Source organism: Triticum dicoccoides, chromosome 6B (genome assembly GCF_002162155.2).
Source record: "Triticum dicoccoides isolate Atlit2015 ecotype Zavitan chromosome 6B, WEW_v2.0, whole genome shotgun sequence".
Classification (NCBI taxonomy): Eukaryota; Viridiplantae; Streptophyta; class Magnoliopsida; order Poales; family Poaceae; genus Triticum; species Triticum dicoccoides.
Genome location: NC_041391.1, coordinates 18636647 through 18708735, shown reverse-complemented (window position 1 = coordinate 18708735; position 72089 = coordinate 18636647). Strand labels below are relative to the sequence as shown.

Genomic DNA, 72089 nt, shown 5'->3' with positions numbered 1-72089 from the left:
ATTGCTCCAAAAGGCTCTTCTTAAATGTTTGATAATTTTTGGTAAGGGTTCTGGTCCCAACCAAAATATTGAACATTTTTAAGGATTTATTTTTGGGACTTTGAATTTAAATCATTAGCTATTTGAATTTGAATTATATTCATATAATTAGAATATAATTTCAAATACCCCTGAAATATTTTATGAGCTTTTGGAAAAGTCCATCTAGCAAAATAAAAAAATATTCAGAGGAGTTTTTGGCATTGTTTGAATTTGTTTAAATTCAAACAATGGCAAAAGATATTAAATAAAAGAAACAGAGAAGAAAAAAAAAGAGTAAAGCCTACCTGGCCTCACCCGTGCAGCCCACCAGCCGGCCCAGCTCCCCCCCACCTGGCCGGCCCAGCCCACCAGCGCCCTCCCTGTCGTCTTCCTCCTCGGGACAGTAGGACAGAGGCGCGTGGCCGGAGCGCGCGCGCACGCGCCCGAGCCACCTCCTGCTTGCCGCCCCGCCCCGGATCGGCTCAGGATGCCACGCACCCCCTCAGGCCTCTCTCAACTCCCTCCCGTGCTCATCCCCTTCTCCTGCTCTCCCTCTCGCTCCGCACCTCGGACCCGAGCGGAGCCGCCGTCACCGACGCCGATTGCCGCAGCCACCGTGCTCCCCACGCCTCACCAACGCCCCAGGGAGCTCCGCCTCGACCCCCTCTCCCTCCCCACCGATCCACAGCCCTCCGGAAGCCCTGCATCGCCGCCATCGCCGTCGTCTTCTACCTCGGACCCGCCGGCCATCTTCGTCAAATTCGCCGGCTCCGGACCGTCCCCGACCTCGCCGAGCAACTCTTCGTGACCGTGGTGAGCCCCCGGTCCTCTTCCCCCTAATCCCGCCTTCGTTTGTTTGCCGTAGCCGCCGCCCCCTTGCTTACCGTAGCCGTCGCCGCGCGGGCTCGTCGCCGGCGAAGCCCCGGTGACCAAATGGCCCCGCGCGTGCGTCCGTTGCACTCGCAACGACCCGTGGAGCAACGCTAGCGTGGCAGCTAGCTCGTTTGCAAGCCGCAGCGCTAACCCCGCACCCACCCGAGCTCCGGCCGCCGCCTCGCTCGCCGCCGTTGCTGATTCCGACCACCTCAGCACCTCCCGCTGCTACCAAACGACGCGCCTCACCACGACGCGTCCGTAGAGATCAACCGCGGCTCAAACCGCTGTCTGTACGCGAAACCCGAGCAACTCCGGCGTGTTGCCGCCCCGGGTTTGGTCGCCGCCGGCTGGTCTCCGGTGACGCCGACGTGGCGCACTTACTTAGTCGCTAATGACCCTGCTAACAGCCCTATCTCTCACTGACATATGGGCCCCACGCCCTTAACTAACCACGGTTAACCCCCTGTTTAGTTTAAGTTAACCACAGTGGCCCCACGCATCGGATTTGACCTAGCTGACGCGGCCGTTGACCGGTCCCACCTGTCAGTGAGTTAAAACAACCCTGTGTCACTGACGTGTGGCCCCCACACGTCAGGTTTGACCAGCAGCAGCGTCTGTTGACCTGCTGACGTCACGGTGACGCACTGCTGACGCAGTAAATGTTTCTGGAATTTAAATAATTCTTAAATGATTTATTAATTCCAAAAAATGCCTAAAACTTCAATAAATCATAGAAAATTAACCGTAACTCCAAATTAAATAAATTATATATGAAAAATTATCAGAAAAATTCAAGGAATCCATCTGTACCATTTTCATGCATGTTAGAACAACTTATAGGTGCTGTTTAGCACAAATCAATTAAATGACATTTGAATAATCACATATGGAGTTTGAATTTGAATCTTGTATTCAAACCAACCCCATTTAACTTGTTGCTAGATGCATTAGCTCAAAACACATTCATTTTGCATGTCATGATCATGCATCATATTGTGCATTGCATTGATTGTGTTCCCTTCTGTGTTGCCGGTATTTGTCCCCTCTCGATAGACGTGATACCGATGATGTGATCGTTGACACTGATGAAGACTCAATGTTATCTTCAGAAGTGCCAGGCAAGCAAAACCCCCTTGTTCATTCCGATAAAATCCCACTCTCTCGCTCCTGCTCTCTTTTACTGCATTAGGACAACACCGATTTAACTGTTACATGCTGCGGTAGTTGAACCCCTTTATCCTCTGCATGACCTGTCATTGCCACAGTAAATAGATGAAACCCACTAGCATGAGTAGGAGTTGTTTGAGCCCTGTTGTGCCTACTCATTCATGTTTGTCTGTCATGCCTGCTATTGCTTAGAGTTGAGTCAGGTCTGATTCATCGGGGATGAATCAGAGGCGTGTGAACATGTCCTACTGTGTGTGAGCTAAGTGTGTGAACACGATTTGGTAAAGGTAGCGATGAGAGGCCATGTAGGAGTACATGGTGGGTTGTCTCATTGCAGCCGTCCTCAGGAACTGAGTTTTGTGTTTGTGATCCATGACCAGCTACTACCACACATTGGAATGCTTAAGTGCCCCTCTCGACTTATTAATCAACATGATCTCTGTCCAGGAGTTGCAACTAGTTTCTGGTGTTTGTAGGTAGTGTTAGTAGTCTACCAAGTGGCACCCGGTACAGGTGGGCTTGGGACAGACTAGGCACAGTGGCACGGTGTACCAAGTGGCACCCGGATGGTGGGCTTGGGAACCCTGCTCACATCGTTTGGGGCCGTAAGCGACACCCCGGCCGGATCTCCTTGCGGATGGAACCCGAATAGGCGATAAACCTGGACTAGGGACTTGTTCGGTTAGTCAGGTCGTGGCCGACTCCCTCGCCCGGCTTCCGCTTGAAGGTTGCCGAGGTACATGACGTGTATAGGGCGATAAGTGGCGAAAGCGTGTGTGAAGAAGTACACCCCTGCAGGGTTAACATCATCTATTCGAATAGCCGGATTCCTCGGATATGGAAACTTGGACCCCTTGCATAGTTCATAGACAAGTGAAAGTGGATACTCTAAAACACGCAAGATAAGCATGAGTACTATGGATGGCGTTCTCGTAGGGAGACGGGAGCGGATCCATAGTGATGTATTGATATGGTGAATATGTGGACTCGTGTGCGCCACCTCAAAAGAGTCGCTTGCAGTCGTAGTTTAGGATAGCCACCGAGTCAAAGCTGGCTTGCTGCAGTTAAACCCCACCATCCCCTTTGTTGATAATGATGCATATGTAGTTAGTTCTGATGTAAGTCTTGCTGGGTACATTTGTACTCACGTTTGCCTATTTTATGTTTTTGCAGAGAGACTTCAGTCTCACTAGTAGTTCCACGTGGACTTCGACGTTTAGCTTGTTACCTCAGCTACGATCTTGTGCCTCGGCAGGATTGGTAGATAGTCAGGCTTCTCAGCCTTTCTCATTTATAGATGTCTGTACTCAGACATGTTAAGCTTCCGCATGTGCTTTGACTTGTATGCTCTGATTGTTGGGTCATAAGACCCATGATTGTAATATCTCGCTCCTTGGAGCCTATTGAATAAATTACTCGAGTCGTAGAGTCATGTTGTGATGCCATGTTGTATTTGCACATATCGAGCATATTGTGTGTCTGTTATTGAAATGCTTGGTATGTGTGGGATCTGACTATCTAGTTGTTTATCTTTAGTAGCCTCTCTTACCGGGAAATGTCTCCTAGTGTTACCGCTGAGCCATGGTAGCTTGCTACTGCTCTGGAACACTTAGGCTGGCCGGCATGTGTCCTTCTTCGTTCCTGTGTCTGTCCCTTCGGGGAAATGTCACGCTTTGAGTACCGGAGTCCTGTTAGCCCGCTACAGCCCGGTTTACCGGAGTCCTGCTAGCCCAGTGCTACAGCCCGGACCCACTTGCTGATGACCGACACGTTCGAAGCTGGGTCATGGATGCCTGTCCCTGTAAGTCTGTGCCACTTTGGGTTTACGACTAGTCATGTCAGCCCGGGCTCCTTATCATATGGATGCTAGCGACACTATCATATACGTGAGCCAAAAGGCGCAAACGGTCCCGGGCAAAGGTAAGGCGACACCCGTGGGGATACCGTGCGTGAGGCCGCAAAGTGATATGAGGTGTTACCGGCTAGATCGATGTGACATCGAGTCGGGGTCCTGACAGTATAATCTCCCGTTTTCATTGCCTTTCGGATGTCTCACGTCGCAGACTTTACTTTGCAGGCCGACAAAACCCTGTGCACCATATTGTACACCATCGGCGACCAGAAGGTGGACGTGGGGAAGGCGACGATAATGAAGCCGAAGGAACCATTGTTCCACAGCCGGCCGATCCCCCCGAACGTCTTCAAGGTTTCCATGGCCAGTGTCGAACCGGGCCACGAGAATTTGCCTCCTCCAACACTACTGGTGGATGACGAGGAGACACCGCGGCGGCTTGGTGATTGTTGCAATGGGTGGGTCCTGTTGTGGCCAAAGAGTCTACTTCATCTGGAGGCGGCCGGGAGCACACCCACGAGCACGCAGCCTCAGCAAGGTATGAACATCAACACCCCACCTACCCAATTAGCGTCGGGTGTCGGGTTGGGTGATAGCGGACGGGGTAAGGAGGAGGCTCCATTAGTCGCTGATGACGTCGCCATGGATGAGGATGAGGATGATGATGGCGCTGAATAGTATGTCTATACTGGCGCCTCCTCAGGGTTTGAGCGTCATGAGTCGGTGCCTGAATTACCGTCTCAACGTATTATTGACGACCTTCCGGTAGTAAAGAAGTCTAGGAAGAGAGCGAGGAAAGGCAAAAAAGCTGAATCTATGATCCAGCCGCCTCAGTAGCCTCGGCTTCAGGACCGTATAGATATCCCCGATGCGGATAAATGGCATATCCCCGGTAAATCAATCCTACCTGCAACAGCGCTACGGGCCAGATTCGCCAATCTAAGGAGACTTCGTGATGATGTGCTGCGGGTAGAGAAAGGCCTCATCACCTCGAAAGATCCAGGATACCCACTCTATGTGGTTAACGTTCCGCGACAAATGTCGTACGTCGACAGCTTCCCTGCCGATAAGTTCTTCCTCCGATTCGATTACATATTCGACATGTTTCACATGAAGAAGCTGGATTTTACGTTTGTCCGCCTTTATGCCTTGCACATGAACTACATCATTGGGGTTGAGCAGATACGTCATATATGTGTCGCTGACCCGTACTACATGCACGAGAGCTTCTTGGGAGTCTGTGCAGAGCAGCGTGAATACGCGAGGGATTACATCGTCAGTTTCATGCTCGCCAATAAGGACAAGGAGGCGATTCTCGTGCCTTATCATCCCGTGTAAGTCATCCGCACTGCTATCCTTCCTTTGATTTCAATAATTCATTTACACGGTGGAGGCTAATTAATTTGAGGTGTACTTATTTTGCGTAGCGGCGGGCGCGCCGTCCTCATCATCCTCTACCCCGATTCTCCCACGCTCTTTACTTGGACTCGTCGAAGAACATTCATAAAAAGGATTACACCCACATCAAAGATGTTCTCGACAGTGCTATGTTTTACTACCAAGCAAGGGGTGGAGAGGTTAGGGACAAGAAGAGAAGGGGCGGCAGGGCCGCCTTCAGCCATAAGACCGACTTCTGCTGCATCCAGCAACCGAACGATTCTCTTAATGATGGATTCTATGTCCTACACCACATGCTGGATTACAGACGGGATCACCAGAACCTTCACATGTCACCTAGATCTGGCGATGCCCATATTCTGCAATGGGAAAAGGACATAGGAGATATCGAGGATCATCGACTTCGAGCTGAGTTCTATAACATCCAGCGCGAACTTGCCCAAATCATCATGAAAGAGGTCGTCGGAAAAACAGGGATATTCTACGGAGAAGGACAAATGTCGCGGGAAGACGTCCGAACATGGATAGCCTCTCAGCGTCTCGACATGAAGCATTTCACTAAGCTCGGGGACTATCTCCCTGACCCCGATGGAGGGCACGACATGTTGGAGTAATTGTCGATATATGACAATGTGTCTATTTAGTCCATACTTTCTGTATGACAAAACTTTGAGTTATGCGTAGTGAAACTTTATTTGTGATGTAATTAAACCGTACTCCTCCTCGACTAGCGAAGATCACTCTAGTTAGGGCATTTTGGGTACGATGAACTTTGTTATTTATGCTTATGATATGTTGTTTCTATTTTTGTGAAGTCTGTCTCTTTCTGTTGCTCAACTATATATGTTGCATATCATCGACTCATGTGACGATCCAGGTGCATAGATCATCGATGGCGAAGAAGTGCTACGCCGGGAGTATATTTACGATGAGTGGCCGGAGTGTCAGGCCCAGGTGTTGCCGGTTTCCGGTTTCCGAGCGACAGGCAGTAGTTAGTTTAGGTTCACGCTAATACGAGAGAGGGATACGAACTCATGTACTCAAAGTGATAGCTCTTCTCGCGTATACCATTATTTAGATAGATGACGATGTATTTGCAAGTAATCAAGGACTTGTATCGCTATTTTCGAGATGATGATGAGAGACCACTTTGTGTTGGATGATGATTATGATGAGACTATTTGTATGAATATGATATGATTACATTCATGGTCTCGCAGGCATTTGTATGTTTATCATGATGACATTTCTATGTGCTAAAGATTCTTCTATAAAGCCTATTCAAATACAAAACAAATATGCCCAAAAAAACAAAAAACCTGTTAAATTAGCAGTAGCGAGTGTATAGAAGTTAGCAGCAGCGCCGCTATAGCAGTAGCGCATTGCTGCAAAGGGCGCTAGAGCTACTAGCAGTAGCGTGCTCCCAGTAACCGCGCTGCTGCTACACTTGTGTAGCACTAGCGCCGGTGACCACACGCTACTGCTATATGTTAGCTATAGCGCCTTATTAGTAGCTCCCCACCCCGCGCTACTGATACACCTAAAACCCGCGCTGCTGCTAGCCTTTTCCCTAGTAGTGACCCCCTTGGTGAAGGAAATATGCCCTAGAGGCAATAATAAAGTTATTATTTATTTCCTTATTTCATGATAAATGTTTATTATTCATGCTAGAATTGTATTTACCGGAAACATAATACATGTGTGAATATATAGACAAACAAAGTGTCACTAGTATGCCTCTACTTGACTAGCTCGTTAATCAAAGATGGTTATGTTTCCTAACCATGAACAATGAGTTGTTATTTGATTAACGAGGTCACATCATTAGTTGAATGATCTGATTGACATGACCCATTCCATTAGCTTAGCACCCGATCGTTTAGTATGTTGCTATTGCTTTCTTCATAACTTATACATGTTCCTATGACTATGAGATTATGCAACTCCCGTTTACCGGAGGAACACTTTGGGTACTACCAAACGTCACAACGTAACTGGGTGATTATAAAGGAGTACTACAGGTGTCTCCAATGGTTGATGTTGGGTTGGCGTATTTCGAGATTAGGATTTGTCACTCCGATTGTCGGAGAGGTATCTCTGGGCCCTCTCGGTAATACACATCACATAAGCCTTGCAAGCATTACAACTAATATGTTAGTTGTGAGATGATGTATTACGGAACGAGTAAAGAGACTTGCCAGTAACGAGATTGAACTAGGTATTGGATACCGACGATCGAATCTCGGGCAAGTAACATACCGATGACAAAGGGAACAACGTATGTTGTTATGCGGTCTGACCGATAAAGATCTTCGTAGAATATGTAGGAGCCAATATGGGCATCCAGGTCCCGCTATTGGTTATTGACCGGAGACGTGTCTCGATCATGTCTACATTGTTCTCGAACCCGTAGGGTCCGCACGCTTAAGGTTACGATGACAGTTATATTATGAGTTTACATGTTTTGATGTACCGAAGGAGTTCGGAGTCCCGGATGAGATCGGGGACATGACGAGGAGTCTCGAAATGGTCGAGACGTAAAGATTCATATATTGGATGATATGGTTAGGCCAAGGGGTCAAGCCCATGAGGCTTTAGATCGGTGCAAAAAGGAGTTTTGCGGAGGCCAGGGGGCCAAACGCCGGAGACCCTGGCGTCTGGCCCTGGGCCAGACGCCGAGGCCCATGGCGTCTGGGCCAGACGCCAAGGATTGTGGCGTTTGGTCCTGGAGTCCGACTGGGACTCTTGCCTTTCGGGCAAAACCGATTTTGAGGAGGCTTTTGCTCCAAGTTTCGACCCCGGGGCTCAACATATAAATAGAGGGGCAGGGCTAGCACCAAAGGGACAACAAGTTGATCCACGTGATCTATTCCTTAGCCGTGTGCGGTGCCCCCTGCCACCATATACCTCGATAATACTGTAGCGGAGTTTAGGCGAAGCCCTGCTGCTGTAGTTCATCAAGATCGTCACCACGCCGTCGTGCTGACGGAACTCTTCCCCGACACTTTGCTGGATCGGAGTCCGGGGATCGTCATCGAGCTGAACGTGTGCTCGAACACGGAGGTGCCGTAGTTTCGGTGCTTGATCGGTTGGATCGAGAAGACGTATGACTACTTCCTCTACGTCGTGTCATCGCTTCCGCAGTCGGTCTACGTTGGGTACGTAGACAATACTCTCCCCTCGTTGCTATGCATCACATGATCTTGCGTGTGCGTAGGAAATTTTTTGAAATTACTACGAAACCCAACAGTGGTATCAGAGCCAGGTTATTTATGTTGATGTTATATGCACGAGTAGAACACAAGTGAGTTGTGGACGATACAAGTCATACTGCCTACCAGCATGTCATACTTTGGTTCGGCGGTATTGTTGGACGAGACGACCCGGACCAACCTTACGCGTACGCTTACGCAAGACCGGTTCCCTCGACGTGCTTTGCACAGAGATGGCTTGCGGGCAACTGCCTCTCCAACTTTAGTTGAACCAAGTATGGCTACGCCCGGTCCTTGCGAAGGTTAAAACGGAGTCTATTTGATAAACTATCGTTGTGGTTTTGATGCGTAGGTGAGATTGGTTCTTACTTAAGCCCGTAGCAGCCACGTAAAACATGCAACAACAAAGTAGAGGACGTCTAACTTGTTTTTGCAGGGCATGTTGTGATGTGATATGGTCAAGGCATGATGCTGAATTTTATTGTATGAGATGATCATGTTTTGTAACCAAGTTATCGGCAACTGGCAGGAGCCATATGGTTATCGCTTTATTGTATGCAATGCAATCGCGATGTAATGCTTTACTTTATTACTAAACGGTAGTGATAGTTGTGGAAGCATAAGATTGGCGAGACGACAACGATGCTACGATGGAGATCAAGGTGTCGCGCCGGTGACGATGGTGATCATGACGGTGCTTCGGAGATGGAGATCACAAGCACAAGATGATGATGGCCATATCATATCACTTATATTGATTGCATGTGATGTTTATCTTTTTATGCATCTTATCTTGCTTTGATTGAGGGTAGCATTATAAGATGATCTCTCACTAAATTATCAAGAAGTGTTCTCCCTGAGTATGCACCGTTGCGAAAGTTCTTCGTGCTGAGACACCACGTGATGATCGGGTGTGATAGGCTCTACGTTCAAATACAACGGGTGCAAAACAGTTGCGCACGCAGAATACTCAGGTTATACTTGACGAGCCTAGCATATACAGATATGGCCTCGGAACACGGAGACCGAAAGGTCGAGCGTGATCATATAGTAGATATGATCAACATAGTGATGTTCACCATTGAAACTACTCCATCTCACGTGATGATCGGACATGGTTTAGTTGATTTGGATCACGTGATCACTTAGAGGATTAGAGGGATGTCTGTCTAAGTGGGAGTTCTTAAGTAATATGATTAATTGAACTTAAATTTATCATGAACTTAGTCCTGGTAGTATTTTGCAAATTATAGGTCAATAGCTCGCGTTGTTGCTTCCCTGTGTTTATTTTGATATGTTCCTAGAGAAAATTGTGTTGAAAGATGTTAGTAGCAATGATGCGGATTGGATCCGTGACCTGAGGATTATCCTCATTGCTGCACAGAAGAATTATGTCCTTGATGCACCGCTAGGTGACAGACCTATTGCAGGAGCAGATGCAAACGTTATGAACGTTTAGCTAGCTCAATATGATGACTACTTGATAGTTTAAGTGCACCATGCTTAACGGCTTAGAATCGGGACTTCAAAGACGTTTTGAACGTCATGGACCATATGAGATGTTCCAGGAGTTGAAGTTAATATTTCAAGCAAATACCCGAGTTGTGAGATATGAAGTCTCCAACAAGTTCTATAGCTAAAAGATGGAGGAGAATCGCTCAACTAGTGAGCATGTGCTCAGATTGTCTGGGTACTACAATCGCTTGAATCAAGTGGGATTTAATCTTCCAGATAAGATAGTGATTGACAGAATTCTCTAGTCACCATCACCAAGTTAGTAGAACTTCGTGATGAACTATAATATGCAAGGGATAACGGAAACAACTCCCAAGCTCTTCGTGATGATGAAATCAATGAAGGTAGAAATCAAGAAAAACATCAAGTGTTGATGGTTGATAAGACCACTAGTTTCAAGAAAAGGGCAAAGGGAAGAAGGGGAACTTCAAGAAGAACGGCAAGCAAGTTGCTGCTCAAGTGAAGAAGCCCAAGTCTGGTCCTAAGCCTGAGACTAAGTGCTTCTACTGCAAAGGGACTGGTCACCGAAAACGGAATCACCCCAAGTGATTGGCGGATAAGAAGGATGGCAAAGTGAACATAAGTATATTTGATATACATGTTATTGATGTGTACTTTACTAGTGTTTATAGCAAACCCTAAGTATTTGATACTAGTTCAGTTGCTAATATTAGTAACTCGAAACGGGAGTTGCAGAATAAACAGAGACTAGTTAAGGGTGAAGTGACGATGTGTGTTGGAAGTGGTTCCAAGATTGATATGATCATCATCGCACACTCCCTATAATTTCGGGATTAGTGTTGAAACTAAATAAGTGTTATTTGGTGAGCATGAATATGATTTGATCATGTTTATTGTAATACGGTTATTCATTTAAGTAAAAGAATAAATTGTTGTTCTGTTTACATGAATAAAACTTTATATGGTTACACACCCAATGAAAATAGTTCATTGGATCTCGATCTTAGTGATACACATATTCATAATATTGAAACCAAAAGATGTAAAGTTAATAATGATAGTGCAACTTATTTATGGCACTGCCGTTTAGGTCATATTGGTGTAAAGCGCATGAAGAAACTCCATGCTGATGGGATTTTGGAATCACTTGATTATGAATCACTTGATGCTTGCGAACCATGCCTTATGGGCAAGATGACTAAAACGCCGTTCTCTGGAACAATGAAGCAAGCAACAGATTTGTTGGAAATCATACATACCGATGTATGTGGTCCGATGAAAGGCTTACAGCAGGTATCATTATTTTCTGACCTTCACAAGATGATTTGAGGAGATATGGGGATATCTACTTGATGAAACATAAGTCTGAAATAATTGAAAGGTTCAAAGAATTTCAGAGTGAAGTGGAAAAATCATCGTAACAAGAAAAATAAAGTTTCTGCGATCTGATCACGGAGACGAATATTTGAGTTACGAGTTTGGTCTTCAATTAAAACAATGTGGAATAGTTTCATAGCTCACGCCACCTGGAACACCACAATGTTATGGTGTGTCCGAACGTCGTAACCGCGCTTTATTGGATATGGTGCGATCTATGATGTCTCTTATTGATTTACCATTGTCGTTTTGGGGTTATGCATTAGAGACAGCTGCATTCACGTTAAAAGGGCACCATCTAAATCCGTTGAGACGACACTATATGAACTGTGGTTTAGCAAGAAACCCAAGTTGTCGTTTCTTAAAGTTTGGGGCTGCGATGCTTATGTGAAAAAGTTTCATCCTGATAAGCTCGAACCCAAATCGGAGAAGTGCGTCTTCATAGAATACCCAAAGGAAATTGTTGGGTACACCTTCTATCACAGATCCGGAGGCAAGATATTCGTTGCTAAAAATGGATCCTTTCTGAAGAAGGAGTTTCTCTCGAAAGAAGTGAGTGGGAGGAAAGTAGAACTTGATGAGGTAACTGTACCTGCTCCCTTATTTGAAAGTAGTTCATCACAGAAATCAGTTCCTGTGACAAATACACCAATTAGTGAGGAAGCTAATGATATTGATCATAAAACTTCAGATCAAGTTACTACAGAACCTCGTAGGTCTTCCAGAGTAAGATCTGCACCAGAGTGGTGTAGTAATCATGTTCTGGAAGTCATGTTACTAGACCATGATGAACCTACGAACTATGAGGAAGCGATGATGAGCCCAGATTCCGCGAGATGGCTTGAGGCCATAAAATTTGAGATATGATCCATGTATGACAACAAAGTATGGACTTTGATTGACTTGCTCGATGATCAGCAAAGCCATGTTAAATAAATGGATCTTCAAGAGGAAGACGGACACTGATAGTAGTGTTACTATCTACCAAGCTCGACTTGTTGCAAAAGTTTTTCAACAAGTTCAAGGTGTTGAATACGATGAGGTTTTCTCACTCGTATCGATGCTTAAGTCTATCTGAATCATGTTAGCAATTGCCACATTTTATAAAATCTGGCAAATGGATGTCAAAACTGCATTCCTTAATGGATTTATTAAAGAAGAGTTGTATATGATGCAACCAGAAGGTTTTGTCAATCCTAAAGGTGCTCACAAAATGTGCAAGCTCCAGTGATCCATCTATGGACTGGTGCAAGCATCTCGGAGTTGGAATATACGCTTTGATAAGTTGATCAAAGCATATAGTTTTATATGGACTTACGATGAAGCCTGTATTTACAATAAAGTGAGTGGGAGCACTACAGCCTTTCTGATTAGTATATGTGAGTGACATATTGTTGATCAGAAATGATGTAGAATTTTTCTGCAAAGCATAAAGGAGTGTTTTAAAGGAGTTCTTTAAAAGGAAAAGACCTCAGTAAAAAGCTACTTATATATTGAGCATCAAGATCTATTGAGATAGATCAAGACGCTTGATAAGATTTTCAATGAGTACATACCTTGGCAAGATTTTGAAATAGTTCAAAATGGAACAGTTAAAGAAAGAGTTCTTGCCTGTGTTGCAAAGGTATGAAATTGAGTAAGACTCAAATCCCGACCACAGCAGAAAATAGAAAGAGAATGAAAAGTCATTCCCTATGCCTCGGTCATAGGTTCTATAAAGTATGCTATGCTTTGTACCAGACCTATTGTATACCTTGCTCTGTATTTGGCAAGGGAGTACAATAGTGATCTAGGAGGAGATCACTGGACATTGGTCAAGAATATCCTTAGTAAGGACTAAGGAGATGTTTCTCGATTATGGAGGTGATAAAAGAGTTTGTTGTAAAAGTTACATCAGTGCAAACTTTTACACTGATCCAGATGACTCTAAGTCTCAATCTGGATACATATTGAAAGTGGGAGCGATTAGCTAGAGTAGCTCCGTACAGAGCATTGTAGACATAGAATATTTGCAAAATACATACGGCTCTGAATGTGACAGACCCGTTGACTAAGCTTCTCTCACGAGCAAAACATGATCACACCTTAGTACTCTTTGGGTGTTAATCACATAAGCGATGTGAACTAGATTATTGACTCTAGTAAACCCTTTGGGTGTTGGTCACATGACGATGTGAACTATGGGTGTTAATCATATACAAATATGAATATTGGTGTTAAATCACATGGCGATGTGAACTAGATTATTGACTCTAGTGCAAGTGGGAGATTGAAGGAAATATGCCCTAGAGGCAATAATAAAGTTATTATTTATTTCCTTATTTCATGATAAATGTTTATTATTCATGCTAGAATTGTATTTACCGGAAACATAATACATGTGTGAATATATAGACAAACAAAGTGTCACTAGTATGCCTCTACTTGACTAGCTCGTTAATCAAAGATGGTTATGTTTCCTAACCATGAACAATGAGTTGTTATTTGATTAACGAGGTCACATCATTAGTTGAATGATCTGATTGACATGACCCATTCCATTAGCTCAGCACCCGATCATTTAGTATGTTGCTATTGCTTTCTTCATAACTTATACATGTTCCTATGACTATGAGATTATGCAACTCCCGTTTACCGGAGGAACACTTTGGGTACTACCAAACGTCACAACGTAACTGGGTGATTATAAAGGAGTACTACAGGTGTCTCCAATGGTCGATGTTGGGTTGGCGTATTTCGAGATTAGGATTTGTCACTCCGATTGTCGGAGAGGTATCTCTGGGCCCTCTCGGTAATACACATCACATAAGCCTTGCAAGCATTACAACTAATATGTTAGTTGTGAGATGATGTATTACGGAACGAGTAAAGAGACTTGCCGGTAACGAGATTGAACTAGGTATTGGATACCGACGATCGAATCTCGGGCAAGTAACATACCGATGACAAAGGGAACAACGTATGTTGTTATGCGGTCTGACCGATAAAGATCTTCGTAGAATATGTAGGAGCCAATATGGGCATCCAGGTCCCGCTATTGGTTATTGACCGGAGACGTGTCTCGATCATGTCTACATTGTTCTCGAACCCGTAGGGTCCGCATGCTTAAGGTTACGATGACAGTTATATTATGAGTTTACATGTTTTGATGTACCGAAGGAGTTCGGAGTCCCGGATGAGATCGGGGACATGACGAGGAGTCTCGAAATGGTCGAGACGTAAAGATTCATATATTGGATGATATGGTTAGGCCAAGGGGTCAAGCCCATGAGGCTTTAGATCGGTGCAAAAAGGAGTTTTGCGGAGGCCAGGGGGCCAAACGCCGGAGACCCTGGCGTCTGGCCCTGGGCCAGACGCCAAGGATTGTGGCGTTTGGTCCTGGAGTCCGAGTGGGACTCTTGCCTTTCGGGCAAAACCGATTTTGAGGAGGCTTTTGCTCCAAGTTTCGACCCCGGGGCTCAACATATAAATAGAGGGGCGGGGCTAGCACCAAAGGGACAACAAGTTGATCCACGTGATCTATTCCTTAGCCGTGTGCGGTGCCCCCTGCCACCATATACCTCGATAATACTGTAGCGGAGTTTAGGCGAAGCCCTGCTGCTGTAGTTCATCAAGATCGTCACCACGCCGTCGTGCTGACGGAACTCTTCCCCGACACTTTGCTGGATCGGAGTCCGGGGATCGTCATCGAGCTGAACGTGTGCTCGAACACGGAGGTGCCGTAGTTTCGGTGCTTGATCGGTTGGATCGAGAAGACGTACGACTACTTCCTCTACGTCGTGTCATCGCTTCCGCAGTCGGTCTGCGTTGGGTACGTAGAAAATACTCTCCCCTCGTTGCTATGCATCACATGATCTTGCGTGTGCGTAGGAAAATTTTTGAAATTACTACGAAACCCAACACTTGGTCGCCGCCCCCCCTTGGAGATCCCATCTCTTAGGGCCGGCGCCCCCCCTTAGGAGGCGTATATAAAGAGGGGGGAGGGAGGGCAGCCGACCCCATGCTCTTGGTGCCTCCCTCTCCCCTTGCTACACCTCTCCCTCTCGCAGAAGCTTGGCGAAGCCCTGCCGAGATCGCTGCTGCATCCACCACCACGCCGTCATGCTGCTAGATCTTCATCAACCTCTCCTTCCCCCTTGCTGGATCCAGAAGGAGGAGACGTCTTCCTCAACTGTACGTGTGTTGAACGCGGAGGTGCCGTCCGTTCGGCGCTAGGATCTCCGGTGATTTAGATCACGACGAGTACGACTCCCTCAACCCCGTTCTCTTGAACGCTTCCGCTCGCGATCTACAAGGGTATGTAGATGCACTCCTCTCTCTCGTTGCTAGATGAACTCATAGATTGATCTTGGTGAAAACGTAGAATTTTTTTACTTTCTGCAACATTCCCCAACACGTCGCACCATCTTCATCGCTGTTGCCATATACCACCACCGCTGCCATATCCTACCACCATTGCCATATATCACCACCGCTGCCATATCCTATCCCCACTGCCATATACCACCAGCGCTGTCATATCCTACCACCGCATATCCACCACCAATCTGAGTCCGTATATACCAGGGCACCAATCCGAGTCCACATATACCACCGCCTGTCCATCACCAATCCGAGTTCTTTTCATATTAGGTTTGTTTTCAAGATCCATCTATTTTTAGATCCCTGTTTCCTTGCCTGAGTAGGTTTCGGAAAGAAAAAAAAGTTTGGAGACCCTCGGGCTGTTTTTAGGCATCATGTACCATAGCCACTCTTTATATATGTAGTCCTTTAGGGCATCTCTAAGGCGGACCCGTAAACCTCCCGCAACCGTCTGGACCGTGAAGTCCAGACCGTGGAAGCCAACCAACGCCGACCTGTATCGATCCGCAGAGCGGTCCAGACGCGATTTTCCCCACAGCGCGGAGACAAACGTGGGGGAGGTTTGCGAGAGTCCGGACCGCTCCCAAGCCTGCTTCTGACTGCCTTGACCAATCAAAAAGCCATCTCCCTCCCCTCCCGCGCTTTGCTTCCGATGCACGCGGTGCTTACCGCGCCGCATTCATGCCGGCTCCGAGCACGCGAAGGCCGGCATTTATGCCGCAATGTGACTGAAGGGAGGGAGGCGATGACCGACGCGACCTATCGGCAGCCGCTGCTTCAATGCGGACGCAGGTTCCGGAGGAACCAATTCTCGCCGCTATGCCGCATTGAAGAAGTTGATCGGCCCTTCGGATGGCCTAGCCACGGCTATTTAAGCCGCGCTCCAGCGCCGTCCACATCGCATCCTCCTCATCCTCCTCGCCGCAACCCCTCCATATCTCCGGCAATGGGCTAGTCCCGAGCGTCGACACCGGCAGGCGGTTCTGTGGCGAGATCTAGCGGCTCATGAAGACGCCACCCTCGCTCTCCGGGGTCGTCGTCCTCATCGATTGGCAGCTATTCTATGCAGGAGGAGATCTTCATCTCCATCTGCGACGAGGAGGACCAGCAGACGCCACCATAGTCCGTGCCACCGGTGCTGGGCCAGGTCTATGCCGGAACCCACATGGAGTTCGAGGAGCAGATGGAGCAGATCCTTCGTCACTCTGTTGTCCACACTAACGACCCGACTCCACTATCAGGGGCGCTCCTCCCCGTGAAGCCGAAGCCGGCATCCCATCCACGCTCTTCGACGCCACGCAGTAGCGCGTCCAAATCAGATGTCGCATCAAGGAAGAGCGGCTCACACCGCCGCCCTGGCGCGTTGTGAAGGTGTAGCACCGCTCACCGCCGCCTCACTGTGTCGTCAAGGAGGAGCGCCGCTTTCCACCCCCGCCCCTGCACAAGGCGCACGGGGGCATTCTGCACTACCTCCACGGCGGCTCCTCTCCATTGTCGTCTCGGAGCACCATGATAGCGCAAGAGTACGCTGAGCGGGAAGAGCACCGGTGGGACAGGCACAATGTTGTGCGTCGATCCCAATTTGCGGATTTCGACGTCCTACTGCTGCACATCGCGGCATACTCAAACCTGGCGTAAGCCTAGGTCTTGGACCGCTTCATGATGATGTCGGAGACGGCCACGCCGTCTCCACCGCCTTGATAGGGAGATGGCTAGGTACAATGAGGAATGGTTCCTCGTCGAGATCGCTGCCGGCGCCAATGATGATGCCTCCAACGACCGCTGCCCTCTCCCCCAGGCCACGTCCTCGGTGCCCCCGGCCACACTGCGCATGGCACATGAGGAGGCGGAGAGGATCATCCGCGAGCGTTAGGCGGCCGCCGAAAAGCCCTGCCGCAGCGCCACCACCTTCCACAACCCCAAGCCCAACGACTCCGACTCCGATTCCGATGGCTGGTCGGGCCACAATGACGAAGGAGAAGCAGCCGGCCAGCCGACATTGGCTACGAGGTCAATGTGAAGTATAAGATAGTTCAGGGTTTTAGTTTTAGGTTTTTTATTTCACCAGACGAAATATCGTCCGGTTTTATGTACAAATTACCCTACTTCGATGAAACCCGTCATTTTTATTTCAAAATTCGCTGTGTTTGCATAAATTTTGTCCGGTTGATTTGAGTTGCTGTGAAAATGTATGCGGCTAGAGTTGGATGGCTGCCTTCCTCATTGATGACCGACAAGTATATGAGGTCAACTGTAGCCTTTTCGATAAGTAAGAGTGTCGAACCCAACAAGGAGCAGAAGGAAATGACAAGTGGTTTTCATCAAAGTAATGTATGCAAGTGCTAAAATTGTAAGTAGCGGAGTAGTTTGATAGCAAGATAATTTGTAGGGAGCAAGTAACGAAAGTAGTAACAAAAGTGCATCAAGGTAGCCCAATCCTTTTGAGGTAAAGGACATGCGAAAACGGTCTTTTATGATAAGCAAAGTATTCTTGAGGGTACACGGGAATTTCATCTAGTCACTTTCATCATGTTGGCTGATACATCCATTTCGCATCATGCTTTTACATCAATATTTATTTCATTATGGCTGTTACTACACATTATATCACAATACTTATGTCTTTTCTTTCTTATTTTATAAGGTTTACATGAAGAGGAGAATGCAGGCAGCTGGAATTTTGGACTGGAAAATGAGCAAATATTAGAGACCTTCTGGACAACTCCAAATGTCCTAAAATTTCATGGAGATCATTTCTGGAATATATTGAAAATATTGGGCGAAGAAAGCACCAGAGGGGGGCCACCAGTCATTCACGAGGGTGGAGGGCGCGCCCTACCTCCATGGGCGCGCCCCTGCCTCGTGGGCCACCTGGCAGCCCCCGACATCCATCTTCTGTTATACGGTGTCTTTTGCCCTGAAAAAAATCATAGAGAAGCTTTCGGGACGAAGCGCCGCCGTCTCGAGGCGGAACCTGGGTAGGACCAATCTAGAGCTCCGGCGGAGCTGTTCTGCCGGGGAAACATCCCTCCGAGAGGGGAAAATCACCGCTCATCACCATCGATCCTCTCATCAAGAGAGGGTCAATCTCCATCAACATCTTCACCAGCACCTTCTCTTCTCAAACCCTAGTTCATCTCTTGTATCCGATCTTTATCTCAAAACCTCAAATTGGTACCTGTGGGTTGCTAGTAGTGTTGATTACTCCTTGTAGTTGATGCTAGTTGGTTTATTCGATGGAAGATCATATGTTCAGATCCTTAATGTTATTCAATACCCCTCTGATTATGAACATGAATATCCTTTGTGAGTAGTTACGTTTGTTCCTAAGGACATGGGAGAAGTCTTGTTATAAGTAATCATGTGAATTTGGTATTCGTTCGATATTTTGATGAGATGTATGTTGTCTCTCCTCTAGTGGTGTTATGTGAATGTCGACTACATGACACTTCACCAAGATTTGGGCCTATGGGAAGGCATTGGGGAGTAATAAGTAGATGATGGATTGCTAAAGTGACAGAAGCTTAAACCCTAATTTATGCGTTGCTTCGCAAGGGGCTAATTTGGATCCATATGTTTCATGCTATGGTTAGGTTTACCTTAATTCTTCTTTCGTAGTTGCGGATGCTTGCGAGAAAGGTTAGTCATAAGTGGGAGGCTTGTCCACGCAAGGATAACACCCAAGCGCCGGTCCACCCACATATCAAATTATTAAAGTAATGAATGTGAATTATATGGGCATGATGAAAACTAGCTTGATAATAATTTCGATGTGTCCTCGGAAGCACCTTGGTTTATATAAGAGTTTGTCCAGGCTTGTCCTTTCCTACAAAAAAATTAGGCCACCTTGCTGCACCTTAATTATTTTTGTTACTTGTTACCCGTTAAGAATTACCTTAGTTCATGTGCGCCTCCCGCCGCCGCCTGACACGGCGCGCGAGCGAGTGCTAGGCCGCCTACCCACCATGGCCGCCACTCCCCTCAAGCCACCTAAAAAAGGATCGCGGATTGAATACTTCAAAATGCATGGTCCTTTTTATAAGAAAACAGTAACACAAATTAACCACTTAAAAAATACCGCGGGTTGACTAAAAAGATAAGGAATTTTCTGCAAAATTAGCAACAGACGGGCCCAAACACTAATTATTTTATTTGCAGGGATATATAGGTATAGCTATAGATATACGAGATCATCTTAGTATAGGTCTACATGATTTGATCAACACGAAAGGTGCACGAGCCGCCAAACGAGCTCGATAGGAGGGTTCCTTGAGGTCCAAAAAAGAAAAAAAGAAAAAACCTCGATAGGGTTCCTTCTCGCGCGCACCTCGCCGCCGCCGCCTCCCGGAGTCGTCGCTCGTCCTGTCATCCAGCCGCATACAAGGGCAGCGCATCCAAGGGCAGCGCCTCCGGCCACCGCTCGAAGCCCTGCCTCCGGCCTCCAAGATCCGACGGAAGCCTCCGCTCCAAGCTCCCCGACGCCGGCCCTGCTCCAACTCCAACCTCCGCCTTCCCTCCGCTTCTCTGCTCCGTCACCGATCGCTGCTGCTCGGCCGCTTTTCGCCGGACATCCCCGGCTGCTGTCGACAGTCACGCGAGGCCGACGTAAGCACTCCTCCGCTCCATTGTTCCCTCTGTTCTCTACAGTCGTACACTAGTGGCTGGATAAGAAATTTCGGTGATACTTAATTGGTGTTGCTGAAACACCTGTATTTTGTTTGGTTAAAAACCTTCAGGGTCATAGTATATATTTTGTTTACCATTGGAAAGATATTTTTTTTTTCGGGAACACGCAAGAGCTTTGCGTGTTGATTCATTAAGGTTGGAAGAAATACACCAAAGGCTCAGGTTACATATAGATAGTTACAGTACAGCCGGCCCTCAGAACCTCTGTATTGAGCATGATTGTTTGCTTGTTCGGATTGATCAATAGTCTTTACATGATGCTGGAAATAAAAGTTTCTAATCTGATTGGCAGTTTGTGTGTCCCATGAAGCACCACATTTCAACCTCGAACTAACCACTCGGTTTGATTTACAACCCTTATCTATGAAACCAGGCATATTGCACCCTCAACTTACCACAAAGTTCAAACGACAATCTGGTCTCGGTTTTGACCGAACTTAAGGCTGACTAGGCATGCCAACTCACGCAGGCAGCATCTAAACCTACCCCTCTCTTGATTCAGTCCACGAGAAGCCCGACCTAGTCCACGCTGCCGCCGCCTTTGATGCCTCACCACCAAGGTCTGCCGCTGGCGACCGGAGGGCGTGCTAGCGCTGCTGCTGGAGGGCCTCTCCCGCGCGCGCTCGCGCAGGTGCTGGCGACGACTTCGGCGGCATGAGGTTCTTCCCATGCTCCGCCAGCGGCAAGGTCCTGGCGGGTTGTCGGCGCTGTAGTGCAAGGTTGTGGAGGAAGAGGCGTGGCAGTCTGATGCGGCCAGTGCAACAAGAACACCTCTTGCTCTTCCCCATATGCTTCTTATGTGTTCGATCTCGCCTCCCTCCATCGCTCAATAGTTTTAATTCGACCTCCCCTCTTCACATCGATGCTACTACTTGTAAGTTGTAACTGAGACTTTGGTGGATCAATTCAGTAGTAGTCCTTAGATTTCATGTCTGAATTTCAATTGCTCGACATGCTTTCAGAAAACAGAGCTTGTATTGATGGCAACTGGCATGAGAGGGAACAGTAATTGTGCATCTGAATGGTGCAGACGGGCAGCTTACGTTTTTGGAGAGGCAGGTCTCGGTCCTCTCCACGCGCGGCCCCATTTCGATGGGGACGAGCTCGTAGCCTGCAATGCCGGCCTCCACCAGGCACAACAACACTGCCCACCTATTCCTCTCCCATTAGAGCTCATGCCCAGTCAGCGCTCAGTCAGCTTTGACTTTGGTCAAAACCGGTTGACCAGCCCAAAACCAAGAGTAGGGTTGTCTTTTGACCTTTGTACTAAGTTGAGGGTGCAATACGACCGGTTTCAAAGATGAGCGTTTGTAAATCAAACTGAGTGGTTAGTTTTGGGTTGAAATGTGGACTTTTCTCAAGTGTGACTTGATTGATCTTATGTGCATGGTAGTTGATTGAGCTATTGTGTATCCGTATATGGTACTCATGTGTAGAAGTTGCAGCACTAACACTTCCATTGCTTATTTCATGTTAATGACTTTCAGAAACTTGTATGTGCTCCTTTGTTCTGTTGTCTATGTTATTCTGTATCAATCGGTTGTCTAGCTGGTTGGCGAGTTTCTTATGTGCTTATATCTTGATGAATAAGATATTGATATTCTCTGTCTTAACAGAAAACAGAGACCAAGCAGCTAATTGAGGTAATCGCAAGCACCAAGCAGCAAGATCACGAGGAGAAAGCAAGTTTTGGTTGATTTCAACCTCTTTGACCAAGTTTTTCGGTTTGTCAAGTCTTCATAGAGATGGATATTGCGGTACGTTATCTCGCACTCGTAGCGTGTCACTACCTTGTCCTTTGATGCCTGTGCCATGTGCGTGAGAGGCGGTGTTAGGGTCTGGCTTTTGGTACAATGCTTCGCTGCCACTCCTTACCACTGATAATTGTGCGCATGACCATGGCTGTGTAGGTTTTTGGGCGATAGGGTTAGGGTGTGGTCATGGTCATTGTCTCTGATCTTGTTTGTTGTTTCCTTTTGTCTCCAAGGATCAATGGTCGCATTTTTTGTTAGAGGGCGAGAAGATTATTACCAAGGTTAGCCTCCACCTCGACTTACAAAAAAAGCTTATGCAAAAGGAGAATTTTTTTGGGGTGTTTCAAGAACAAATTGACTTTGTTATTTGCTTACACAATGATCTGCATAATCAACTATATTTTAAATTTGAATTTTTTTTCTTCTCATATTTAATTTCCCCACCTCTTCGTAGTTTGATGGTATTCGTTTACGAAACACAAATGATGATGGCATTCTCCTAGTGACGAATTTCCAGTTTCTTTTCGTGGTAAGTCTATATTATGTGGGTCTCTTCACACATCATCATACTACTATTGCTCTAATGAGTATGGTGTTTTCTTTTGCAGAGTAAAGAAACAAAAAGCAAGTTGGGTACCATCCCTCTTACTACAGTTGAGCAAATAAAGGTAAGTTGTCTTAGGTTACCTTTATCGCTAGCTTTATTCTGACTTCCATTATTGTATCATATCTACAAAATTTGATATCTAATTGTTGCGATTTGCGACCCGTGATTAAGAAAAATAAAATCAATGTGTTGCTGGGGTGGGGGGTGTTGTATGGCTGTGCTTAGTGGGGGAAAGGAGAGACAAGGAAATTAGGGCAACTTCAGATTGGATTTAGTGTGGGGACCACCTGCCATGTAGAAGGGGAGAGCGATGGGGGAGCAACAGGAGGTGGCCCATCATATGTCTTGAGGCCAAATTGGAAGACATCATGAATGTGTATGGAGGCTGGTAGCTCAAGGTGATAGGCCGGGTTGTTGATCTTGGTAGCGATGCGATAAAACCCATAGTAGGGACGCCCCCGCTTGCCCTTTGCTCTCCAGGAGAGAGCTGGCTGCACTGTGATGAAGGGCAACCAAATTTAGTCACCGACATTGAAGTGAAGCTTGTGGTGATGACCATCGTAGTGCACCTTGGTGTACTCCTGAGCTTGCAGTAGACGAGTCCAAACATCAGCCAGGAAGAGGTCGCAATCTTGAAGCTTAGGATCAATGACTAAAGTGTGGGCTTCACTTGGTCTGTAGTGGCGAACAGCGGTAGGATCCTGACCATATACTACTCGTAACGATGATTTCTTGAGCGTGGAATGGAAGGATAAATCATAGCAAAATTCACCCCAGAGGAGCCAGAACAACCATTGGCGTCGACGATCTGCGGTCATGCAGCAGAGGTGCATGGCTGTTGTCTTGTTGATTGCCTCAGTCTGGGGTGAAATAAAATGCTCATCCGAAGAGAGCTACTACACGTGGCAAAGAGATCAACCTAGAAGTTAGAGGTGAAAACGGGATTGCAGTCAAAGACATTTGATACCGGAATGGTGTGGAGACTGGAGACAGCGCCATGCATGGTGCTATGTATGGGTGCGCTAGTGTAATGAAGTAAGCTTGCCTGCAGAAGCAGTCCACTACTGTCAAGATGACAGATTTGCCATCGAGCCTGATCATGCTTGCACACTTTGTGGCAATGCAATAGGTTAGCCAAGCTTGTGAGGTTCTAGGATGCCAACCACATTTTTTTTATTCACCAATTTGCACTGACTTGCAAATAAATTCTCGCACTGATTAAGCCACGACAGTAGGTCACCCTTGCCATGGTTGGTAGGGAACTCCAGCTTGTGAAAGTGTGGAGGCCTTCTACAATGTGGTCATCAGTGGGTGGGCAACGTTGGCTGTAGCGGCATGATCTCTTGTTTGTCCAACCAGGTCATCAGCAGTGCGGTGGATGTCGCTGGAGGAGGTGTCCACCGAGGGATCTTGGTGGTGTCGATGGCGACAGACACAGGCGCGAGCCTGTGTTGAGAACCCCTTATTCATGGGATCGTAACAAGATAGTTTCTATATTATTTACAAAAAAGCAAATCCAAAATAGGAAGAGAAAAATCTACAAGCCCCTTATATGACCAACATAAGGGAGAGGAAGAAAGACAGATGAGCCAGCTCGAGCAGCCACCCTTTAAGAAGTGCGTAATAGCTTACTGATCGAGCGCACTAGCACTGAAGATGATCAGGGCTAAGTAATCCAACGAAGCTGGCATGTCCCAATGCATTTGTAGGGGAGCGTTTCGCCTTAGAGGGAAATAGCTGCGAAAGGAGGGTTTTGACTACCGGCAGTAGTGTCAGCACCAAGAGGGGCAATGGCAAGATGTTGCTGCTTTGGTTCGTGAAGATAAACGATGGCTATCATACTGCCCTGCATGAAGGATACCCCATCTGGTGCAGCTGAAGTGGGCGCACCTTGGGGTGGTCCCTCTTGTACGACTGTCCTCACATGATATTAGTGTTTCCTACGACTTTTGATGATATAGATTAATGTGGTGGACTAAAGAGAAATGTAAATTAGTACATGTAAAAATTGGTCCATGACCATCTTAAATAACTCATTGCACTGATTTTGTCAAATGATTTAAAGCCATGCTCATTTCTACAGGAACAGGATGTAAGGTCTTTTGAAATAATTGGTACGTATTTAATGTTTGGAGTTCTCTTTGAATACAAATATATGTCTATTTTAATGGTTTTTCGGTTCAGGTCACGATATGAGAGTGCTGGTGTTTGATTTGAAATCTGAACAAAAGCAAGAGGTACTTATATGCAAGGCAACATTGCATTTTGTTTTCTCATGCATCCGCACTTCCTTATATCATATAGCTAGTTATTTGATCCCAGTTCAACTTTATTTGACTTGCTAGGTCAGCTTTGATATATGGCATCTAAAATATGCTAACATTGTATCAAAAAATACCTTCTAGAGTACATAATACTTTGGTAGAAATATTTATATTAACTTTCTAACTTGTTTAAAAACCTTTGGTCTGTAATAAATAAAAACATGGCATCAATGTCCCCTGTCACGTAATCTAAAATCATCTATGTTCATGATTATCTACACCAGTTTTTCTAAAGTTTTTCTTCCCTTGGTATCCATCATGAAAACCTAGATTTGCTTCTCAATCTTGTATTGGTTGTACGAATTCATTTCCAAAAGCAAGGTTGGTCAGCTGTCATAGTTTATCATTACAGCCTTTCCTTTAGAGTTTGGAATAAGCAAAATCATGTGCTGAAACCACAAGGTTGGCTTGCTTCTACTATCTGCTTAGTCGATTTGCCTAAAATGAATTCTTTCTAGACATATTGTAATTTTGTACTTGCAATAAAATTTACTCATGAGATAATTATGCTGTTTTGTTTGGCAGCTGAGTAAGATAGTGGAATATTTGACAAGATGTGCCAAACCTTCATGTTTGGTTGATCTTTTTGCATTTGCACTTAATTCCACTCCACCCGCGGTTGCTAATCGAACCAGTCCCAATATGCGGCTTTTGAAAGAATATCAACGCCTTTTTTGTAAATGGTTGCCTCCGGGCACCGGTTTCGAAATTCAAAAGAGTTTAGAGGATAAATGGTGGAGGGTAACTGAAGTCAATTCCGATTATTCCTTATGTTCAACCTATCCATCTCACCTGATAGTCCCACGCACCATAAGGTACTTCTACACCATTTGCAATATCATGTGTAATATTTTTATGTTTAAACATATGCTCGACTAATCTTACCATTTTTGTATCACCCATCAGTGATGAAGACCTAGAAGAAATGTCTACCAGCCGAGCTCTTAGTCGCTTGCCTGTTATTTCCTGGTGTGATTTTGGTGCGTGTGCTCTCGTTTTATTTAGTTGTCACCAATTTTTTATGTTGAATTTGCTAGAAATACTATTCAGAGATTCTTTCATTTAGTTGTAACCAGCATGACACTTTTTTATATAACAGTATGTGGAGCTGTCCTGGCAAGGTCTTCTCAGCCCATGGGAATCAAGAATCTTAAGAAGTGAGTTGTTATCCATCTAAATTGATTTGGCACATACACTGACTTTGGAATGCGGTTGATCTGATTGTAAGTTTTCTTGCATCAGTAGGTATGAGGATGAAAAACTTGTATCTGCCCTTCGCACTCCAGGAATTCACCGCACAGGCCCTATAAGGTATTCTGGGTATGCTTTTCATTCTTTTTGGTTGGGCTTGATGATGGCATATTTGATGTTTATATTTTTGTTTAAAAAATGGGGAATCAACACAGTAAACTGAACAAATGCTAACCTAGTTATCATTGACTCCTACGCCACCCGCTTAAACTTCTTCACATTTTTTACTATTCTGATACCTATGTTATAAACAGTTCCAGTAATATTCATGTCACAGTTATTTTGATTGCATTGTAAGCAGGAAATTATACATAGTTGATGCTCGGCCAGCGGTCAGCACTGTAGGAAATGGTGGTGGCTCAGAGTCAGCTTGTTCCTATCCAGAATCTGAGGTAAGTAGTATATGTATGTATTGGCTAGTGCTTGTTGTCTAGTGCTTATGTTCCATAGCGTTGCTTTGTCCTTTGTTTCATCTTGTTTTTTATTGGCGGGACCAGGTTGTCTACCTAGGAATTGAAGACATATATGAAATGAGAGTTAGTTTTTCATCTCTCCGAAAGTATGTTGATTCTCATGGATCAATTTCATCAAATGGACTACCTTTAGCTGTATCTGTCACTGCAGACCTGGTAAGTCTATGGTTTCCTTAAAAGTTGAGAACTACATCTCTTTTTTAGGTCTGTTAGATAGATACCTCATAACCCAGCATGCACTCTTTTCATGTGTAAATTTTGTAACGACATATGTGGTTCTACACCAAACAAGACTGCAACTTCCCATATTTGCATGTATTTTCTATAATGCAGCCAACGGAAAGCTTCTGCTGCGAAAATTATTTACAGATTTTATTAGTTATAGGGCCATATGGTCGTTTGTAGATACTCCTAGTGGTTCAGGATTCTAGTTTAAGCCTAGTGGCTAGTAGAAGTATTTGACTTCATCATATTGAAATGTCTACAAGTTGTCAAGAATCATTGTGTAGAAGAGGAGATTGACAATTTATTGTTATTTTTTAAGGTAAATCATGGATCAGCCTGGGTTGGCGGAACTATAAATAGCATGACAAAATTTTCTATTCGGGGGGGAATGGCTAAATCATATTCAAATTATCCTAATTGGTGGTTCCTGGATTGCTGAAAAAATTGCCCATGAATCAGCTTCAGTTCTAGTGCATTGCAGGTCTGTTTTGACAATTTACGTATCTCATTGTCTGCAATATTTGTTAACTGAATCAATTCATGTAATGTGGTAAATGGTGAACATAAGTGATCACATTTTCTGATTTCTGTATTTGCATGTATCAACATTGAATTTGGTACTGGGTTCAGTTTGATTTATGTCATGTATCAACATTGATTTCTGATTTCTGTTTTTTACAAATTTCTGTAATGTGCTTCTCATTTCAATTTGGTACTGGGAAAGTAGTGGCTGCACCCCAACTCGGTGCACCCCCGGTGCACCCACGCAAGAAAACACACCAAAACATCTCGAAAAATTCTGAAACTTTGTGGGAATGATCATCAACAAATGTTATGGATGCTTGCAAAGTTTGGTGGTAAAATAACATCCAAGGAGCTCTATACCAAAAAGAAAAAAATTACAGAATCTGCTCAAATAGTGCATGTACATATTGACTAATTTTCAGTAATTTTGTCTTTTTTGTACAGAGCTCCATGAATGTCATTTGATCACCAAACTCTGCAAGTCTCTCTAATATTTGTTGATGATCATTCCTACAAAGTTTCATATTTTTTTTGAAATGTTTTGGTGTTTTCTTTTTGAGTGGGTGCACCGGGGGTGCACCGAGGTAGGGTGCAGAAAAACCACTCTCTATTTGTAAAAACAAATTTGAGCTGAGAAGCAATTTATGTCCGGTCACCTTTTGGAGGTTGCTATGGAATTTGAACTTAAAATTTTAAAATAGGAACCAATGGCATCATATTTTCCAAATTCTGGTCTGTACTAGCAACCAGTAGGACTTCAAATTTTAGTTGTCTTGTTCACATCTCATGCAAAGCAATCCTTTGGATACCATTTTAGGTTCTCATATCTCTATATCTTGTCGCTTAGTGTCTTTAATCAGCTTAGGAAGGCATTTTGTTTATTTGATCTGATTTTTTATCTTTTGCAGTGATGGCTGGGACAGAACAACACAGTTAGTTGGACTTGCTTCCCTCCTGCTTGATCCGTATTATCGAACGTTCACTGGATTTCAGGTACAGATGGCAAATAGTAGAAACTTCGCAATGCAGTTGGCAGCAGAATAGTTTTCATTACTGAAAATCTTTTAGTTCGAGTTCAACATTATAATTTGTTTATTTGCTTGAAATAGAAAAGCATATCGGTGATGTTTGAGATTAGAACTACAATTTATTTTGACACCATGCAGCTCCGTGTCGAAATTAATTGCACGCATCAAAATTAATTGTAACATTCATGCTGTCTAGTACTTTCTATTTGCATTTTTATTTTAACTATTCTTGCAATAGTGCCATTGTCATTGTCATCATTTTTCACATTTTGTAATATAATGGATGACTCACTTTTGAATATATAGGCGCTTGTGGAAAAAGATTGGCTAGCTTTTGGCCATCAATTTGCGGAGAGGATGGGTCTTCCAACAATAGCTAAAGGATGCCGGCCTGCAAATCCTTCGGTTAAATCTCAGGCATCAGATAATAAAACTTCACCAGTACTGTTGCAGGTAGTCTACTTGCTATTTTTCTCCTCTTTCCCGATACAGTTTGTATTAATATAAGAATTTTGCTTGCATCGAGTTTGATTGCACAAATTGAGCTATGGTTGAAGGCTGACATTTAAGATTAGGTTGCAACATGCCCCTCACAAATTATACATGTCAGGAGATAAATATTTTTATAATAAAATAATGTTCGTTGACGGTTGGATATGCTGATTATTTTACCAATGGAATTGAGCATTTCAAAACAACAATGTGTGTTGTCATGCTGTCCTTTTAAACTCTATGTACAGATATATAGTTGACTGTGCTGTTATATTATCTATACATTTTATGTTTGTCTGTGCAGATACATGCTTTTAATGTGCCTTGTAATTAATATGATTTCTTATTTTTCAGTGGCTAGAATGTATTGCTCAGTTGTTGCGCATGTACCCATCTGCATTTGAGTTCTCAACTGTAAGACTTCTTGTTTTCTTCCACTGTTTGAATATGCTCAAACTACAAATCTCTTCATGGATATTGATAACCTGAACTACAGGTATTCCTGGTTGACTTTATTGATGCTGTGTTATCGTGCCGTTTTGGGAACTTCCTATGCAATAGGTAAGTATACTAGCTTGGTGTTTTCATGATTGCATGTGTGCCTTAAATTCAGTTCTGTATAAAGTAACCGATTAGAAAAAGGTGATGGCTGAATGTTATGCATCATGATTCATGAAGGGCCATGTGCGAACGGACAAAAATCGTGCTAAGCTGACAAATCGTTCTATAAGTTGCCTCGTGCTCAAATCACTCCAAATTATTTTGGAGCCTACTTGTGAACACTACGTATTAGTTTAGCATGTAATCAATTGCCAATTTGACATCCTATTTGTAGATCAATTGTTTGCTCATGCTTGAACTGTGTAACCTAACCGCCATGGGAACTGAAATTCTATGATTGTCTGTCTCCAAGATTGGCCTTTCCGGATCATGCACGATATCTCTTGATTGAAAATAAATAGAATCCGATCCATTCATCTGTTGTACCTGATTTCCTCTTGATGTTAAAAATAACTTCTTACTTAAAATGCAAGTGACTGGGAAAGGGAGCAAGCTGAAGTCGCGGGCTCTTGTCCTTGCATTTGGGAGTACTTGGCTGACCTCCGGGCTTCCGGCGGCATCTTTCATGAGCACAGAAATCCCTTTTATAAACCAAGCAAGTGGAATGGGCCGATTGTCCCGCCAGCTCCAACGCTTGCACCCACCCTTTGGCCTGAATTCTATTTGAGATGGGCTTGTCCACTTGAATCGCAAGGCAGTGATCGAGAATGCAAATATGTGGAAGCAGTGAAGGTATTTATTTTTCTAATAAATATTTCTGTTCTATCTTTCCATAGTCTTCTTTTTGAAATATATAGGATCATGACAAAACGTTTGGTTTGATAAGAGACCAAATAAAGAGTGTGGCTGTTTCTAATCATCCCGTGCCTGTTCTGTTTTCTGATGTAACAAACAGGCAATCAAGGATGCTGAATCTAGACTTGGTGACCACAAAAGGGAACATGAGCCGTACTGTTAATTCAGACGCGGAGAAGCCAAGTGGAGGAAGAAAATAGTACGGACCATGGGCTCCAGTGTTATGACTAGGTGTATAGTACTTAGCTACACAAAATGGGGAAGCCGAGAACCTGTTTCGATTGACCAACAACAGTTGTGTAATTTTGGTTAGCTGATGTTTTTGCGAGCTGTAGGGAAACTATTGTCATTGCTTTCCCCTTTGGATGCCCACTGACTTGCACTGTCTTGGCTACATTGCTGGGAGCTGGTGCTCCGTGAGCTGTTTTAGCACGGAGTGTCATGTGTTATGCCTTCCTTTTGTTTCAGAAATTCAGGTGGGTGTGGATGTTCCATCTTGTTTGCGCTACTAAAATCAGGTAAACGGAATTGAGGACGAGACGCAAAATTAGAGCAGACTTCTGGGGCACCAAATCCAAGCCTACCATCACTGAAACAATAGCCGACAGGCATGTTGCCGTTCATCACACTCCTCGCCAACTTGCGCTACTTGGCTCTCCCTGCTTGTCGCTCTTTACTGTCCCCGGGCTCTCCCTGCTTGTCGCTCTTTACTGTCCCCGGGCTTCCTACTCGCTGTCTTTGTTTGGTAGTAGGATATTAGTCAGACGCCCATATCAAGGTCTGGTCTGGTCCTTTGCCCCCTCGATTCTTCTACTGCTCTATCTTCTCTGCCCCTCAACCTAAATGTTAAGGAACGCAGATGCAATGAATTTGTTATAGGTGTCATGACAAATGCGTGTCCCAATGAATTTGTTATATGTGTGATGACAAATGCGTGTTCCAGTTCTTTAGCTTCCATCATGCATACCAGATCGTATACCCACCATACAAAATAAACATATCGGAATATACTCCACCTCACAGACATGCTGCCTCATCACAAAAATACCGTTTCCACATTAGTTTCCGGACACCCGGATTGCGTTGCTGCTAAAGAAATGTATGTAAACCAGTACTCCGACAGATCGTTTGGAAGAAACTCTTATCTCATCAGCAGCTGTGTAAAATGACTTCTTTCCAACTGCTTAGACCAGTCCAGCTACAGGTTCGGAAACAAAGTATCAGTACCATGACCACCAAAGTGAAACAGCAGCAACGAAGCCACTAGGATGCACCTGACCCTTTGGATCCGCAATCACAATTAGATTAATATCAGATAAAGAAAATATTAAGGAATACCTAAAGCACAATTACTTCAATATCCCAGCTTTGTCTACAAAAGGCACCACATATGTTGCATCTTTTCCTAGAATCCCATGAAGGGCTTTGCCGTATCATCGGGAAACAACAGAAAGAACTTTTCTCTCAAACTTTAGCAATCACTGATCTATTTTAAGATAAGAAAGTGATATGTGAAAAAACACCTGTAGGCACATGAGTAGTTGCTGCTCATTGGCATATAAGTGCAAACAAAGCAAAGCTGCTGCTGAGAGGCTACCGATATTTGCGACACCGACGAAGGAATCTCACACATGTCTAGACTTGCCATTACGTATACTTTGTTATCATTATAAAAAAGAGAGGTTTTCCCTCCGATTAATTACGCAATACACTGTAGTACCACAAAATACAGTAGTAGTTAAACTGCAAATCCGATAGTATACGACTGACGATGGTACAACCTCGTCGGAACACACGATAGGTACCCACTGACGATCGAGCTTAGCCGCAACATTAAACAATAGCTAGTAAGTGCAGCAAGCCGGGGAAACCCTTTTTTGTCAGTGCAGCAAGCAGGTAGGTAGGCGGCCGATCGACATGGACCTATGGGTTGTAGTAGACGATCTTGATCTCGGTGACGCCGTGGCAGTTGCCGCCGGGGACGGAGTGCTCGAAGCAGTGGTTTCCGGTGTTGCACCTAGCGGTGGGGCAGTGTCCCTGCAGCGGGCTGCCGTGCGGGGTGACGGAGACTCGTACGGGCATGCTCGCCTGGTCGGTGCTCACCTCGTAGTAGGTCCGGCCCTTGTGGTCCATGTGGAACTCGGCCAAGGCGGCGCCCTGCGCCGACACGCTCCCTGTCCACGCGCAGATGTCGAACGACTCGTGCTTCCCGCTGGGGAGCAGATACCCGTTATTGATTTGGTAAAATAGTTAGATAGTTTGCTTGAACTTAATGGCTGGAAAACCAACAAGGGCCTCGGTTGGCCATGATGGGCTGGAAATCAACAAGTGCTAAGATCAACTATGTGTGTAGCTAGGTTAATTCGAGAAACAACTATATGCCTGGGCTCAGCTCAATAGCCATAAAATCAACATATGTTGGTGATACTTTATACTTCCACGGCGATAACTACGGCTTCAGGGTGTTGGCCTTTAGGGCACGTGCACGAATACTTCATGGCTGTCATCGATAAGGTCTGGCCGGCTCCGGTATGAGAGCAGCTATAGTGGCGCGTCAGCAGCTCAATCTGGCGGCGGTAATAGTAGTTCGGTTGTCTAGGAATGTTGATTTAATTTTTATTGTGTCAGGGATACTTTATACTTTCAGTGAACTTTCTTAATAGATCTATATGCCTCTCGCAAAAAAAATAAAAATTAAAGACATCAATAAGCAAGTTTGTGATTTGCCACATCCAAAAGCTAAGATAGGGTAGACCTCTGGCGTGTGCATGGTGGAGACTACGGCGGACGGAATAATTTCTACCTCAACTCGTTCTCCATCACGGTGATTCAGTCGTCGGCGAGTTGGAGGTTTGTTCTTGCCGCCAGCTAGCAGTGTGATTGTGTATTTGGTCATCGTTTGTTTGCAGTTGTGCTGTATGGCGGCGGTGCCGAATTTTTCTTCCTCTATATCCCTCTCGATGGGGGGCTTTCCTTTGTCAGGCTTCGATATGGGAGGATGGTTGCTGTACATGTGCAACTCCAGTTCTGTTGCCTTCTTCATTGATGACGAGGAAGGTGTGGTGGTGCTTACTTCTAGCCTCTACAGCGACGCGCTGGCCCGATGGGGGCGTAGTTTGAAGACTTCCCATCGCAAAGTCCGACTGTGGATTTCAAAGTCACGCCGACTTGGGTTGGAAGCGGCCGCAGCGTCAGTGGCGGCGTCCCGTCAACTCGTGGTGGGGCGGATGGTGGTGGGTTCCTAAAGGACTCAGATGTAATTTCCTTATTTGTGTGGGTCCCTTGTATCATGGAGCATCTTTAATAGATCTTGGGTCTTTTCGCAAAAAATTACATCACTTGCATCTACAGATGTAAGCGCATCTCCAGCCGTTGGAGGCCCCGGACAATCGCTGGGCCAAAAATATCACTTCCTAGGGGGCAAAACGTTTTCGCCGGATGAAACGCGAGTACATTTTCCCAGCCAGCCGTTGGTGCCCCCGAACAATCATCAGGCAAAAAGTGATTGGGTGGGCCAAGAAAAAGGACGCATGGGGGAATATGATTGGTTGTTGCTTTCGCCGGTGCCCCCCAGCGCGCCGAGTTTCGCCTGGGTTTGCCGGCGCTATTTTGAGGTCTTTGGGGCGCTTGGGGGACATGACTGGGCCGTTTTTTTGCCCTTTTTACATTGCTGGCACACAAAAAGTGGCCATGGGGGGCTCTTGGGGGCGCGGCTGGAGATGCTCTAAACGCAGCAGACGCGAAGCCCTGACCACTGCATGAAAGTTCCAGACCGGCTGATCCCCTTTCTCTTGCAGCATCATGCTGCCACGCTGCCCAGTCACCGGACGCCTCCACACCCCACCACCGCCAGGTCCGACCTCCCCTACCCATTCCCCTCCAACGTTGGCCGATTCTGGCCATCCGCGCCGCCCCCGGCGAGCATTTGCGGGAGTACGACATTGCGCCAAGAGCTGCAATGGTTGCAGCGCCTCCCCTGGACCTCTGACGCTCGGTGGCCTGCAGTGCGAGTAGGGCCCAACCTGCAGCGGGTGTCCCGTGCAGGAGCGGTGACCTCCATCCGGCACGCGTGAGCATCGGTGACACCTGGTGATGTAAAAACCACCTTTTGGTGATGTATTTTACATCATCTATTTTGCATCTTGTCCGCGACGGCATGGCAAGATGGCACAACGACAGCTGGGGCGACAACCACAATTGTAAGAGCTTCAGCTACGGCATCGGTGACATTTCCCCCCACCACAATGGCAAGAGATGCCGCCGCAGCCGCTGTCTCAAGATCATCCTCTCCTTCCTCTTCGTGGCCGCCGCTATGGCCGCCCGTGTCCTCGTCTTTGCCTTCGCCATCGTCTGCCCTGCCCGCATCGCTGTCGAGCACGCCTCCCTCGCCCGCCTCGCCCTCGCCAGGCCCAACGGTAGTGCGCTCGCCTACGACGTGTCCCTCGTCGTCGCCGTGTGCAACCCCAACTGGGCCATGCGTGCCAGGCTCAGCACGCTGCTCGACGCCGAGCTTCTCTTCGCCGGTGAGCGGCTCGCCACCATCACGATGATGCAAGGGGGCTCGCGTGGGAACATCCAACCAGGGAAGAGGAGGTGTACAATGTCTCGGCGGCGGGTGAGAGCGCCACGCCGCCGGGGAGCACCGGGGTGGCCGAGTTCATGAAGGAGAGCGCAGCCAGCTGGGGCGTGTTCCGGCTGGAGCTGAATCTTGCCGGCGAGGTCATGTTCCAGACCCACAATGGTGCGCACAAGCTGGAGGCCACCTGCCCGCTAGAGCTGCCTTTGCCATCATCCACGGTGCGAGGTTCAAGAAGATCAAGTGCGTCATGTAACTAATTTGCCAAGACGTGCTTCACTAATTTTGAGAAAAGTGCTTCACTCTCTCCATTCTTGTAGTTGACCGAGGCCTGCAACATGTTGCACAAGGTTTGTGAGAAGATATCGGCCATCTTCGCTTTGTTGAGCTGCCGGCGTCGGCATTTGTTTCTCTTTCTTTCTCTCGTTTTTTTTTCTTTTGAGCTTGTTTGTGCTGCGGCCCCACTGAGCTGATTGTATTGGTTGGTTGATGTTTTATAATATAAAGCGGGGGAAACCCTTTTCGTTTGTGAGAAGATATACATTTTTTCATGTTTGAAGGAGAGCTAGAGAGAGCTTCATGCAATCTTGCCACCCTTTCCACTCCTTCTCTTAACCATGTTCTCGAAAAGTTAGTGTTGTCAGTAATTTGAGACACAAGCAAAGGACAACATCTCAAAACAAAACTGCTCGTAATTGGATTATGAATTTCCTACTGCAACAAGTGTTGTGGAGTTCAAGACGTAGGTGAACAAAGCCTGAACACATATACACTTCAAAATGCGTGCTTATTAGAATTAAAGCATAAATAAGAAAATGGACACCTAGTCAAATGAATATTTAGTTGTCATAGCATGTGCAGATCCCATAAATAACATAGATTCGAAGGATATATACCTCGGGAGAATGGTCTTCTAAGAACACCAGTGACCTGCGACAGTGAATGTAAATGATATTTCAACTATCTCGCCCACAACACGTTTCTTAAAGTATGACTCCCACCTGAAGTCTCGATAGCCCAATAATATACGCGACCACCTGTTGAATTTGAATTCATAAAACAGTACTTAAAGCTCTAGAGCATTATAGTGGGTATAGTTTTGAAGTTGTCTCGTAATTTTGAGTTCTAAAGTCTACCCCAAAGGAAGCAAAAGATATTGTGCATAATAATTGTTAAATATACAGATGGATTTTGAAAGAATATGCAGGCGAAGGCATTATCCTTTGGTCTTGGGTCATCGTATATTAGTAAAATCCAGACAGCCTCGCTAGGGTGTTTGCTGATCAATCTCTAGGATCACTAGGATTACAGAATAATTGTGGCGTACAAGTTAGATTGGGTTTATATCATACCAAAGAGATTACAACAAACCATCTATTCTAGAACCTGCAAGACTTATCTCTTAACACCCTCCCTCAATTTCACTGTTGCGAGTGGCATTTTGTCCTTCCCTCCCCCCTGGGTGGATTCATGGTAGAGATGACCTATCCTCGACCTACACTGTCATTGCCAGTTGTTAGATCTGTGGGCAATGGGCAATGGAGATCACGATAGTGGGAGCGTCAAGCTTACCAATCAGAACTCACAAACGACCTGCCCGAGTATTACACTCGGCCAACTCCTTTTATAGGGCATAAAAAAAATATAACTCAACTTGTACATCCAATACATTTTTTTATCTTATATACCTCAATACAATTTCAAATGTAATATACTACATATAAGCTGTTTTTTAGGAGTTTTCATAATGTTTGAATTGATTTGATTAAAAGTTTAAAAGCATACAAATGCACTAAATGGCTTAAAAATAGCAAACATGCCCAAAAAAAGCAAATTGCGACATGTTACATGTAATGGTTTGTATTGAGTGTAGAAAAACCTTCAAGGCCATTACGCTACTACTTACTGATGTTTCGAGGTAATGTTTCTATTTGCAACCACATTATATGCATTTCAGCCTCCATAATGTACTTGACACATGCCAGCGCATTTTATTTCATGTGCTTTGAAAATGGAAATCCTTTGAGCTGGATTTGTTCTATAAAGGACTACATATATAAAGGGTGACTATGGTACACGATGTTGTAATTTTTGCATATTATATACACTTCTCCTCTTGTCTGCTAGTCCTCCGAGGGTCCTGCAAATAGCAATAGGTCGGACAGGCTGAGTGGGGATTGTTTTGGGGAAAAAAAGTCATAATACCCATTCAGTCAGTCTAAAGTTCAGTAGGTGCCCAACGCCTTCCACGTTTGTTGTTGCTGATTTTGACCACCTCCCTAGAAAGTATCGCAGTGAAATGAACGAATTTGGGTGCACCATCGGCCTAATTATGTGTGAACAAATGATACCATTCATTTTCAAAGTAGTGGCAACTGCATTCATATACCAGATCTTCCATGACAGGATGCACCCAATAGAGTTTGGGGTTCTCATAGTAGCTTGAGTATAGCTCAAACACAATGCTCTCTCCGGAGTGGCATGGGACTTGATTAATGATGAAACTGATCGAAACAGTCACCTGCTTGTGAAACTTTCCCAAGAAGTTGCGGGTGTAGAGGCCTAGCACTCAATGTTATAATCACACGTTTCGAAAATGAAATGTAGTAGTGCAAATGTTTTAGTACACAAGAGGTTTGCGTCAAACAATACATGTGCTCTCGTTTTCCTACAACTCTAAAGGATTTGCATAGGCAGTGTGCATCTTGCGATGCAGAAGCCGAGAAGTAACTCTTCATAGTTGGATCGCTTGATGCAGTGCTAAGAGTCAACAAGAAAAATATATACTTGATGAAACAAGTTGACATAAAGAGTAGGTAAAACCTCAACGTTGCAACTAACTGATAAAACAAATAGAGCATGGAAGAGATCCATAATAACAATAACAACGACTAAAATTGACTCTACTAAAAGAGCAACACTGAGACCAAATGTCTCATCTTATTGACGATTGTCATCTATCCATCTTAAAAAAATGCAGGTAAGCAATCCATCTTATTAGCCATTCCAAATCTAAATAAAAAGAGATGACACATGTAGCTGGTCATGCGCTACCTGTGGAATTCCTCTCCCTTCTTACATATTCATAGACCACTATTGTGGCCATTGTAGATCTGGGCGTCGGGGTCCCCTTTGGACCTCGCCATGTCAAGCCATCCCTTCTGCTGCTGCCGCAACGCCTGATACATCGGAGACCCCATGTCCATGCCGCCGGTGACATATGGTGCTTGGGCTTGGTAAACTGGCGGCTGCCCACTTATGTTCGTGGTGCGCTCCCCCAGGCTCTTGAGGATTAACTCCATCTTCCAGGCCATGGTTGTGAGCTCCGCAATGTTTCCTGGGAGGTCTCCGCTGACCAGGGCCTTGTGCAAGAGAATCCTGGCCTCACGGTCCTCGCGCTCGCGCCTAATCTTCTCTACCTGATGTCGGAGTTGTACGAGGCGCTGGCTAAGAATGGTCTCCTGGTCCATCGTCTTCTTTAGTTGTGGCACCTCCGTCATGCTCTTGAATCGATTCAGGATAGCCACCGCCTTGGCTTGGGATGGGAACACCTCTGGCACCGTTGTGCCCTCGCCATACACCAGCACACAGGCCTTAGCGTTGCACAAGGTGGCCACATCACCGGCCTTCTTCATCAGGTTCTTGGTACGCTTCTTCAAGGTATTGAGCCGCGTCGAGTCATTGCGGATGTACCGGAGGGCCACCTTCTTGCGAGCCATTGTTAGCTAAGGGGAAAATCTGCAAAGGAAGGAAAATTGCTAGTTTGGGTGAGTCGAAAGCACGGAAGGTAGGGTGGATTTATAGTGGCGGACCTACTACGATGAGGAGGATAGAACCATGTCGATGGAGGATATGACATATTTGGAGGCCAAACTTAATTGTGCCCACCTGTAACTTTGGTATATATCAAAAACTTTAAGATTTACTTCCTAAGACCGTAGATTTCGTCAATCAATACGAAATTTCTCGTCAATCGCGGGAGAAAATAAATGGAAGGTTTCTCTGAAGAGGCACATGCATCTTATTACTAGGATATGCCTCTTTTAGCAAAATGTATTGCCAAACTATTTTTTCAGTTTAATTCTATCCAAAGTTGGATGTTTATTCAAAATATAGATCACCCCATCAGCCACTAATTCATTTGCATCTAAATTAAGAAAATACTTTTAGTGTAGATTCTGGCAGTCCTTGACTTGCATACCGATGGATTTTAATCATTGGTGGCATGCATAGAGGATCGAATTAGGTGCATGATACGCCCATTTTGCATCATATTTTCATACTATTATTTACGATGTTTTTACCAATATAATAGTTTATGGTGCAATTCTAATGTCTTTTCTCTCTTAATTTGCAAGATCTACATGAAGAGGGAGGTTGCTGGCAGCTGGAATTCTGGACCTGAAAAAGCTACATCAGAGATACCTATTCTGCGCAACTCAACATGAGCTGAAATTTCACAGATAATTATTTTGGAATATATAAAAAATACTAAAGAAAAAATACCAGAGGGGGCCCACCTGGTGCCCACGAGGCGTGCCCTAGTGGTGAGTGGGGCCCCTGGCCTCCTCTATGGCCCATCTTCTGCTATATGAAGCCATTTGCCCTAGAAAAGGTGAGGAGAGGACTTTTGGGACGAAGCGCCCGTCTCGAGTCGGAACCTGGGTAGGAGTACTTTTGCTCTCCGGTGGAGTGATTCCGCCGGGGATACTTCCCTCTGGGAGGAGGAAATCGAAGCCATCGACATCACCACCAACCCTCTCATCGATGAGAGGGTTTTTTCCCTAAAAAATCATCTCATTGTGGGAGGACCAACTTCATCAACATCTTCATCAGCACCATCTCATATCAAACCCTAGTTCATCTCTTGTATTCAATCTTTGTCTCAAAATCTCAGATTGGTACCTGTGGTTTGCTAGTAGTGTTGATTACATCTTGTAGTTGATGCTAGTTGATTTATTTGGTGGAGGGTTATATGTTCAGATCCTTGATGATATTCAATGCCCCTCTGATCTTGAAGACGAATATGATTTTTGAGTAGTTACTTTTGTTCTTGAGGACATGAGAGCAATCTTGCCATAAGTAATCATGTGAATTTGGTATTCGTTCGATATTTTGATAATATGTATGTTATTGTTTCACTTAGTGATGTCATGTGAATGTTGACTACATGACACTTCACCATACTTGGGCCTAAGTGAAGGCATTGTGGAGTAGTAATTACATGATGGGTTGCTAGAGTGACAGAAGCTTAAACCCTAGTTTATGCGTTATTGCGTAAGGGACTGATTTGGATCCATATGTTTCATGATATGTTTAGCTGTATCTTAATTCCTCTTTCGTAGTTGCGGATGCTTGCGAGAGGGGTTAATCATAAGTGGGAGGCTTGTTCACATAAGAACATCACCCAAGCATCGGTCCACCCATATATCAAATTATCAAAGTAGCTAACACGAATCAAACAAACATGATGAAAGTGACTAGACGAAATTCCAGTGTGTCCTCAAGAATGATTTGCTTATTATAAGAGACTGTTACGGCCTGTCCTTTGCTGCAAAAAGGATTGGACTACCTTTCTGCACCTTTGTTACCATTACTATTTGTTGCTCGTTACAAATTATCTTGCTATCAAACCATCTTTTACCGATAATTTTAGTGCTTGCAAACAATACCATGTTGAAAACCGCTTGGCATTTCCTTCTGCTCCTCATTGGGTTAGATACTCTTACTTACCGAAAGGACTACGATTGATCCCTATACTTGTGTGTCATCAGTGCACATGAGAAGAATGGTTTACCCAAGTTCAGGCCCTCATGGTGAAATAATACCCTTCATCCTGCATGTCCGCTATGTATTATACCGATGTCTCATATGAGAGATGTTGATAGGTAGGTTGGATGCCTAGGCTCCTACCTCCCCTTATATATGTGGAGCCGTAGAGGACGGGTAGTATGGTTAACTAGAGGTGGGGTGAATAGGTGACTATAAATTTTTAGCTCTTTTAATCAAATTAGGCTTGACAATAAAATAGGTTATCTAGATATGCAACTAGGTGGACAACATATATGGTAAGCACGACAACAAGCACACAAGCAAGCACAAGATACAAACACAATATAGCTTACACAAAGTAAAGGTTAGAAATAGCACAAGTGGAGTCGGTGAAGACGAGGATGTGTTATCGAAGTTCCCTCCCTTTAGGGGGGAGGTACGTCTTCGTTGGTGCGGTGTGGAGGCACCTCCCCAAGAAGCCACTAGGGCCACCGTATTCTCCTCACGCCCTCGCATAATGCAAGATGCCATGATGCCACTAGTGGTGCCCTTGAAGGCGGCGACCGAACCTTTACAAACACCATCACTTAGTTGGAGGCTCCCAACACCACCACGAAACTTCACCGCAATGGATTGTATATCTGAGGTAACCTCTTCCGTCTCGGGTGCCCAAACACATAAGAGTAATAAGATCCACAAGGGATTAATGGGGAATCGATATCTCTTGGTGGAAGTGTAGACGAAGGCCCTCTCCTCCAAACCCTAGAAGGTCAACAAGTTTTGATGGCTAGGGAGAGAGATCGGGCGAAAATGAGCTTTAGGGCAACAATGGAGCTTGGGGGATAAGAGGTAGTGCTTCCGGCGGCATCTTTCATGAGCAGAGAAATCCCTTTTATAAACCAAGCAAGTATAATGGGCCCATTGTCCCGCCATCTCCGGCGCTTGCTCGCACCCTTCGGCTGAATTCTATTTGAGACGGGCTTGTCCACTTGAATCTGAAGTTGGTGTTCAGGAATGCAAATATATTGAAGCGGCGAAGGTATTTATTTGTCTAATAACTATTTCTATTTTATCTTTCCACAGTTTTCTTTTTGAAATACAAAATCATGACAAAACGTTTGGTTTGATAAGAGACCAAATAGAGTGGCTCATTCTAATGTTCCCTTACCTGTATTGTTTTCTCATGTGACAAACTGGCAAAGAAGGATGCTAAATCTAGAATCGTTGAGTTCCAAAGAATGTTAGCAGAAGAGAACATGGCGCGGCCAAGCCAAGTGGCAGAAGAAAATAGTACATACCATGGGCTCCGGTGTTCTGACTAGGTGTAGTACGTAGCTGCATGGAATGGGAAAGCCGACTGTTTCTATTGACCAACGACAGTTGTGTAATTTTGGTTAGCTGATGTCGGCATTAGAAGGATATATCTCAACATGACAGATGTTTCGCGGGCTGTAGGGAGACTATTGTCATTTCTTTCCTCTTTGGATGCCCACTTACTTGCACCGTCTTGGCTACATTGCTGGGAACTGGTGCTAATTGAGCTGTTCTAGCATAACAAGGAATGAGAGGTCTGACAAACTTTCCACACATTGCTAATGTAGGACTGAATATCAACAAAAGAAAGAGCAAGAAAGAACAAATAACATCTACCTCTTGGCTCAACTTGTTCCAGCTAATTAGTAGGCTGAATGAACTCAACATGTCTCCAAGCAAAAGAAAATGTATTCAGCTACAATATATGTAATATACTACTTTAGAAAGTACATTTATGAACAACGCCGTCTAGATGTCCAGCTACGCCAGTAAAAATAATCATGTTAGAGTAATTACTTACATGCATGGCAAGGAATTTCGCCACACAGCAGAACAACCAATATTAAGCATGCACTCAGTTTTTTCAAACATAGTGAATAAAGAATTACTAATCAATGTCAATGAAGCAACAAAAAGTGTTAGCTTTGTACTTGACATGCAACCAGCAGAAGCTGATTCTTCAGGAAGTAAAAGAAAAAAGTAGTAACCTCATAGCATGAGTAAGAAACTTGTACAACTATTATTCCGGTAACCAGCACATAGACATGAAAAGTACTATCACATCCGCACAACCAAGAAAAAAAATCAAATTGCAGCAATGCATGTATTTTTTTTAACTCTCCCTCAAGATAATATGCATTTCGACTTACCTACACATGTGTTCATTGTAGCTAACTTTTAATCAGATTGTTTACGAGATTGTTATTCAATTTATTAAAATGAATAATACTGCAAAGAAGTATCACAAAACATTTGAGATGGTATATAAATGAAGATACATGTCAGCATGTTTAGCAAGAATATAGAAACAAAGGCAGGTAGGACACTTTTGTATCATTCAGTGTAAGCTGGAAGAGCACTTTGTATAACATTTAGTGATCTGGATAGGTAGTAGCCCCAACATAAAGGAATATTCCAAGATAAAGGACAATTTGGGCAGCATCATACTGCATAATAGTTGTGTTCATAAAGATATCATAGATATAAATCGAATTGCTAGTGCATAATCAACTGAGTTTCAGTCATTGATCTCAAACTTCACATTTGCCTTGTGAGATTATATAAATAGTCATACCAAGGGATTCTAAGGCTGGTGGAAATCGACTGGAACATATGAAGATTTCATTCAGGACCGGGCCAGCAAAATTGGGGGCCCTGTGCCAAACTAAAAAATGGGCCCTATCTCACTAAAATGAACTAATGAGTAACTATAATGTATATGATATAATGTCTTACATAATAATTGGATATATAAATATACCTATTCATACGGCAGCAGATATAAATTGGAGATTGTGGGTGAATGTATGGAAATAGGAATTAGGAGAATAGGAGTAGAATTAGGAGTACAATGAGGGCTGTCCAATCGTATATGCCGTATATAAGAAGCATTTTTTCTCCATGAGAACCCGAATCACAATAACTAGGTATATACCGTATTGATAACACAATAGCTAGCTAGCAGATAGCTAGAATCACAATTGGTATATCATCGGATCACAAAAACTAGAATGATAGAATCACAACAGCTAGCTAGCAGATAACACTAGATACTCTCATGACATGGGTGCCATGGGTATATCATTGAAAATTCCTCTCTGAGAACCTGAGATCATGAGACTACGAGAGGAATAAACGATGGATCATGGATGCGAACCAATGAGGGCTGTAATTCATGTACCTCTTGTTGTGTCGCCCATCAAAGCTTCGCCGGATCTAGAACCGAACCAAGATCCCGCGTTGTTCAGTTTCCTCTAGATGAGATCGATCCCTGCCTTCCAGGTTCGCCATTCAGTTCCCTTTCCTATCGAGTCGAACCTGCGTCCTGCCATCGAGGCATCGATCAAAAACCGATTGAGCAGGCGGCCTGGGACGGGATTTTTTTTTTTGAGAACAACCTAGGACGGGAGATGGTCGAGGCTTACTCATGCGCCAGCGCCAGCGCGAGCGGCCCAGCCATGTGTGGCCCTGTGCCCATCCCAGGAAAAATAAATACACAAGCCTATAAAACATTTTGGGCCCCCAAAATTTATGGGCCCTGTGCCGGCCGCACAGTTTGTACATCTATGGGCCCGGCCCTGATTTCAGTTGCATGTGCAATATATGCTTCCAAGAAATAATCTAGAAACCACATTACATGACAATTCTAAAATAGAAGGCACCTCATGAAGCTTGTGGTCAAATTGTAAATAAGGTACCATTAGTTTTCCCATTAAAAGTAGGTATGACATATTAGATTTCTGAAATCCTTTACTCGAAACCGCTATATTCAGGAGACATGTGCTGTTAAATAAACAACTTGGTAGTAGCAGAGGCAACAAGGATTACATTAGAATGTGCTTCTAAAAACAACTTAGCAGTAGCAGCAGCAAGGATTACATTAGAAGATGCCTCCAAAAGCAACTTAGTAGTAGCAACAGCAGGGCTAATATACATGCTCTGTCCTTTGACTAAAAGCACCACTAACCTAATCCAAGCGAATCATGCATGCATGTAAACCCTAACCTAATCCAACTGAATCCTTTGAGTCTGCCTTGGTGATGGCACAAGGAGTCCGTCCAATCTAAGCTAAACAGTGCCAAGGCAGACAAACCTATCTGACTGGATCCAATTCACCAGGAGAAGGAAGGGGAACAGCAGCAGGGCAAACTAGTAGATGTAGAACTAGGGGAAAATCGATGGATTTCATACCAGGATGAGGTCGGCCTTGAAAAACTCGGCATCCCAGTTCTCCCCTCGGCGGGGAGTGATTCCATACATCGGCGTCGGACATGCCGGCCCCTCCAGCGGCTGAGGGACTGGATAGTCGCCTCCACGAACGAATCCAGAAGTAAGGATCCTCTTCTCTTATCTTGTTGGAACAAAAAAAACAGGGCATGCATTAATCAATAGAGATGGATTCAAAGCCCAAAACATGGGTTAAGGTGTCAGCAGTCGGTGCAACATAACTGGATAAAATAATACAAGTATAACAAAACAGAGTCAGCAGATACTAGTACATTCTTGCAGAAAAGTTGATAATGCATGCATGGCTAGTACACAGAAGATTAATTAACAGTCAAGCAATTCTCTGTAGAAGACGTTCATAGTGAGCATGGATCAACAGTGGCATAAGAAGAGGTGATATTAAATACATGGATACAAACTTGAAACAATTGTTATCTATGTTATGTGGCATAATCATATAGCTGTCACTGTGTATACCCCACAATTAACAGTACAGGAGTAATTACTCTGTGTACCCTATTCTAACTTAATAAAAAAAGGCAGTAGGAGTATCTCATGCTGCCCTCACAGCTCAAAAAAATAACAGTAGGGGAATGCTAAGTTGAAGGATCAACAATGCAAAATTAGTCATCATAATTGAAAGTCAAGCAATGCTAGATTATAAATATTGTTTTGTGTGGATTGATGTTTCACAAAGTTAATCAAGGAGAAACCTACAAGGCTACCACTCACTCTGCCTCACATTGATACTGTAAAATTTACTGGCACGCACAATGATAGTGAATCTATCTAATAAGGAAGCATATTAGAGCACAAGAAGATATATAATGAAGCATATCAGACCACAAGAATATGTCCTGCCGCTGTGTACATCACACAATACAGGCTCAGTCCTCTGACTTAAACACAGGCTGATTAAGCCAATCATCTAACCCTAATCCAAACAAATCCAATTGAATCTGCCTTGCTGGCGGCACAAGGAGTCCGTCCAATCTATCTAAAACTAAACAGTGGCAGGAGGAGCCCATCCAATCTTGTAATCTAAATAAACAGCAGCAATACAGAATAGTAGATCCGAGCCCCAGATGGGGAGCAGCAGCAGCAGCAGGATGAAACATTATCTAGAACGAGGAAGGGGAAAAACGGTGAATTTCATACCAGGATGACGGAAGACTTTGATCTACACGGATCCGGTGACGGCGACCTTGATCTACATGGACCCGGGGTAGAGAGTGTTGGGGAAGGAGCGAGAGAAACAAGTCAGCCAATTCTTCTTCTTTTATATACAATATAGAAGCTCATAATATGGCGAGGGGAAACAAATGGGGAAATATTGTATATAACTACATATTTAGGAGTATGGCATTTTGGAGACGAGCTCCATGGAGCCCTTTATTTTGAAAAAAGACAAAATTCAAAAATTTCAGTTTCAAAAAAATCGGAAAAAAAATACACATTCATGCAAGGATGTAAAGTATATGTGTGAAAAATTTCAGGATGAAATACCTTGAATTGCGAGCTGCACAAAAAAGAACAAAATCATGGACTTTGAAGATGAACAGGACATATGCTAAAAAGCCCCAGAATTGTCTTTTTTGTGTAGCTCACATTTTAATGTATTTCTACCTGAAAATTTGCACACATGTACATTATGTATCTAGGTATATGTGTATTTATTTTCAGATTTTTTTTTGAAACTGAAACGTTTGAATTTTGATGTTTTCAATTGAAGGCCTCCATGGTGCTCGGTCTCCGTTTGGCATTTTCGCATATTCAGTTGTAAAGTTGGTTAGCTTGACATTAATGGTGTGTAGCAAGGAGGTCAATTATATTCATTCAACCACATAAAACAGTACACTATTGACAAATTTTTAAACCATATACCAACAAAATTAGTATGCATTCTGCTTTTGGACAAACTAACCTTTGGAATCACTTGTCTGTCCAGTTTTGAGAGTAGCATGCACACTATCATCTGTTCCTCAATCCATTCAACAGTTCCATTTTATTCACCTCCAAGTTTAGTCCGCAGAGAAGGTTCAATGAATAATAATGCACTTAGAAAAGTAGATAAATAAGAGCTTAATAGAGCTCAAAAAAGGTTTATATTAGTGCAAAGAGGAGGACATAGGTGGCAGTCAAGTGCACAACCAAAGTAGATGGACCGGAAACATTACTACAGGAGAAAGCATGACACAATGGACAACGACACATGTTATCTAAACAGATCAGATGGACGTGTGTACTAGTAACAAAATATAGAGTTCTCGTGCAAACATCACCATCCTAATATGGCATGAGTGATCTCAGACAAAGGTGAGTAAAAACAGAACTCATGACTTCACAAAAGAAAGATTTAAATTTATTCAAAAGTAGACCGTACACAGCCAACTGACAAATCAGTATGGTTTTAACAGAATTCAGTAGAAATTCAGACATAACGAGAATTACAGAGATCTGCAACAGACACCAATTCACCACATAATATTCGTTATGAATTCAGGGCCTCGAGAATCACCAGTTCACCACTTAATGTCTCAAGGTCTGCACCAGTTCAACAGAAAGAAACATCCCCAATTCAAGGTCTGCGCCAGTTCAACACAACGAAGGACCACCATTTCAGCACTCAGGGTCTCAAGGAAACGGAGCACGGGGGGCTTGCCTGTACGCGTACTACATCGTGGAGTTGTCAGTCGTCGCCTTGCCGCCTCTCCCGTCAGTACCTCCGGCCTGCCGGCTGGATCCTTCGTCACCGCCTTGCCGCCCGCCTGGCCGCCCGTCACTGCCGCTGGGTTGCGGTGAAGCAGCCGCCGGCCACCGAGCGCATCCGGGAAGAACTGCCGAGCCGCCGCAACCTTTTCGGTGGGAGGTAGAGAAGAAAATAGGGAGATCGAACGTGCTAGGTTTTTTTTTTTTTTTTAGGGATAGATCGAACGTGCTAGGTTTCCGGGATGAACTGCTCTATTGGGGTATAAAGATGAGCCAATGGGCTGTTTGCATTTTTTGTACGCACCCAGCCCAATAATTTGTGTGAGCCGTGGTGGACCGGCCTGCAAATGAATACAAGCATACATATATGTGAGGAAAATTTAACTTAACAAAAAGAATATATTAAACATTGAACTCTATTTGTAGAGTTCATCATGTAAAATACAGTGGTGCAAATAGATTGAAGTTTGACACAATGAACTAAGAGAAATGTAATTGTTAGAAGATAGAAATACGTGAGTACAAAAAGTTAGCCAAATTGGCAATCGGTGTGCACGTTATATGGCTTGGCAGCCTCCTATACTTTGGTTATAATTAATATTTCTAAAAAAAGACTAGCACGCGAATCAACCTGTGGTTAGATGGTTAGAGGGATAGTGGTATTCCCAACCCACCTGAGTTCAAGTCATGATATGCGATTCTGGCGTGTAGGCAGGCAGAGCGATGGACGCCAGCCATGTCGTGGGCATAACGAAGAACATATGGTGTTCGTCCCAAAAACTGAGGACTTGTGGGAGAGACGGACGAGAAGCAAGAACACATTGAGGTTCTCGTTAAGCTTCTCTCTAACCTCACCTAAGCACACGTTGAAAGTACACCGATTCGCTAAACAAAACAGCAACATCGTAATACCGTGTAGATGTCGAGGTACGTTTCATATACAGATCAACCTTGCACCTATCCTCTAAAAGAGGATGCCAGCCATGCCGTGAGTACCAAAAGTTGGGCCTCGCAAGCACCTAGAAGTTGCACAGGAGCTGACCGGTTATCACTCCGCTGGGGCATAGCAATTTGAGATTCATATACCCGTAATGGGGTATGACGTGGAATTTTATGGATGCTTCACACCCAAGAAGAGTGTGGTAACCACTTCAGAAGGATACGACATGGAAGGTCAACTCCTCGGACTGATAGTTCTCGGGAGTGCCGAAGACCACATCAAGAGTGATTTTTTCCTTGCATCGCGCTTCTCTGCCGGGGATGATTCCCTTGAATGTGATGAAGCTATGTTGGATGCGAGTTGCATCAAGTTGCACTTTTTCTAGTGTGTCCTCATAAATGAGGTTCAAATTGCTACTGCCGTCCATTAGCACCTTATGCAGTCGGCATCCGTCCACCATGGGGTCGAGGATCAAGGCGGCTGGGCACCGGCTCCGGTTGATCGCCGGCTCATCGTGCTGCTCAAATGTGATCGACGTGTCTAACCACACGGCCAGGATCCTGCGTATCTAGACGTGGCTGAGCTCATGCAGAGCCCTTTTTCTTTGACTCTTTGATGTGTATGTTTGATAGATCATTAAGACCTCGGCTTCGTCTGAGGATCTTGTGGTATAATTAATGGCGGGCCTATTTGCGAGGAGAGCCTCACCACTCTTGGCCACCTGTTTCATGACCCAGCAGGCTCGAAGGTTGTGGATTGAATTGGTGTTTAACAAGACGGAGTGTATAGGGCATGGTTGATCCATCAGTCCATCCAGGGCAGTCAGTGATCCTGTCTTCCTTCTTTTCCATGATACCTCTACTAGCACGGGGCGCCTAGGTGGCTCCCCTTGTGCGAGGTTGTATTCTTTCGATTTGCCTGAGCGGATTGATTTCTGAGCCAACGAGGCATCTTCAATGGTGCAAAATTTTGACACCAACTCTGGGAGCTCGGCGAAAGTCTGAACTCGACGCCGCGCGAGGGTGTTTAATACACCCTCATCATGACAGTTGTGACAAAAAGCGACCAGTGCTTCTGCATCAAGGCAGTCGGTTATCCCGTTCTTGACAAACGAGAATCGCAACCAAAATTGTGGAACTGTCTCCTCGGCTCGTTGTTTTATATAAATCAGGTCCCGGACGTCGAGAGGCCCTAGATTACTTGGGCAATACTCAGACGTGGGGGTGGGTGGGATCAGAAATTTCAATAAATGTCCCAGCTTAGCTTACAAACGGCACCACATATGTTGCACGTTTGCCGTATCTTGATCATCAGGAAACAACAAAAGAACTTTTCTCTCAAACTTTAGCAGTCACTGATCTATTTTAAGATAAGAAAGTGATTTGTGATGAAACACCTGTAGGCACATCACATGAATAGTTCCATCAAGTCTCTTCTCGTTGATTGTTGCTGCAGCTCACTAGCCATATAAGTCCAAACAAAGCAAAGTTGCTTCTGAGAGGCCACTGCGCAACCAATATTTGCGACACCGATCGATGAAGGAATCTCACTCGCAAGTCTAGACTCGCCATTATGTATATATATTTTTTCTTTTTCCTTATAATATAAAAGAGATGTTTTACGTCCGATTAATTATGTAACAGTTTGTCTAATTCACATCTAGATGTCTTTTAAGGATGTCACATCTAAGCTCGCACAGATATATAATGAAGCAACAAGAAATAAAAAAAACTAGGACAAAAAAAAAACCACAAACAGAGTGGACATCAGTTTATATATGACATAACTATGTCATATCTAGATGTGTCCTAGACAGACCCTGTATGTAATACACTGTAGTACCACAAAATACTGTTGTATTTAAACTGCAAGTCCGATAGTACACGACTGACAACGGTACATCCTCGTCGGAACACACAATAAGATTAGTCGGCAATAGCTGCAGCTGCAACGCCACTGACGATGCAGCAAGCAGGTAGGTAGGCGGTCGATGGACATGGACCTATGGGTTGTAGTAGACGATGTTGATCTCGGTGACGCCGTGGCAGTTGCCGCCGGGGACAGAGTGCTCGAAGCAGTGGTTGCCGGTGTCGCACCCAGCAGTGGGGCAGTGGCCCTGCAGCGGGCTGCCGTGCGGGGTGATGGAGACACGGACGGGCATGCTCGCCTGGTCGGTGCTCACCTCGTAGTACGCCCCGCCCTCGTGGTCCATGTGGAACTCGGCCATGGCTGCGCCCTGCGCCGACACGCTCCCCGCCCACGCGCACACGTCGAACGACTCGTGCTTCCCGCTGGGGAGCAGATACCCGTTGGGGAAGAGCGCCTTGCTGTTGGAGCGCGCCTCGATGCCCAGGGTCAGGTCGTGGCCGCACAGGTTCTGCACCGTCACCTTGTGGCCGTTGCAGGAGCCTTGTCCGGCGGCGGTCATGGCCGTCGTCGCGGACAGCGCCACCAGCAGCAGGAGGGCCAGGGGCTCGGTGGAATTCATCGCCATGGCTGGCTAGCTGTTGGTGCTAGGACTGTAGGACAGTAGGAGTCGAGGAAGGAGAGAGGCTGGCACGCACTGGTTTGGGCTGAGGTTTCTGGCTCAGGGTTGTGGGGGTATTTATAGGTTAATTAGCGCTTTGGCACCAAGGTTGGAGAGTGTAGGGCGTCGCTAATTCATCTTGGACGGCACTTCATCTGCATGCACGCCAAAAGTTTGGCGCCGATCGATTTTTGTTCGCGGCGTGGGGTGTTCTGATATTCGACCAAACACGCCTAAGTTTACGCCCTGTAGAGAAAAAGACTGCTCATCGTGTGCTATCTCTCGGTAAAGCCGACCAGCACGGCACGAGCTTTGCCACCCGAAAAAAAAGGATGCCTAGTGCAGAACAGGTTTGCAACCCCATGGCAGCTTTTGTTTAGCGATCGATCCTTTGCCTGAACACATGAGCCTCCTAAGAGCGTACGGAATTATGGCCGTCCGATCCTTTGCCTAATGCGACGCTGAACGTCTGATTCGGCCTCCGGTGATTCCTGGCCGTAACATCAAAAGTTCAAAACTGGTTGATGGAGCAATGAATACTGAATTTTTTTTCACCTTGGGATATTGGTCGCACATCTGTGACTCCGCGAGGTTTTCCGCCGGTGGGACATTCGTGTTTGTGGCTTTGGGTGCAAGGGTTTTTCGGTGTGGGTGGCCCGTGATCAAATTTGGAATGGTTACCCCTGTGGTTCCCAGATCCTGCCGAGGGCATAGATGGGATTTCGCGTTGGCTGGCCACATGGCCTTTTCCAATTCGATGCTCCGTCCCCAATCAATGAGACAACTAGGGTTCGGTCTCTCTCCTCATATCTCTCTTTGGAGCCAGCCATCTCTCCCCTTCCCCACTGTCAGTCGCCCTCTTGCATCTCCCGGAGAGGCGCCACTGTAGCTACCTTCGCTGCTCCCCCCTCGAGCTTGCGTTGTCCCCATCACTTAGGAGGAGCGAAAGCTATTACTCCCGCAGTTGCTTGGCTCTCTCTCCCTTACAGTCGAGTGGCTCATGTATACGCCACAATCTTTCTGGAAAAAAAATTATATATACATTACTACACCACAATCTGTAGTACTGCAATGTTACTCATTTAGAGCTACTCAGGCTCATCTCTAGCTGCCGCCTCCTCCTCCCCCACAAAAAAAGCTAGGGTTGTGGCCTTCCGTCGGCGCTGCCACAGGTCCGCCTGCGCTCTGGTGGCTCTAGGGCCATGGGGGCGCGGTGGATCTCGGCAAGGGCCGGCGGGAGGGCTCCGTTTTTAGTCGTTTATTTCAGTTTTGCTAGGATTTATGTCCTACATAGAAAGACGAGACGGCGGTGGCTCCCTGAAAATGGAATAAAGGTCTCCCTGCCTAGCCTCCTCATGGCAATGGGTACCCGTTACCCGCTAACCCGACGGGAAAAACCCTATTAGGGTAAGGGTACGGAAAAATAAAATACCCATGGGTATTTAAATGGGAAAAATATATACCCATCGGGTAAGCCAGGTATGGGTATGGGAATGCAATACCCATACCCGTCTACCCACCTACCCGCATGTTAATACATCTTACATGTAGGCCCCCTATGTCATTCAGTAGAAAAATAAAAAATCCTAGCCTAGCACCCAGCGGCCGCAACCCTAGCCCACGCAGGCCCGCACAAAACCCCCTCCGCCCCTCGGCGGCTCGACCCCTCATCTTCACCCCATCGCGCCGTCACACCCATCTCTCTCACACGGGCTGCAACCCTAGGTTGCCGCCGCCGCCGCCGGCCGCTGCGGCTGCCTGGGCAGGGCACCAAGCCATCTCCCTCGTCTCCACCTCCACATCTCCTCCCTCCACAGCGCCTCCCCCACTCATCTCGCTTGCTGTTGCCGCAGCTCTTCCATCTCAACCGCCGGACAACCGGAGCACCTCCCAACCTAAACTTCGGCGCGGATGGAGAGCGGTCCAGAGGACGTCGAGGAGGCCCATTACTTCAGCGCGGATGGGGAACCTCATCCGCTCAACCTCAACACCCGTGGATGAGGACAGTCTCGGACAAGATGGCGCCGACGGGAGTGGTTCTCAGGTGCGGCCGCCGACACCTTCATCTACCTCCAAGAACATGCGTCTCCAACCACCTTCAACGGGGCAGAATCCCGGGCGCCGCTCCAACGCATCAGCGCCCGGTTACAAGGTGGGTCGTGGCCGTGGCCGTGGAGGTGCGACGGCGGTGGCCAGCACCCGACAGAGTCCGGCTACTCCCGCTCCTGCGAGGAACAGATCTACCCCACCAGCGAAAAGGGCACCAAAGCGTCCAAAGCGGTGAAATTTTTCTCACTTTTTCATAAAATTCTATGATGCATGAACTGATCTATTTGATTCTGTTATGTATGAAGTATGGTGTAAGAATGAAAGTGAGTGTTGATAAATATGTACTAAATGTGGGAGTTAGAATTGGAATAGCAAATTTTGGAGTTAGAATGCCATGCCATAAATTTATTTCCAGATCATTGACTTGTTCTAGTTTAGGAGAAAAACTTGTATATACAAAAGAAGGTTATATAAAGTGAATCGTTTCTGTAAATCATTTAGTGTAGTTTGGTCTTGTGATACAAAAGAAGGTTATATACAGTGAATCATTTCTGTAACTTTTAGAAAGCGATTTTTATGACTATTTTTGTAAACATTTTTGTGTGGTATATTAAGTTTGGACAAATCTGGTTGTGCTATGTAGTGAATTGTTAACTTTCTTGTGCAGTGATACAAACAATGGCCAAAGCCAAGTAGATGAGTCCATGGACACAGCAACCCCAATGGATGAAGATGGAGATCATGTTAGCATTTCAGACGATGAAGGAGAAGAGGATGAGGCGGAAGAGGTGCATCCACATCAACCATCTAGTCGCAAGCTCACGTCTAAGGTTTATTTGGACATGAAGAAGTTGAAGATAAATGGAGAATTGAAGGCCAAGTGTAATTGGTGTCATAAGACACTTATCGCAGGATCAAGGAATGGTACTAAGCATCTAAAGTTGCATCTTCAGAGTTGCACTCTTAGGAAGTTGAAGACGAAGGATGGTAAAACTTTGCATCAAGCCTCATTGAAGGTGATGGCCGAGAATGATGGGAAAGTGAGCATGGAGAGCTACACTTTTGATCAAGAGTACGCCAGAGCAGAGCTTGGCAACATGTTGGTGTTGCATGATTATCCTTTGTCTATGGTGGACCATGTTGGTTTTACGAGATTTGTTGCTGCACTTCAGCCATTGTTCAAGCTGCATACTAGAAATAATATTAGGTAATATGCTGCTATGTCTTTAGTTTGTTGTTTCCTCTTAATGTTTCTTGTTTCTCTTGTGCAAATAACATTTACTCTGTTCCTTATCTTCTATTTTGTAGAACTGACATTGTGGAAAGGTACGACATAGAAAAGAAGAAGGCCATCGAGTATATGAGTATGGTACAATCAAGGGTCGCAGTCACCACTGATATGTGGACTTCTGACAGCCAAAAGAAGGGATATATGGCTATTACAACCCATTTCATTGATGAGTCTTGGAGGCTAAGGAACATTCTCATGAGGTATATACATGTTCCCACATCATATGTTTTCAGCAGTCCATTTCATTGTACTTATTTTCAGCAGCCCATTTCATCAACTATTGCGTTTGTGTGCATATTGTAGGTTTATTTATGTTCCAGCACCACATAATGCAGAAGTGATAGCTGAGCAGCTCCATGAATCATTGGTTGAATGGAATCTTGATGAGAAGCTCTTGACTGTGACCATTGATAATTGCAACGCCAATGACAAGGCAATTGCGGAGATTGTGGGGAAGATAGGAAAAAGTAAGCTTCTTTGTGAAGGTACTTTACTTCACATGCGTTGTTGTGCACATATTTTGAATTTGATAGTGAAGGATGGCCTAGATGTCATGCAATCAACTATAGAAAATATTCGTGAAAGTGTGGCATATTGGACCACCTCACCAAAAAGGATAGAGAAGTTTGAGGAAATGGCCAAGTATAAGAAAGTGAAAATAAAAAGGAAGTTGAAACTTGATTGCAAGACTAGGTGGAACTCTAATTTTGTAATGCTTGATATTGCTTTGCCTTATAGACCTGTTTTTGAACGTGCAAAAGAAAAAGAAAAGCAATATGAGTGGCTACCTAGTTCAGAAGAATGGGCTTTCGCTGTAGATGTTGTCGAGAGGGTTAGGTTGTTCTATGAAATAACCGAGCTATTTTCTGGAACTGATTATGTGACTGCCAATGTGTACTTTCCTAAGATATGTGAAATTAAAATGAAATTGAGGCAGTGGGAAGCATCTAGCAACAACACTATCAAAGAAATGACAAAAAGCATGACTGAAAAATTTGATAAGTATTGGAGCGACATCCAAGGTCTAATGGCTATAGCTATAATTCTTGATCCTCAATACAAGAAGCAAATGTTGGTAGCTTGCTTTGCCATGCTCCATGGCATTGAGCCATCTTCTTATGAATGCATTGAAAAAGTTGATGACATAGTTGCTAGTCTGCGCTTATTATTGCAAGAATATGAAGTGGAAAATGAGGCATATACACCAGATGAAGAATCTATGATTTCTACAATGAAAGCTCCTGCAATCATGAGTGTCTTCCAAAACATTGTACCTCAACAAATGCCTGCAACAACTAGACTGCAAGGTGAAATAGATCAATACTTGAATGATGGATTAGTGCCTTACGTTGAGAAGTTCAACGTGTTGGATTGGTGGAAAGTGGCTGGAACTAGGTATCCAACCTTAAGGAAAGTTGCAAGGGACATATTTGCTATTCCTGTTACAACGGTTGCTTCAGAATCAGCCTTTTCTACAAGTGGCAGAAAGCTCAATGACCATAGAAGTCGATTGACACCACATATGGTTGAGGTTTTAATGTGCTCACAAGATTGGCTTAGAAACAAGTTCAAAGGTGAGCAAATAGTGCTTTCTATTAATATTTTCTCTTGTTTTCAGATTGTTGACAATTGTTTACTTTTGTAGATGCTAACACAGGAGAAGCTAGCTTTTGGACTTGCCTTCAGGACATCCAAGAAGGGATGCAGGTGTTGGGGAACGTTGCAGAAAATTAAAATTTTTCCTACGGTTTCACCAAGATCCATCTATGAGTTCATCTAAGCAACGAGTCAAGGGAGAGAGTTTGCATCTACATACCACTTGTAGGTCGCGTGCGGAAGCTTGCAAGGTGATGATGTAGTCGTACTCGACGTGATTCGAATCACCGATGACCAAGTGCTGAACGGACAGCACCTCCGCGTTCAACACACGTACGGGACGGGAGACGTCTCCTCCTTCTTGATCCAGCAAGGCGGAAGGAGAGGTTGAGGAAGACAGCTCCACCGACAGCACGACGGCGTGGTGATGGTGGAGAGGCAGTACTCCAACAGGGCTTCGCCAAGCACACAACGAAGGAGGAGAGGTGTTAGGGAGGGGAGGGCTGCGCCTTGGAGGGTGGTCCGGCTGCCCTCCCCTCACCCCTCTATTTATAGGGGGAAGGGAGAAGGGGGCCGGCCCCCTAGAACCCATCTAGGGGGGGTGCGGCGGCCTAGGGGAGAGGGGAGAGGGTGGCTTGCCCCCCAAGCCAAGGGGGCGCCCCCTCTAGGGTTCCCCCCTCAACCCTAGGCGCATGGGCCCAAGGGAGGGGGTGCGGCCAGCCCACCAGGGGCTGGCTCCCTGCCCCACACAGCCCATGTGGCCCCCCGGGAGGGGTGGCCCCTCCCGGTGGACCCCCGGAACCCTTCCGGTGGCCCCGGTACAATACCGGTATGACCCCGAAACTTCCCGGTGTCCGTTTGACAACTTCCCATATATAAATATTTACCTCCGGACCCTTCCGGATCTCCTTGTGACGTCCAGGATCCCATCCGGGACTCCGAACAATATTCGGTAGTCACATACTAGTCTTCCTAATAACCCTAGCGTCACCGAACCTTAAGTGTGTAGACCCTACGGGTTCGGAAGACATGCAGACATGACCTAGACGCTCTCAGGTCAATAACCAACAGCGGGATCTGGATACCCAAGATGGCTCCCACATGCTCCTCGATGTTGTCATCGGATGAACCACGATGTCGAGGATTCGATCAAACCCTGTATGCAATTCCCTTTGTCAATCGGTACGTTACTTGCCCGAGACTCGATCGTCGGTATCCCAATACCTTGTTCAGTCTCGTTACCGGCAAGTCACTTTACTCGTACCGTAATGCATGATCCCGTGTCCAACACCTTGGTCACATTGAGCTCATAATGATGATGCATTACCGAGTGGGCCCAGAGATACCTCTCCATCATACGGAGTGACAAATCCCAGTCTCGATCCGTGTCAACCCAACATATACTTTCGGAGATACCTGTAATGCACCTTTATAGTCACCCAGTTACGTTGTGACGTTTGATACACCCAAGGCACTCTTACGGTATCCGGGAGTTACATGATCTCATGGTCGAAGGAAGAGATACTTGACACTGGCAAAGCTCTAGCAAAACGAACTACACGATCTTTTATGCTATGCTTAGGATTGGGTCTTGTCCATCACATCATTCTCCTAATGATGTGATCCCGTTATCAACGACATCCAATGTCCATAGTCAGGAAACCATGACTATCTGTTGATCACAACGAGCTGGTCAACTAGAGGCTCACCAGGGACATATTATGGTCTAAGTATTCACACGTGTATTACGATTTCCGGATAATACAGTTATAGCATGAATAAAAGACATTTATCATGAACATTGAAATATAATAATACTTTTATTATTGCCTCTAGTGCATATTTCCAACAGTCTCCCACTTGCACTAGAGTCACCAATCTAGTTACATTGTGATGAATCGAACACCCATAGAGTTCTGGTGTTGATCATGTTTTGCACGCGAGAGAGGTTTAGTCAGCGGATCTGCGACATTCAGATCCGTGTGCACTTTGCAAATCTCTATGTCTCCATCTTGAACATTTTCACGGATGGAGTTGAAACGACGCTTGATGTGCCTGGTCTTCTTGTGAAACCTGGGCTCCTTGGCGAGGGCAATAGCTCCAGTGTTGTCATAGAAGAGTTTGATCGGCCCCGACGCATTGGGTATGACTCCTAGGTCGGTGATGAACTCCTTCACCCAAATCTCTTCATGCGCTGCCTCCGAGGCTTCCATGTACTCCGCTTCACACGTAGATCCCGCCACGACGCTCTGCTTGCAGCTGCACCAGCTTACTGCTCCACCATTCAACATATACACGTATCCGGTTTGTGACTTAGAGTCATCCAGATCTGAGTCGAAGCTAGCGTCGACGTATCCCTTTACGACGAGCTCTTCGTCTCTTCCATAAACGAGAAACATGTCCTTCGTCCTTTTCAGGTACTTCAGGATATTCTTGACCGCTGTCCAGTGTTCCTTGCCGGGATTACTTTGGTATCTTGCTACCAAACTTACGGCAAGGTTTACATCGGGTCTGGTACACAGCATGGCATACATAATAGATCCTATGGCTGAAGCATAGGGGATGACACTCATCTCTTCTTTATCTTTTGCCGTGGTCGGTGACTGAGCCGAGCTCAATCTCACACCTTGTAACATAGGCAAGAACCCCTTCTTGGACTGATCCATTTTGAACCTCTTCAAAATCTTACCAAGGTATGTGCTTTGTGAAAGACCTATGAGGCGTCTCGATCTATCTCTATAGATCTTGATGCCTAATATATAAGCAGCTTCTCCAAGGTCCTTCATTGAAAAACACTTATTCAAGTAGGCCTTAATGCTGTCCAGAAATTCTATATTATTTCCCATCAAGAGTATGTCATCTACATATAATATGAGAAATGCTACAGAGCTCCCACTCACTTTCTTGTGAACGCAGGCTTCTCCATAAGTCTGCATAAACCCAAACGCTTTGATATCTCATCAAAGCGAATGTTCCAACTCCGAGATGCTTGCACCAGTCCATAAATGGATCGCTGGAGCTTGCATACTTTGTTAGCGTTCCGAGGATCGACAAAACCTTCCGGCTGCATCATATCCAGTTCTTCCTTAAGATGCCCGTTAAGGAATGCCGTTTTGACGTCCATTTTCCATATCTCATAATCATAGTATGCGGCAGTCGCTAACATGATTCGGACGGATTTCAGCTTCGCTACGGGAGAGAAAGTCTCGTCGTAGTCAATCCCTTGAACTTGTCGATAACCCTTAGCGACAAGTCGAGCCTTATAGATGGTAACATTTCCATCCGCGTCCATCTTCTTCTTAAAAATCCATTTGTTTTCTATCGCTCGCCGATCATCGGGCAAGTCTGTCAAAGTCCATACTTTGTTTTCATACATGGATTCTATCTCGGATTTCATGGCTTCAAGCAATTTGTTGGAATCCGGGCCCGCCATCGCTTCTTCATAGTTCGAAGGTTCATTGTTGTCTAACAACATGATTTCCAGGACAGGGTTGCCGTACCACTCTGGTGCGGAACGTGTCCTAGTGGACCTACGAAGTTCAGCAGTAACTTGATCCGAAGTACCTTGATCATCATCATTGTTTTCCTCTTCAGTTGGTGTGGGCATCACAGGAACGGTTTCCTGCGCTGCGCCACTTTCCCGCTCAAGAGGTAGTACTTCATCAAGTTCTACTTTCCTCCCACTTACTTCTTTCGAGAGAATCTCTTTTTCCAGAAAGCATCCGTTCTTGGCAACAAAGATCTTGCCTTCGGATCTTAAGTAGAAGGTATACCCGACAGTTTCCTTAGGGTATCCTATGAATACGCATTTTTCCGACTTGGGTTCGAGCTTTTTAGGTTGAAGTTTCTTGACATAAGCATCGCATCCCCAAACTTTTAGAAACGACAGCTTAGGTTTCTTTCCAAACCATAATTCATACGGTGTCGTCTCAACGGATTTAGACGGTGCCCTATTTAAAGTGAATGTAGCTGTCTCTAGAGCGTATCCCCAAAATGATAGCGGTAAATCGGTAAGAGACATCATAGACCGCACCATATCCAATAGGGTGCGATTACGACGTTCGGACACACCGTTTCGCTGAGGTGTTCCAGGCGGCGTGAGCTGTGAAACGATTCCACATTTCCTTAAGTGTGTACCAAATTCGTGACTTAAGTATTCTCCTCCACAATCTGATCGTAAGAATTTTATCTTTCGGTCACGTTGATTCTCTACCTCATTCTGAAATTCCTTGAACTTTTCAAAGGTCTCAGACTTGTGTTTCATTAAGTAGACATACCCATATCTACTCAAGTCATCTGTGAGAGTGAGAACATAACGATATCATCTGCGAGCCTCAACGCTCATTGGACCGCACACATCGGTATGTATGATTTCCAACAAGTTGGTTGCTCGCTCCATTGTTCCGGAGAACGGAGTCTTGGTCATTTTGCCCAAAAGGCATGGTTCGCACGTGTCAAACGATTCATAATCAAGAGACTCTAAAAGTCCATCGGCATGGAGCTTCTTCATGCGCTTGACACCAATGTGACCAAGGCGGCAGTGCCACAAGTATGTGGGACTATCGTTATCAACTTTAAATCTTTTGGCATCTACACTATGAACATGTGTAATATTACGCTCGAGATTCATTAAGAATAAACCATTGACCATCGGAGCATGACCATAAAACATATCTCTCATATAAATCGAACAACCATTATTCTCAGACTTAAATGAGTAGCCATCTCATATTAAACGAGATCCAGATACAATGTTCATGCTCAAACTTGGCACTAAATAACAATTATTAAGGTTCAAAACTAATCCCGTAGGTAAATGTAGAGGCAGCGTGCCGACGGCGATCACATCGACTCTGGAACCATTCCCGACGTGCATCGTCACCTCGTCCTTCGCTAGTCTCCGTTTATTCCGCAGCTCCTGCTGTGAGTTACAAATATGAGCAACGGCACCGGTATCAAATACCCAGGAGTTACTACGAGTACTGGTAAGGTACACATCAATCACATGTATATCAAATATACCTTTGGTGTTGCCGGCCTTCTTATCCGCTAAGTATTTGGGGCAGTTCCGCTTCCAGTGACCCTTCCCCTTGCAATAAAAGCACTCAGTCTCAGGCTTGGGTCCATTCTTTGACTTCTTCCCGGTAACTGGCTTACCAGGCGCGGCAACATCTTTGCCGTCCTTCTTGAAGTTCTTCTTACCCTTGCCCTTCTTGAACTTAGTGGTCTTATTGACCATCAACACTTGATGTTCTTTCTTGATTTCAGCCTCTGCTGACTTCAGCATCGAGAACACTTCAGGAATGGTCTTTTCCATCCCCTGCATGTTGTAGTTCATCACAAAGCTCTTGTAGCTTGGTGGGAGCGACTGGAGGATTCTGTCAATGACCGCCTCATCTGGGAGGTTAATGTTCAGCTGGGTCATACGGTTGTGCAACCCAGACATCTTCAGGATGTGCTCACTGACAGAACTGTTTTCCTCCATCTTACAACTGTAGAACTTGTCGGAGACATCATACCTCTCGACCCGGGCATGAGCTTGAAAAACTAGTTTCAGCTCTTCGAACATCTCATATGCTCCGTGGTGCTCAAAACGCTTTTGGAGCCCCGGTTCTAAGCTGTAAAGCATGCCGCACTGAACGAGGGAGTAATCATCAGCACGAGACTGCCAAGCATTCATAATGTCTTGGTTCTCTAGGACGGGAGCGTCACCTAGCGGTCCTTCTAGGACATATTGTTTCCTGGCAGCTATGAGGATGATCCTCAGGTTCCGGACCCAGTCCGTATAGTTGCTGCCATCATCTTTCAGCTTGGTTTTCTCTAGGAATGCGTTGAAGTTCATGTTGACATTAGCGTTGGCCATTGATCTACAAGACATATTTGCAAAGGTTTTAGACTAAGTTCATGATAATAAAGTTCTAATCAAATTATGAACTCCCACTTAGATTAGACATCCCTCTAGTCATCTAAGTGTTACACGATCCGAGTCGACTAGCCCGTGTCCGATCATCACGTGAGACGGACTAGTCATCATCGGTGAATCCATACGACTCGTGTTCGACCTTTCGGTCTCCGTGTTCCGAGGCCATGTCTGCACATGCTAGGCTCGTCAAGTTAACCCTAAGTGTTTTCGCTGTGTAAAACTGTCTTACACCCGTTGTATGTGAACGTAAGAATCCATCACACCCGATCATCACGTGGTGCTTAGAAGCGACGAACTGTAGCAACGGTGCACAGTTAGGGGAGAACACTTCTTGAAATTTTATAAGGGATCATCTTATTTACTACCGTCGTCCTAAGTAAACAAGATGCATAATACATAATAAACATCACATGCAATTATATAGTTGTGACATGATATGGCCAATATCATATAGCTCCATTGATCTTCATCTTCGGGGCTCCATGATCATCTTGTCACCGGCTTGACACCATGATCTCCATCATAGTGTCTTCATGAAGTTGTCACACCAACGACTACTTCTACTTCTATGACTAACGTTTAGCAATGAAGTAAAGTAAGTTACATGGCGTTCTTCAATGACACGCAGGTCATACAAAAAATAAAGACAACTCCTATGGCTCCTGCCGGTTGTCATACTCATCGACATGCAAGTCGTGAATCCTATTACAAAGAACATGATCTCATACATCACAATTCATCATTCATCACAACTTCTGGCCATATCACATCACATGATCAATCGCTGCAAAAACAAGTTAGACGTCCTCTAATTGTTGTTGCATCTTTTACGTGGCTGCAATTGGGTTCTAGCAAGAACGTTTCTTACCTACGAATCACCACAACGTGATTTTGTCAACTTCTATTTACCCTTCATAAGGGCTCTGTTCATCGATTCCGCTCCAACTAAAGTGGGAGAGACAGACACCCGCCAGCCACCTTATGCAACTAGTGCATGTCAGTCGGTGGAACCGGTCTCACGTAAGCGTACGTGTAAGGTTGGTCCGGGCCGCTTCATCCCACAATACCGTTGAGCAAGAAAAGACTAGTAGAGGCAAGTAAGATGACAAAATCCACGCCCACAACAAAATTGTGTTCTACTCGTGCAAAGAGAACTACGCATAAATCTGGCTCATGATGCCACTTTTGGGGAACGTTGCAGAAAATTAAAATTTTTCCTACGGTTTCACCAAGATCCATCTATGAGTTCATCTAAGCAACGAGTCAAGGGAGAGAGTTTGCATCTACATACCACTTGTAGATCGCGTGCGGAAGCTTGCAAGGTGATGATGTCGTCGTACTCGACGTGATTCGAATAACCGATGACCAAGTGCTGAACGGACAGCACCTCCGCGTTCAACACACGTACGGGACGGGAGACGTCTCCTCCTTCTTGATCCAGCAAGGGGGAAGGAGAGGTTGAGGAAGACAGCTCCACCGGCAGCACGACGGCGTGGTGATGGTGGAGATGCAGTACTCCGACAGGGCTTCGCCAAGCACACAACGGAGGAGGAGAGGTGTTGGGGAGGGGAGGGCTGCGCCTTGGAGGGTGGTCCAGCTGCCCTCCCCTCACCCCTCTATTTATAGGGGGAAGGGAGAAGGGGGCCGCCCCCCTAGAACCCATCTAGGGGGGGGGGTGCGGCGGCCTAGGGGAGAGGGGAGAGGGTGGCTTGCCCCCCAAGCCAAGGGGGCGCCCCCTCTAGGGTTCCCCCCTCAACCCTAGGCGCATGGGCCCAAGGGAGGGGGTGCGGCCAGCCCACCAGGGGCTGGCTCCCTGCCCCACGCAGACCATGTGGCCCCTCGGGAGGGGTGGCCCCTCCCGGTGGACCCCCGGAACCCTTCCGGTGGCCCCGGTACAATACCGGTATGACCCCGAAACTTCCCGGTGTCCGTTTGACAACTTCCCATATATAAATATTTACCTCCGGACCCTTCCGGATCTCCTTGTGACGTCCAGGATCCCATCCGGGACTCCGAACAATATTCGGTAGTCACATACTAGTCTTCCTAATAACCCTAGCGTCACCGAACCTTAAGTGTGTAGACCCTACGGGTTCGGGAGACATGCAGACATGACCTAGACGCTCTCAGGTCAATAACCAACAGTGGGATCTGGATACCCATGATGGCTCCCACATGCTCCTCGATGTTGTCATCGGATGAACCACGATGTCGAGGATTCGATCAAACCCTGTATGCAATTCCCTTTGTCAATCGGTACGTTACTTGCCCGAGACTCGATCGTCGGTATCCCAATACCTTGTTCAGTCTCGTTACCGGCAAGTCACTTTACTCGTACCGTAATGCATGATCCCGTGTCCAACACCTTGGTCACATTGAGCTCATAATGATGATGCATTACCGAGTGGGCCCAGAGATACCTCTCCGTCATACGGAGTGACAAATCCCAGTCTCGATCCGTGTCAACCCAACAGATACTTTCGGAGATACCTGTAATGCACCTTTATAGTCACCCAGTTACGTTGTGACGTTTGATACACCCAAGGCACTCTTACGGTATCCGGGAGTTACACGATCTCATGGTCGAAGGAAGAGATACTTGACACTGGCAAAGCTCTAGCAAAACGAACTACACGATCTTTTATGCTATGCTTAGGATTGGGTCTTGTCCATCACATCATTCTCCTAATGATGTGATCCCGTTATCAACGACATCCAATGTCCATAGTCAGGAAACCATGACTATCTGTTGATCACAACGAGCTGGTCAACTAGAGGCTCACCAGGGACATATTGTGGTCTAAGTATTCACACGTGTATTACGATTTCCGGATAATACAGTTATAGCATGAATAAAAGACATTTATCATGAACATTGAAATATAATAATACTTTTATTATTGCCTCTAGGGCATATTTCCAACAGCAGGTACATAAGAAGTGCACACATACCTTTCTTGTTTATGTCTTGGAAATATATAACTCTCCACAATTCAAGTTCTCATGTCTTTCTTGCATATGTCTCAAACTAGGATTTGGCGCTTTGAGTGAGATGTCAAGACTCATGAAGATGAAGTGGAGAGAAGATCAATCTACTCAATTGGATTTTGTGTCATGTAGGAGATGTTCAAGTTGATATGATGATTATGTGTCGAACTTGAACCTATTTGTGCGTTGAACTTGAACCTATTTGTCTCAAACCTATGTGCTTGTTGAACCTTTATATGTCGAAAATATTTGCTTGTTGAACCTATAACCTATTTGTGTCCAATCTATGGCTGAAATATGTTATGTCTATGGTTGAAATGCTATCTATATGTGCTGAAATGCTGTTTAGATGTGCTGTAATGTTGATTATATGTGCTGTAATGCTGTTATAAGTGCAGAAATGCTGAAATATGAGCTGGAATGCTGTTTATATGTGCTGGAATGATGTATTTAAGTGCTGCAATTCTGAAATATGTGCTGGAATGTTGTCTACATGAGTTGAAAATGGGTTATATGTTGCTGAAATGTTGACTTGTGGTATATATGTTGCTAAAATGATGAAATGTGCGTGTTGAATTGATGAAATGTTGTATATCACTAGTAGAAAAGGGGGCATCAGTCCCGGTTGGTAAGGCCCTTTAGTCCCGGTTTTTGAACCGGGACTAAAGGGCCGTTACTAATGCCTCCCACCTTTAGTCCCGGTTCAAACTGGAACATTTTAACCTCTAATCTCTAATCACCACCCCTCATCACTGCTCAATTTATCCTTTAATCTCTAATCACCCCTCCTCATTCCTAACCATCCAACTTCCCGAACGGTCACCCATCCTCCCACTCCCCCAGCCTAAGCACGCTTAACTTCCGGGTTCTATTCTCCCTCGTTTGCAAGTCTGCACTTGTTGTTTTCCTGACAATAGTAAGATGTCAATCCTATTAACCCTCAGGAATTTTGCGTGAGCATGAAGTGACACATTTCATTGTTTGAGTTTGAAACTATTGTTTTAAAAAACAATAATTATTTAGTAACACTAATATTTCTTGAATAATTAGTTTGACCATTGTTTGACCACAGTTTGACCACAGTTTGACCAGATTTGACCAAAATTCAAAATAACTGAAATAATTATTTAGTAACACTAATATTCTAGAATAATTAGTTTGACCATTATTTGACCATAGTTTGAAATTTTTTCGATTTTTTCCACTCTAGATCTTAAAAGCCCCGTAACTTTTTTTCTGTTAGGTTCCCCCCGTTAAATTTGGATGTAACTTTTCGAGTAGATGATTTTTCATATAAAAAACTTTTTCATTCGAGTCAGTATGCAAAAGTTATGTCCATTTTACTAAATTCTAGAGAGATTTTGCAAATAAAGTCAAAATTCACATTTGCAAATTTTCCCAACAACTAGACCACATATCACATGGGAAACTTAATTTTTTATTTTTTTGACATTTTCATCATTTTCTTTTATTTTTTTTAAAACTGAAAAGGCGATCCAAGGGGGGGGGGGGAGTTTGAAAATGTGACCTTCAGTACCGGTTCGTGCCATGAACCGGTACTAATGCCTCAAACCCCATTAGTACTGGTTGGTGGCTTGAACCGGGACTAAAGGTCTAACCTTTAGTCCTTTAGTCCCGGTACTAATGGGCATCGTACCCTTTAGTCCCGGTTCGTGGCACCAACCGGGACTAAAAGGTCCAGACAAACCGGGACAAATGGCCCACGTGGCCCCTGGGTGCACGAACCGGGACTAATGCCACCATTAGTCCCGGTTCTGGACTGAACAGGGACTAATGGGCTAACCCGGGGTGGACCAAAGCCCTCTTTTCTACTAGTGTATATCTGATGAAACGCTCCTTTATACTTGCTGAAATGTCAACTGGGTGAGGTGACAGAGTTGGGTATTTTTACCCGCGGGTATTACCTGTACCCGGTCGGGTACGGGTATGGGAACAATTTTATACCCGGGGTGCGGGTAAGGGTATGGGTATGGGCTAAAAATGTTGAGACGGGTAAGGGTTTGGGCGCGTATTACCCGCACCCGAACCCGGCGGGTGCCATGAGGAGCCTAGCCCCTGTTCCGGCGATGTGTCTAACATCGTTGGTGGGCGTGTGGAGGTGTGTCTCCGGTGGATCTATCTTTGGTGGATTTGCTCGGATCTCGTCGTTGTTCGTCTACGTTCGTGTGTCTTCTGGTTGGATCCTTCTAATCTATGTTATTCTTCATCTGCGACGGTTGATGTTTTGGTGCGCTGGTCCTACGGGGCCTTAGCACCACGACTTCCCGACTGTCTACTACAACAAGTTGTGTCTGACTCCAGCGATGGAGGGGCGATGACGGTGGCGCGCCTTCGACTCGCTTCAATGCTTGTAGTTGTCGTTAGGTGGTCTACAGATCTGGATGTAATTTTTATTATTTCTGGTATTCGTTGTACTGCCATGATTGAAGATGAATAGATCGAAAATTTTCTTGAATCCGTGAACATTTCTAGAATCGATGAACTCTTTTTTGAAAATTGGTGGAACAATTTATGAAATACATAAACATTATTTTTATTTAGAGAATATTTTTTGAAATGCATGATTGTTTGAATCAATGAATATTTCATGAATGAATAAACTATTTTGTAACTCGAAGAGTTTTCATTTTTAGGATATTTTTCCATTCATGAACATTTTTTTAATTGACAAAAATTTCTTCAATTTCATTAATATTTTGTAATACACAAAATTTTTAGAAAATCATGAAGACTTTTTTATTAACTTTTTTTCAAAATTTTGAACATTTGTTGAGTAAGCAAACATATTTTTTACAAAATTGCAAACATTTTTTGAATCCACAAATATGTTATGTTTTATTAAATTTTCGTATTAAATTCTTATTTCTATAAAATTGGAACTTTTTTGAAGTCCCAAATTATTGATAATAGTAAAAATTAAAACGGAAAATAAAAATAAAAATTAAAAATAAAAATTAAAAAACAGGCTGCCCGGACATGGCTGGCCCAAACGGGCATGCAGCGTCTTCTCGCAGAGTGCGGAGCGCAGTATATATTGTTCCCTAATGCATGTGCCGGCCTAGGCAGAGGATTCCCCTGTTTAAAACGTTTTTTTATCATTTATATGTGGTAGTGATGGGTAATATTTTGCAACTATGGGGGCAACTATTTATGGCATACTATCAGAAGTAATAGCTCTTTTATTATTATTCGCTATAGATTCATCTCCCTAAGAGCATCTGCAATGGATGATATAAATGTAAAAAGAACAAAATATACATCAACAGATGATGTAGATGTATTTTTTTAAATCTGAGATTTACATATGATAAATACAACACCAAGTGGCCAATACACATCTGAAAAAAGCAAAATATACATCAACAGAAGATGTAGATGTAATTTTTTTACATCACTTGGCATCTGCAGATGTAAACGAAGCAGACGCAAAGCCCCAACCGCACATGAAAGTTGAGGACCGTCCGATTTCTCCCGCCGCATCACGCAGCTATGCCGCCCACTCACTACACCTCCGCACCCCGCCACGGTCAGATCCAACCACACACATACCCATTCCCCTACGCCACTGGCCGATTCCGGCCATTCCCGCCGCCCTCGGTGAGCTGCAGCGGGAGTACGACAGTGCGCCAAGAACTACAACTACGACGGCGTCTTCCCTAGACCTTTAACGCACGGCGGCCTATTGTGGGAGTGCGGCCCGACCTGCAGCAGGCATCCCGTGCAGAAGCCGCGACCTACATGCAGCGGCGCACACGAACATCGACGACACCTGCTAATGTAAAAGCCACTTTTTTGATGATGTAGAATTTACATCACCCTTTTTTGGTGATGTATTTCATATCATCTATTGAAGATGCTCTAACAGAGACCCAATCTCCGTCTTTTGCATCTTGTCGGCGACGACAAGGTGACGCAGCGCGACAAAGCGAGCCTCCGGCTGTGCAGCGAGCGGTGGTGACTTCCGGGGCGTCGAGGAACCTGGTCGTCGACAGCGGGGCGATCATGAGCAACGGGGACGGAGCTCCGGCTCCGCTGCCTCCACTACAAAGAGGAGCTTGCGACGGCGACGACGAGCGAGAGTGGACGCCGGAAAAGACGTCTCCACCATGAGCGACGGCGACTGCGAAATCGACTGCCCTGACTGCGGCGACTGCGACTGCGATTGCAACTGCCTTTGCTGCTGCTGCTGCATCTGCGACGACGACAGCTGGGGCGACAACCACAATGGCAGGAGCTCCGGCTACAATGGCAAGAGACGCCGCCGCCGCTGTCTCAAGATCGTCCTCTCCTTCCTCTTCCTGGCCGCCGCTGTGACCGCCCTTGTCCTAGTCTTTGCCTTCGCCATCGTCCGCCCCGTTCGTGTTCGTGTCGCCGTCGAGCACGCCTCCCTCGCCCGCCTCGCCCTCGCCGGCCCCAACGGCAGCGCGCTCGCCTACGACGTGTCCCTCGCCGTCGCCGTGTGCAACTCCAACTGGGCCATGCGCGCCAGGCTCAGCGCGCCGCTCGACGCCGAGCTTCTCTTCGCCGGTGAGCGCTTCGCCGCCATCACGATGATGCAGGGGGCCTCGCGCGGGAGTATCCGGCCGGGGAAGACGGAGGTGTACAATGTCGCGGCGGCGGGTGAGAGCGCCACGCCGCTGGGGAGCACCGGGGTGGCGGAGTTCGTCAAGGAGAGCGCGGCCAGGGGTGTGTTCCGGCTGGAGCTGAAGCTTGCCGGCGAGGTCAAGTACCAGACCCACAATGGCGCGCGCAAGCTGGAGGCCACCTGCCCGCTGGAGCTGACATTGCCATCATCCTCGGTGGCCCCGGCGAGGTTCAAGAAGACCAAGTGTGTCACGTAACCAATTTGCCAAGCGGATCGCGCAGCCTGTCCAGCGCCCTGCGTTAGCTTTTGCTTCATTAATTTGAGAAAAGTGCTTCACTCTCTCCATTCTTGTAGTTGACCGAGGCCTGCAACATGTTGCACAAGGTTTGTGAGAAATACACATTTTTTTCATGTTTAAATAAAAGAAATGGATTTTTAATGGCAAAAATATGTGCGAAAATTGTGAACTGCGAGAGTGTGTGCGTGAGAGAGAGATTGTCATGCAAACTTGCCACACATTTTCTTTTTCACTGCTGCTCTCATTCATGTTCTCGAGAAGTTATTGTTGTCGGTGATTAGAGACACAAGCAGATGACAACTTCTCAAAACAAAACTAATTGGATTATGAACTTCCTGACATGGTACTGAAAAGGGAGCAGTTTGTGAAGAACATGGCAGCACGCATTGGCGAAGTGTTAGAGCTTTAGATAATCCTTCCCAATGGTTTCGTGGGAGAGTTCGTAAGAGCAAGAGTGAAGTTAGATGTCAATAAAAAGCTTACAAGGTTTGTTAGCTTCACAAAGGCTGGGGAAACTGAATGGTACCAGGTTAAGTTCGAAAAGCTGCCGGTGTTTTGCTATATGTGTGGTCTTTTGGGCCACTGGCATGAGGAATGTGGTACTAGTGAGCACAAGGAGGAAGAGATGGAATGGGGCCCCTTCGTTCTGGCACAAAGGAGGGGCCGTGGTGGGGGTGGACGTGGTACGGGCCGAGGAGCTGGCCGTGGGTATGGCAGAGGTGATGCCTCTCAATCTGCTCCCCAGCTTGAAGCCTTTGGAAGGGGGCGGGGTGCTGGCAGGACTGGAGTGCAGCGAGAACTATGGAGGGACAGTGGGACATATAATCATGATGGGGCTAAAAGGACTGATGATGCAGCAGATGGCCAACACCTGGTGAGGAGCTGGCGTCATAACGCTGTTAATCCCTTGGTAATAGACCCAAATAAGGGTGTCAATGACCCAGCTGAAAGGGAGATTGGGTATAAGGAGGATCTGAACACCCTTGGAAAAAGATTAGCTGCTGATTCAGTGACTCTCGTGCGGGATACAAACAACTTGGGGGTGAGCAGCACTGATATTGTTCCTGTGGGTAATACTGCTGAAATTGTTGAGCAATTTGAAGGTGCAGATGAAGAAATAACCAGGGAAGGGGTGGATGGTACACCACAGAAAAGTGCCAACAGAAAAAAGCTGAGAGTAGAAAACGGAACGGCTATCAATAGCGCGTCAAGTATTGAAGTGGCGGCCTCCACATCAGGGGACCGCCAGAACCAATGAATCTTCTAAGCTGGAACTGCCGGGGGGGGGGACTCCCGGACAGTTCGCAAAGTGGCGACTTTCATTCAGTCGCTTTCCCCCACGTTTGTGTTTTTATGTGAAACAAGGCAACAAAAAAGTAAGATGAAAAAAATACAGATCTTGGTTTGGTTTGAAAGGTTTTGAGGGAGTGGATAGTATTGGAAACAGTGGTGGTTTGGCCCTTTACTAGCATGAATCCCTTAAAGTGGAGGTGGTGTTCTCAAATCAGAGATGTATCGGTGCCCACGTTAGATTGGGGCCGGATGAGATTACGTAGAGACTGACTTGTGTATATGGAGAGCCAAGGGCGGAAGATAGACATAACATGTGGACTTTGCTTAATAATCTCAGTTCTCAGTCTAATCTTCCAGGGTTAGTTGTGGGTGATTTTAATGAATGCATGTGGGACTTTGAGCACTTCTCCTTATCACCGAGGCCAATGAGTCAGATGCAAGCTTTTCGTGATGTACTGGAGATATGTGAGTTGTCAGACTTGGGTTTCTCGGGGGTTCCGCACACATACGACAACAGGAGAGGTGGTTTGGAAAATGTGAAAGTGCGTTTGGACAGGGCTGTGGCTACCCCGGCTTGGCGTGATAATTTTGATTCTCCTGTTGTTCGCCACCTGGTATCGCCCGTGTCTGATCATGTGGCTCTACATGTTAATTGTGCTCGTATGGAGGATGTTCGTATAAAGAAAAAAATCCAGCAATATGAAGTAATGTGGGAGAGGGACCCGACTCTTCAGGAAATCATTGCACGAGCATGGGAGGCAGCTGGGCAGAAAACAAGCCTGGGCGACGTACATGCTGC

General features: G+C 45.4%; 3 protein-coding genes and 1 pseudogene across 3 annotated transcripts; 1 reads left to right on the top strand and 3 right to left on the bottom strand.

Annotated features, from left to right (window-relative positions):
* The first annotated feature begins 17449 nt into the window (after positions 1-17449).
* On the top strand, positions 17450-30877 carry LOC119320572 (annotated as a pseudogene).
* A 1508-nt stretch (positions 30878-32385) lies between these two features.
* Positions 32386-32688, bottom strand: LOC119324008 (the record flags this gene model as incomplete). The annotated part of the gene is made up of 1 exon (XM_037597726.1): positions 32386-32688. A coding segment is annotated over one exon (303 nt), but the record flags the coding sequence as incomplete, so codon positions are not given.
* Positions 32689-38042: 5354 nt separating this feature from the next.
* Positions 38043-38762, bottom strand: LOC119322253 (agamous-like MADS-box protein AGL80). The gene has a single exon (XM_037595745.1). It carries the CDS (start codon positions 38755-38757, stop codon positions 38122-38124), a length of 636 nt encoding a protein of 211 aa, XP_037451642.1. The 5' UTR covers positions 38758-38762; the 3' UTR covers positions 38043-38121.
* Positions 38763-50558: 11796 nt separating this feature from the next.
* Positions 50559-51272, bottom strand: LOC119326511. The gene has a single exon (XM_037600149.1). The coding sequence runs from the start codon at positions 51211-51213 to the stop codon at positions 50722-50724; it is 492 nt and encodes a 163-aa protein (XP_037456046.1). The 5' UTR covers positions 51214-51272; the 3' UTR covers positions 50559-50721.
* Positions 51273-72089: the final 20817 nt, after the last annotated feature.

Coding starts and splice junctions, on each gene's coding strand:
- LOC119322253 (XM_037595745.1), bottom strand. CDS start 38,757: ATGGCTCGCAAGAAGGTGGCCCTCCGGTACATCCGCAATGACTCGACG.
- LOC119326511 (XM_037600149.1), bottom strand. CDS start 51,213: ATGGCGATGAATTCCACCGAGCCCCTGGCCCTCCTGCTGCTGGTGGCG.